Source organism: Macaca fascicularis, chromosome 9 (assembly GCF_037993035.2).
Source record: "Macaca fascicularis isolate 582-1 chromosome 9, T2T-MFA8v1.1".
Taxonomy (NCBI): Eukaryota; Metazoa; Chordata; class Mammalia; order Primates; family Cercopithecidae; genus Macaca; species Macaca fascicularis.
In genome coordinates this window covers 106,687,953-106,758,453 of record NC_088383.1, presented here as the reverse complement: position 1 = coordinate 106,758,453, position 70,501 = coordinate 106,687,953, and the positions used below count along the sequence as shown (strand labels likewise).

General features: G+C 50.2%; 2 protein-coding genes across 17 annotated transcripts; one reads left to right on the top strand and one right to left on the bottom strand.

The window, feature by feature from the left end:
- The first annotated feature begins 29,922 nt into the window (after positions 1–29,922).
- SFRP5 (secreted frizzled related protein 5) lies at positions 29,923–35,476 on the top strand. Its single transcript, XM_005566143.5, has 3 exons — positions 29,923–30,602; positions 32,185–32,262; positions 34,367–35,476. The coding sequence occupies exons 1-3, from the start codon at positions 30,080–30,082 to the stop codon at positions 34,711–34,713; spliced, it is 948 nt and encodes a 315-aa protein (XP_005566200.2). The 5' UTR covers positions 29,923–30,079; the 3' UTR covers positions 34,714–35,476.
- A 5,902-nt stretch (positions 35,477–41,378) lies between these two features.
- Positions 41,379–66,135, bottom strand: ZFYVE27 (zinc finger FYVE-type containing 27). 16 transcript variants are annotated; one of them, XR_012418043.1, is made up of 13 exons: positions 65,942–66,135; positions 64,587–64,784; positions 59,531–59,601; positions 57,782–57,968; positions 54,071–54,166; positions 52,552–52,664; positions 51,671–51,810; positions 50,747–50,833; positions 49,338–49,358; positions 48,647–49,177; positions 44,938–44,984; positions 44,531–44,612; positions 41,379–43,021 (listed from the first exon to the last, which is right to left on the bottom strand). XR_012418043.1 is itself a non-coding variant. In XM_005566134.4 (13 exons), exons 2-13 carry the CDS (start codon positions 64,781–64,783, stop codon positions 42,957–42,959), a joined length of 1,251 nt encoding a protein of 416 aa, XP_005566191.4. In that variant the 5' UTR covers position 64,784; positions 65,942–66,135; the 3' UTR covers positions 41,379–42,956. The 16 variants fall into 16 exon arrangements, 12 of the variants coding, with proteins under 12 accessions (XP_005566191.4, XP_005566192.4, XP_005566195.4 ...); XM_005566134.4 differs by having other exon boundaries at positions 49,033–49,177; XM_005566135.4 differs by having other exon boundaries at positions 49,033–49,177; positions 50,747–50,818.
- Positions 66,136–70,501: the final 4,366 nt, after the last annotated feature.

Genomic DNA, 70,501 nt, shown 5'->3' with positions numbered 1-70,501 from the left:
ATAACTGTGGAACCTGGGGCAAACTGCTTAAATCCTCTAAGCCGCATCGTATGCACCAGAATCTCCAGGGCCAGGAACAAAGACAGCAGAGTTCCACCCAGAATAGCAACAACTGCCACTTATTTATATGAACGATTATTAGCTCAATTTTGCAGATGAGGGAACAAACAAGAGAGAAAGGTTAAGCAACTTGTCCAAAGTCACACGATTAAATAAGTGTCAGAACCAGCTTTGAATCTAGGCAGCAAAGCTCTTGGGAGTCACACGTCCTCCCGTCTGCCTCCATCAGAACCCACTGAGGTGAGTACAGTGTGATCCACCTAATTGCCTCCCACACCCCCAGCAGGGACCAGAGACTGAGAGCCCGCAGGAGAGGAGGCAGAGCCCCTGGGCACCGGCCCAGTCCCAAGGCCTCCTGGTCCCGGGGTTCTTTGATCAGCCCTGCCAGATGTAGCATCTGCTGCTCCAAAGGTCAGGCAGGCCTCACTTATGAGGTCCCGCCAATGGACGTGGGAGCCACTAATAAGGGCATCATGACAGATGAAGGCCAGTGTGCCAACTTCTCAGGAGATGATGCTCACACCAGGGGCACAGTGAAGGCCTGGGGAGGGGCAGCAGGCCCCTGCTGGGACTAGGTGTTCTGGGTTCCTGCCTCCACCTCTCCCATTCCTTAGAAAGTTCTGTCCTGGCCCCTTCCTTCCCTTCCCTCTGTCCTTTCTCCCTCTCTGACCACTGACCTTGGAGACCTATGACCCTGACTTTAGCTGCATGATTCCTTCCTCCCTCTAAAGCCAAGGAGAACTAAAGAAGCAGATTTGCATTCCCCGCCTCTCTACTTCCTTTGCCCATTTGACAGATGAAGTTACTGAGACCCAAGAATCATAGAACCACAGGTCCCCACAGAATGCCACTGTTAGGAGGATTTTAGAACCATGTTGCCCAGGGGTTCACAACATGGAGCAGCACTGTCCCCTAGAAGCAGGTAGCAAAGAGCAGGGCTGTTGTGGTGGTAACGGAGCCTAGGTATGCTACTGACATTTAACAGACATGGCCGGGGAGTGCTAAATGTCCTACATGGCAGAGGACAGTTCTGCACAGTGAAGAATTGTGCCACCTAACACAGTAGCACCCAACACAGAAGGCACTGCCAACAGTGCTTTCTCCCCAGTTATAGACGAAGAAATGAAATTCAATGAGGAAAAGTGATCCAGTCAAAGTTACAGTGACAGAAACTTCCAGTTGCCTTCCAGTTTCCCTTTTTCTTGTCTTCCTTAGAAAAAGAACCCCACAACCAGCCCAGTGCTACCCAGCTCAGAGGTTCCATTTCCCAACTTCCCTGCAGCTCCATGTGAGTGGTACACAAGGTCCAGTCCATGAGATTAAGGAGGTTTATTCTGCTGGACTGCCGAGAAGCCTCCCTAACTGGAAAGGTGTGCCTTTCTCCAGCCCTTCTCCTCCCACGCCTAAAATGCAGGTGCAGCTTGAGTAGCGCCTTGGGCCACAAGGCCCTGCACTAAGGATGAAGGAGCAGCAAGGTGGCCGGCGTCAGCAGTCCCCACAAAGTGGAGTCACTGCCCCAGCCCTGGACTACATATCTTCAGATGTCAGTTACATGACAGTGAGAAACAAACTCTCTGTTGAAAGACAGTTTCTAGTATTTGCAGCTAAATTGATCCAGCATGTAACTGGTTCAGATTAATATTATTCAAACATTTTCTGAGTGTCAAAATGTGTCAAGCAGCATGTTGGGGATGTTCGCAGACATTATTTTAGGAGAACTGGTTCTTAATTCCATGTTGCAGATAAGCTATTTTAAAAAAAGAGGCCTAAAAGGGAAGTAACCCCCTTTTCCAGGATAAGGAAGGAGTAAGTGGCAAAGCCAGCACTGACGCAAATCTCCAACTCCTTGACTATTGCTGCTTCTGCTTGTGGTAAGAGAAAAATTGGGGCCAAGAACGTAACTGTATGAGGACGGCACTACCCATCCTGCGTGACCAAGGCAGATGTGCTCTTGGTCAACATGGGGGCACTTTGTGACGAAAACAATCCCAGGAAGGCAACCAAAGCTCCTTTGGAGAACAAATCTAGGGTTTCTATTTGTCTAAGAGTAAGGTCACTACCACTTACTCTTCATTTAAACTCTTGGTTGCTATAACAAGGTAATGCAGGCCAGTTTTCACTGAGGACAATGAAAGGAAGGTGATCCAAAAAATTAGAAAAATATCTTCTTGAAAACACCAAAGATTACAAACCCCTGAGAAACTGCTGGGCTAGTATCTGGGAGTAAACAAGAACCCAGAGAGATAAGCCCAGTCACAAAGTGGCTTTTGTTCAAAAGGCATTTGCTTGCCTGGGAGAAACAGATGCTGGTGCAGGGCTGTGCTCTGGGTATCCTTCCCAGGGATGGAGGGAAAGAGGTGAAAACCCAGGGATTGTCAAGGGTGGGAATGCTGAAAACCCATGCCCTGCACAGAACTGAGACTATGTACCCAGGATAGGTGCAACAACAGGCAGGGAGGGAACCTGAAGTAAACCAGCCTTCACACAGACTTGCACCCTGGTTTCTTACCAGGAAATATCAAGCCTTGAAATTGAATTGTGGTGGTCCCAAAACGATAACATCCCCAAGCATTTGGCTGAAGCAAATAATAATACTCTCTGGATTTTGAATCCTAGGCTTCAAGATATTATACCAAACTCCATGACAAAAACTCCACCCCAAGAGATAAGCCCAGCTACAAAGCTGCTTAAGCTCAGCTACAAAGCTGCTTTGTAGACTTTCTCTACCAGGGCTATGACCAGTGTTCTACTTACTTAAGGGCAAAAACACCTCATTATCATCATAGAACCCATAGGATGAGTCACTTAAGAGATGCTCTGCCACATGCTTTTTCTTCTCTCCTGAGACTTCTTTCAAAAGTATGATAAGTCTTCTCACTCTGTCTTCTATGTGTCTTACATTTGCATCTATATTTTTCATCATTAATCTCTGTGCTGCATTCCAGATAGTTTCTTAAGACCTAACTTCTAGTTCACTAATTCTCTTTTCAGCTGTATCTAAACTGCTGTTAACACCATTCTTTGAGATTCTAATTTTTTTTTCAGAGCTAGAATTGATCACAGCCTGGTCACAGTCTGGGTAATGCTGAGCTGGTGGTAGAGTTATTTTTCTAAGAATAAAAGAAACAATGGACAACAGAAATAGATCCCAAAGTACATAAAATATGGGTATTATCAGGCAGAAACTAAAACCAACTATGCTTACTGTATTCAAAGAAATAAAAGTCTTCTCTCACATGTCTGGGTTTTTCTTAAGTCTAAGTTTTCAGATTTTGGCAGGGAATAAGTAACTATAAAAAGTGACATAGCAAGTCTGAAAAAGAACCAAATAGAAATTCTCGCTCTGAAAAAACAATTAGGATCTCAAAGAATGGGGTTAACAGCAGTTTAGATACAGTCAAAAAGATAATTAGTGAATCAGAAGTTAGGTCTTAAGAAACTACCCAGAAAGCAGCACAGAGAGATTAAGGATGAAAAATATAGATGCAAATGTAAGAGACCTAGAAGACAGAGTGAGAAGACTTAGCACACTTTTAAGAGAAGTCTCAGGAGAGAAGAAAAAGCATGCGGCAGAGCATTCCTTAAGTGACTCTATCCTATGGGTTCCTTGATGATAATGAGATGTTTTTGCCCTTAAGTAGAACAATGGTCACAGCCCTGGCAGAGAAAGCCTAAACTTTTTCTTCTTTGTCAAATCCCTCTCCTAATTTTCACAACCTGCAAAAGCCTGGGCAGAGGAAGACCTCATTAGCATCTGGCTGAAGACTGAGATGGCAGAGTTTTGCAAGACACAGGAAGGAGCATGAGGATTGGGACTCTGTTACTTTGCACAGTAGAGAGGAGTATATGCAAGGACCAGGGTAGGAAACCAGATGTGGAAAGTGTGAAGAGGTATCTGTGGGAGGGGTCTGAGGAAGCCTGGGGAACAGAATTCAGATCTGAGAGAGATCCTAAGAGCCTCTGAAGGTTTCAAGTGCACTTAACTGTTTCTCACCAGAGTGTCTGATTTCCAGTGGCCTAGTCACCCTGACCCTCAGCTGGAATCCCACCACCCTTCCAGGTGGTCCCATTGGAATGAAACTAAAGCAGCTCCAGACTGCATCTCCCTCATGCATGGCCTCATCTGGTCCACAGAGAACATGCACACCTCCTTAGCTTCACCATCCATAGAAGAGGAGTTGGCTCCCAACACAGGTCTTTTTTCACTTGCTCTCTTTGCTACACCTTTTCAGGCTGAAAGCCAAGGCCCTTCACATTAGACTCCTTGGGTTCATATCAAGATCCTTGAGCCTCCCAAACTCCAGGAGACACACCCCAGGTTCCTCCAAGGGGTTTCCTTGTAGACCATCTTACCAGGCTTGAGGGGAGGGGCAACCTCCCTCCCTCAGGGGTTGGCACCAACGGGCTGGGACTCATAGCCTAGCCTCCTACAAAGAAATTCTCTCAAATTTCTCCCAAATCTCAAGCTTCTGACCCCATTTTGCCATCTCCCCAGTTCTCAACCACAGTGTGCTGCTCATATCTCATTCTATGTGTCACTGCAAGTAAATAGAGAAAAAAATTGAGAAAGAGATGGATTCTGCACGGTGCTAACAATAATAATCACCAGAAGTTCGGATTATAGGTGAGTTTTGTTTCTTTTACTTTGCGTAGTTTTCAGATTTTCTAAAATGTATTTTATAAGCAGAAAAATTAAATTTTATTTTTAAAAAAGATGTAACCTGAGCATGGCACTTTGGGAGGCCAAGGCAGGAGGATCGCCTGAGGTCAGGAGTTTAAGACCAGCCTGGACAACACAGTGAGACTCTGTCTCCACAAAAGTAAATACATAAATTATCTGGGCATGGCGGTGTGTGCCTGTAGTTCCAGCTATTTGGGAGGCTGAGGTAAGGGGATTACTTGAGCCCAGGAGTTCAAGGTTGCAGTGAGCTATGTCAAACCACTGCACTCCAGCCTGGGCAACAGAATAAGATCCTGTCCCAAAAAAAAAAAAAATAAATAAAAATTTTTAAAAATTTTAAAAAGTGATTGCTGAAGCAAACATTATTGGTTACCCACCCAGCAGCCATTTCCTGACTCCATCCTCACTAAATAGTCCCTGCAAGAAGTTTTTCATGTATTAGGTTGTCAGACCTTCAGAGAAAGCTGGACTCTCCCTTGTCCCAGGACTGATACTTGGTCACTCATGGTAACGTCTTTCCCCTTGCCAGCAACTGGCTTAGGAAGGAACATGTGACTTGATTCTGTCCAATGAGCCATGACAGGAAGTCAGCTGGGGAGACTTCTAGGAAATGCTTTCTTGCTCTTAGAAAAAGACACAGAAGATAAGTAAACTGTGGCCAATCCATGCAATGGAATGTTATTCAACAAGAAAAAAAAAATGAGCTACCAAGTCATGAAAAGACACAGAGGAAGCTTAAATGCATATTACTAAGTAAAAGAAGTCAGTCTGAAAAGGCTATGTACTATATGACATTCTGGAAAAGGAAAAATGGTGAAGACAGTAAAAAGATCAGTGTCAGGGGTTAGTGGGGAGAGAGGGGTGAATAGGTGGAGCACAGAGGATTTTTAAGACAATGAAACTATTCTGTATGATACTATAATGGTGGATACACGTCATTAGACACTTATCCAAACCCGTAGAATGTACAACACCAAGAGCAAACCATCATGAAAAGCATGGACTTTGGGAGACGATGGTGTGCCCATGTAAGCTCATCAGTTGTAACATGTGTGCCACTCTGGTGGGGGATATGGATAGTGGGGGAGGCTGTGCATGGTGGAAGGGCAGCGGGTATATGGGGAATCTCTCTACCTTCCTCTCAATGTTGCTGTGAAACGAAAACTGCTCTAAAAAAAATTAAGTCTATTTTAAAAAAAAAAATTTTAAGACATGAGGAAAGAAACAGTTCTCTTCTGCCCATTAACAAGGTCCTGTGAGATGGGATGCAGCACCCAGGGATGCACTGCCTGTGGAAAGAACACCTGGATTGCTGGCAGGGGGCGCCGAGAGCAGGGCAGTGGGAGTGGGGACCCTCCCAGGTGCAGGCACTGTGGGAGTGTGCTGGGAGAGAATTGGAAACATCAGTAAAACAAACCAAGGAGCCATCGACATGCTATCCTCACCAAGCAATTCCTTTAAGGTATATCAGTGATAAAATACCCTTCCCTAAAAAATCCTTCATTGATCTAAGTCCTAAACAAGTGCCACGGTTATACTGCTGGGCTTCCATATGTGTTAACTTCCAATTAACACATTTTCATGATTTATTCTTTCACAAGCATCATATTCTACATGACAGTTAATTTAGAAAGCTCTCGGTTATTCGGGCAGCCTTGGACACATACTGACTTAGCAATGCTTGTGATATATTTTTAATTAGTAAACTTCATTTTTAGAAAGGTTTTAGGTTTATAGAAAAATTGAGTACGGGTAGTTTCCCTTAATATTAACATCTTGCACTACAGTGGTACATGTGTTACAACTGGTGAACCAATACTGATACATTGTTGTTAATGAAAATTCATAGTTTACATTAGAGTTCACTAATGACCAGCAAAAGCTTTGTACATTCTACGGATTTTGACCATGTAATGACATTACTCATCACTATAGTACCACACAGAATAGTTTCACTGTCCTAAAAATCCTCTGCCATCCACCTATTCATCCCTCCCTCCCCCAGCCCCTGGAAACCACTGATCTTTGTGCTGTCTCCATAGTTTTGCCTTTTCCAGAATGTCATGCACTGTAGTTGGAACCACACAGCATGTGGCCTTTTCAGATGGGCTTTTCCCCTTATTACTACGCATTTGAGGTTCTTCATTGTCTTTTCATAGCTTGACAGCGCATCTTATCTCTTTTGCTCACTGAGTAACATTCCATTGCATGGATGCACCACAATTTACCATTTACTTTTTGAAGTGCCCCTTGCTTGTTTCCCACCTGTGTATTTCTAGGATAAGTTCCTAACAGTTTAGAACCATTCAAGCTGGGCCGGGCACGGTGGCTCACGCCTGTAATCCCAGCACTATGGGAGGCTGAAGCGAGCAGATCACCTGAAGTCAGGAGTTCAAGACCAGCCTGGTCAACATGGTGAAACCCCATCTCTACCAAAAATACAAAAAAAATTAGCCAGGCATGGTCTACAGACTACAGACTACGCCTGTAGTCCCAGCTACTCAGGAGGGTGAGGCAGGAGAATCGCTTGAACCTGGGAGGCGGAGGTTGCAGTGAGCGGAGATTGCGCCATTGCACTCCAGCCTGAATGACGGAGGGAGACTCCATCTCAAAAAAAATAAAAATAAGGAATCACTCAAGCTGGCTTCAAGTGCAGTTTGTGTCCCCAAATCCTACAGTTCTACACATTCCTGCATTTAAAGGGTATTTTATTTAGTTAGTTCTTTTATTTTTTATTTATTTTATTTTATTGTATTCAAAATAAAAAATTATAGCCTATTGAGTATGAAGAAAAAGCAGAACTTGAGTCTCTTCAATTCTGTAATTCTATGGGACCACTCTATGGAGGTTTGTTTTGTGTTTAAAATGGATAACCATGATGTAAAGTAGGAATGTTTTTGTCTGGTAAATCCAACATTTGTTTATATGCAAAACGTTCTACTGAATTTGAACAGTATGCTTAAAGTTGACATTTTCTTTGTGTTTATTTGTTTCAAAATGAAAGAACAAGTTGTTTAAAAAATAATTATTACTGATTATTACATGGTTATTAGTGAAAATAATTTTTGTCCTACTGATAATTCTAAAATAGCCTCCAAGATTCCTACCCAGACTATGCAAAGCCTGTATGATCTTCTCTTCCTTAGTGTGGGCGGGACCAGCAAACATGGAATGTTATAATCAGTTGACTTTGGGTTAATAGAAAGTGAGATGATCCTGGGTAGGCCTGACCTAATCAGGTGAGCCCTTTTAAAGATGGCTACACCTCAGAGAGAGCTCTCCAGCTGGCTTTGAAGACACAGTCTTCAAGAACAAGATGCAGGGCTTGGTGCAGTGGCTCATGCCTGTGATCCCAGCACTGTGGGAGGCCAAGGTGGGAGGATCGCTTGAGCCCAGGAGTTCAAGACCAGCCTGAGCAACATAGTGAGACCTCATCTCAAGAAGAAGAAGAAGAAGGAGGAGGAGAAGGAGGAGAAGAAGAAAGAGGAGGAGGAGGAGGAGAGAAGAAGAAAGAGGAGGAGGAGGAGGAGGAGGAGGGGAAATAATAAAGACAAAGAAAGAAAGAGAGAAAGAGAAAGGAAGAAAGAAAAGAAGGAAGGATCTTAAAGAGGTTGGGCTGGGTGTGGTGGCTCACACCTGTAATCCCAGCACTTTGGAAGGCCAAGGCAGGAGGATTGCTTGAGCTCAGGAGTTCAAGACCTCATCTCTATATGAAATAAAAGAAAGGGAAGGAAGGAAGGGAGGGAGAAACGGAAGGAGGAAAGGAGGAAGGGAAGAAGGGAGGGAGAGAGGAAGGGAGGCAGGAAGCAGTTCTACATCTGCAAGGAAATTAATTCTGCTAAAAGCTAGGAAGCTTGGAAGAAGCCCCCAAGTCTCAGATGACCCTACCCCAGCTGAGATGTTGGGTTTTGTTTTGTTTGAGATGGAATCTCACTCTGTTACCCAGACTAGAGTGCAGTGGTGTGATTTCATCTCACTGCAACCTCTGCCTCCTGGGTTTAAGCGATTCTCCTGCCTGTCTCCCAAGTAACTGGGACTACAGGCGCATGCCACCACAACCGGCTAATTTTTGTATTTTTTAGTAGGCCATTTTGTATTTTTAGTAGGCCAGGCTGGTCTCAAACTCCTGACCTCAAGTGATCCATCCACCTCGGCCTTCCAAACTGCTGGGATTACAGGTGTGACCCACCACGCCTGGACCTGGCTGACACTTTGACTGCAGCTTTGTGAGACCCTGAGCAGAGGACCCAGGTAACCCGTGCCTGGACTCCCAACCCACAGAGACAGTTTGCTAATAAATGTGTGTTGCTTTAAATGCTAAAGCAACACACATTTGTAATTTGTTTCAGCAACAATAAAAAAACAATACATGTGAGTGCAAGGCGTCAGCTGGCAAGAGGCGGTGCTGCAAGATGATGAACACACCACCATCCTCGCACTACGTAGGAATCTTTATTACTGCTCTGCAGATGCCAAAACGAGAACTTAAGCGTTTTAGCCAAGGTCACACAGGTGACAAGTGACTGAGCCAGGCCAGAAGCCAGGCCTGTGTGACTCCAGGTCCTCCAGTGAGTTAGTTTCATGGATAATCCTGCAGGTGACTAGTGGACTAAACATCCTCCCTGCTGTCATGGCCAGGTCCTTATGATGACCTGTGATTTCTGGTGACAACAGGAACCCATGGCTGAGAGGGGCATGTTGGAAGAGGCAGTTCCCACCCACAGACTCGCGGACTTGCTCCACCTCAATCCCACCTGGCCATCTAGGTGAGCAGTGTAGAACATGGGTCCCCAGCTGCTGCCTCTCCCAGCCTCCTGTTTATTTCCTTTACTGCACGTTTGCCATTACTCCGTTCATACATCTTGTCTTTGCCCAGCTTCCCTTTAGAATGTCAGCCCTGTGAAAGGCCACGTCTGCCATGCACTCCCAGGGCTACCACAGTGCCTGGCACACAGTTGGCACTGCATGACATTAGCTGGACAGACTACAGAGTGCAATAATGACTTCTTTGCCTCCCTGGATGGCAAGGGAGGCAGGGGCCGAGATCTGGGATCTCAGGCCCAGGAAACCCCATCCCTTCCCTTCCTTGCACATGGCCCCATCTCCTGGGCTCTAGAGAACTGAGACTGGTCTTTTCGGAGGAGCTCTAGGATGCAGCCCTCACCCTTGCCAGCTCTGTTCCAAATCACCCCAGTCACCCTCTAGGCCGAGGGGCTTACAGGACAAGAGCACCCCCTGCCAGGCGGCCACCTGGAGCCTCCCTGGTTCCCAAACACAGCACCTGCTCCCTCTGCTGGCGGAAGTAGACAAGTGCATGCAGATCCCTCCTTGCCGGAGACGTGGCAGACGCTGGGAAGGCAGGAGGGTAGGAGGGTAGGGCTCCAGGCAGCTCCTACCCTGGACCCCCTGAGCCTAGGAAGAGGCAGGGCTGAGAGGCTAGGGGAACTCGGTAGCCTGGCCAAGTCCTGCCCTCAGGCGTGGGGGCCTGGCCTCAGCCCTACTTACAGGGCTGGCAAAGCAGCACCATCACTTGGATTCCCCGTCTTTGCTGAGCACAACCTGGATGGGAGTCCCCAGACCAGGAAGCGGGGACATTGCTTCCACCATGAGAACACACTACTCCCAGGGAGGGCAGCCCTCTCTCAGCCCAGCCTCAGGGCTACCTGGCCCCATCCCATAATAATAACAGCCAGCGCTGCACACCTGCTGCGTACACACCTCATCTAATCCTTGCAGCTGTCCTGCCCCATGGACATGATTGCTCCTACCATACAGATGAGAACTGAGGCACGAAGCAAAGTCAGAACCTGAACCCACGTCAGTGTGGCTCTGAAAGTCCCTACCTTTCCCGTGCTCTGTGCCTCATACATTACTTTTAATCCTACAACCAAGGAGGTCTCCTTACCGTAGCCAGTCCTGTGTGGCTTCAAAGCCAAGGCTGGATTGGGTGTGGCTGAAACTGGGGTGTACCAGGGGCGGGAAATGGCCTGGTGTGGTGGGAAAGGCCAGGTTCTGGGACCAGACAGCACTGTGGACACCCCCTAGCTGGTGGCCTTGGGCAAATTGCTTCATCCCTTTGAATCACTATATTCTCACCCATAAACTTCATTCCTAACTTAGAAAGCTTTTGTGGGAATTAGAGATAATGTGTGTCCAGTTCCCACCACAGAGCACCTGGGCATAGAATAGCTGTTAATGTTTGTGGTGGCTTTAAAAGCGGTCCACAAATTCTGATACTCCTCCGTTCCCTTGGGTGTGACTTGTCTCCAATGAACAGAGTAAGCAGAATTGATGGCGGGCAATTTCAGAGACCAAGTAATAAGAGGCACTGTGCTTCCCCCAGCCTGGCTTCCTTAGGTCTCTTACCCTGGGGAAGCCAGCTCCCGTGTCGTGAGGACACTCAAGCTGCCCACGTGGCCTCCAGTCAACAGCCGCGCAAGTGGACTTGGAGTCAGATCCTCCAGCCCCACCCAAGCCTCCAGGTGGCTGCAGCCCTGGCCAATATCTTTTTTTTTTTTTTTTTTTGGCAGAGGCAGAGGAGACAGTGTCTCCCTCTGTCACCCAGGCTGAAGTGCAGTGGTGTAATCACGGCTCACTGCAGCCTGAAACTCCCAGGCTCAAGTGATCCTCTTGCCTCAGCCTCCTGAGTAGCTGGGATCCCACACATGCCACCATGCCCAGCTAACTTTTTTGTTAATTTTTTATAAAGACAGAGTCTCCCTATGTTGCCCAGGTTGATCTCAAACTCCTGGATTCAGGTGACCCTCCTGGCTCAGCCTCCCAAAGTGCTGGGATGACAGGTGTAAGCCACTGTGCCTGGCCCCTAGACAATATATTGATGGCAATCTTGTGAGAGAGACCCTGAGTCAGAACCATCCAGCTCGGATGCTCCTGAATTCCCAAGCCACTGAATTATTTATTATAATTATTTGCTGCATTACGAGATAATAAATGTTGATCATTTTAAGTACAAAGCTATAACTAATACACTTTATAATCAGCATCCTTGGGCCAGCAGTTGCTTTGAGGCTGAGCTGCCCCACCTCCTCCACAGCTGTGGTCACAGAGAATCTGCTCTAATGAGGATCCAGGCCCTACGGACCTGGCCAGGAAAGAAGTAAGAACTCACATTTACTAGGCACTTGCCATTTGCCAGGCATCGAGCTAAGCACTTTACATTTATCTTTCTAGCAAAACCTCCCAAAAATGACAAGGTAAACACTATTATTATACCCATTGTACAGATAGAGGAACTGAGGTGCCAGAGGTTGAGGAACCCACCCAAGATTACACAGGGGAGAGGCAGAGCTGAGATTTGAATCAAATTCCACTACTCCAGTACCTGGGTGCTTAACCAGCATACTGCATGGCCCTCCAAGGTGCACAGTGGCTCAAGGGCCCCATTACCCTTCCTGTCCCCCAGCAACACCGCCTCCCCCACCGCCCACTTGCTGGCCTGGGTGATTAAGACAGGTGCAGGGACAATCCCATCCAGCCCACTGTCCCTTAGCCAAGGTGGTGCCTCTGCCCACACACCCTCCGCCCCTCTCCCCGCCAACGGGTCAGTCCACGTCTCACCTACCCAGGGCCTGGCACTGAGCGCCTTTAAAGATGACCTTCGTGTCATCTAGTCCAATCCCCCAGTCCCTCATTTTTTCAGATGTAGAAACAGCGGCCCAAAAAGGTGCAGTGACTTATCTAAGGACACAGAGGGGCCGGGCGCGGTGGCTCACACCTGTAATCCCTTCAGGAGGCCGAGGCGGGGGATCATTTGAAGTCAGGAGTTCAAGACCAGCCTGGCCAACATGGTGAAACCCCATCTCTACAAAAAATACAAAAATTAGTCTGGCATGGTGGTGGGTGCCTGCAATCCCAGCTACTCGGGAGGCTGAGGTGGGACAATTGCCTGAACCCAGGAAGCAGAGGTTGCAGTGAATTGAGATCACGCCACGGCACTCCAGCCTGGGTGACAGAGTGAGACTCCATCTGAAAAAAATAAAATAAATAAAGGCACAGAGGGAACTGAGGGAGCCCTGTGGCCGGAACCCAGGTCTCCTGGCTCGTCTCAATCCAGCCTGCTCCCTGCCCTTCCCAGCGCAGTGACTGCCCCAGTGCCCACTGTGGGCTCCACCCTCCCTACCCAGACACTTGGGATTGGAACCTGGGCCAAACTTCCCAGCAATCTCCACTGGCCCAGCCCCTGAGGGAGCCAGGAGGAAGGGGCTTATCTCCACCTGTGATGTGGTGTTGTCTCATCCCACCCCCACCCCACCCAGCCAGGCAGCCTTGATTAATGGGCTGGTGCTATCTTATCTCCCAGCTGCATTGGTTAGAAATTAATGGGGGTGGCAGGGCTCAGGAAGAACACATTCTGCCTCCTAGATCAATCCGAGAGCTCTGCAGGAGGGTGGGAGCAGAAGGAGAGCTCTAAGGGGACTGTTCTCTCGCAGCCATCCTGCTCTCCCATCTGAACTGGCTGAGCCACTGCAAAATAGGTAAAGCACCAAGGATGGTGCCCGGGACTTAACAGGGGCTCAGTGCATGGTAGCATTGTTTCTGTTGCTGTTGTTAGTTCTGGGAGTCCTAGGCCAACACCTGCCCTAGGGCTGAGCTGCCCTGCAAGATTCCTGAACAGCCTGTGGAGCAATGAGAAAGTCACCACCCCACTCCAGCCTCAGGTGCTCCATCTGGAAGGTAGGCACAGGTTTAGGGCTTAGAAATGAGACTGTAGATCTGATTTTTTTTTTTTTTCATTGAGACAGAGTCTCACTCTATCACCCAGGCTGGAGTGCAGTGGTGCAACCTTGGTTCACTGCAACATCCATCTCCCCAGTTTAGGCGATTCTCCTGCCTCAGCCTTCTGAGTAGCTGGGACTACAGGTGTGCGCTACCACGCCTGGCTGATTTTTGTATTTTTAGTAGAGACGGGGTTTCCCCATGTTGGCCAGGCTGGTCTTGAACTCCTGACTTCAAGTGATCCACCCTCCTTGGCCTCCCAAAGTGCTGGGACTACAGGCATGAGCCACTGTGCCCGCTCTGATTTTTTTAAATGTGATTTGACTGAGAGCCTAAGAGTGGGCTTAGAGGTCTATCCAGCTGGTCTATCCAGGATTCAGCAAATCCTTCACACTCTGAGCCTCAGCTTCTCCATCTGTAAAAGGGATAAACTAATCTCACACTGTCCTCCACACAGGATTGTTAGGATGTGATAACTTCTGGAAAACCCTTTAGGGACTATTCCACATCACACAGGATCGTGGGTTTTGGGATCCCAGAAGGAGTCAAACACCAAACTGTCATGAAGGGGTTGACATTGACATGGGTTTCTACACACAGAACCAACCCCAAAATCCAGCTCAGGTCTGGGAGAGAACGGATGCTAAGTCACAGGCCCTCTCAAGGCTGGGGCTGAAGGAGGAGGGCCAAATGTCCCTCTTTGCCCAGGACAGTCCCAGGCTACTCCCCTTGCCTGGGTGTGATAACTCCTATTGTCAAGAGAACCCTTTCCACTCTCCAAAGTGTCCCCATTTGGACAATAACTGACATGGTCCCCTTGTCGAAGGAACAAGTTTTCTCCTTCCAGGGACAACGAGGCGCCATCTAACCTGAGTGAGTGGCCTGCATGTCTGAAGTCAGGCAATTAACTCTGCCAGGGCTACATGGGGGCCCAGACTCAGAACCCCATGGCTGGGCTTGGCCCCTATGGGAAGAGCCCACAGGACTCCCACCCACCTCTTCCCTGGCTTTCTCAAGAAGCCTGTGCTCGCTTCTTAAGGGAAAGGAAGATAAGAAAATAAATATGTGATGGGGGAGAGGGGCAAAAAGGATGGAGGGAACAAGGTGGGGGGTGAACTTTCAGACAAATGAACAGAATAAGGGAAGAATGGGCTGGGCGTGGTGGCTCACACCTGTAATCCCAGCACTTTGGGACATGGAGGTGGGAGTATCACTTGAGCCCAAGAGTTCAAGACCAGCCTGAGCAATGTGGCAAAACCCTGTCTCTACAAAAAATACAAAAATTTAGCCAGGCGTAGCAGTGCACAGCTGTAGTACCAGCTACTCAGGAGGCTGAGGTGGGAGGATCACTTGAGCCCAGGACATCGAGCTGCAGCGAGCCATGATTGCACCACTGCACTCCAGCCTGGGTGAATTAAATGAGGGGAGGGGACAAATGGATGAAAAGGAGAATGAGTGAGTGGAAGAAAGGAAGCAGGGAAACATGTCAAAAGGGAGGGATGAAGAGATGGACAGATGGACAAAGGAGGCATGAAGAGAGATGGCGTGAGAGTCTTGCCAGCCCCAGCTCCCATCCCTTTGGCAAGGCACCATAAAGCCCAGCAGAGGACTTAATTTCCAGGACAGACAGATTGACTCTTTGGGACCCCAAGAAGCCAGTCTTCCCTCCCTCATTCCAAAGACACTCCTAGGACTGCCCTTCCCCTTCGCTCTCTTTTGCCCTTTCCCAAAGGGCAAAGGGCAGCACAGCCAATGAAAACTCTCTGCTGTCAGCCCCGGTTTTCCCAGCCCTGTTTACTCTGGGTGGGCAATTAACCAAGTCTCCTTCCCAGATCAATGAACAGTCGGGGGCCTACAGCAGGCACCGGGAGCCCCGACTGGCCAGGTTACTCATTGATTAAACAACAGGGAATTGATGGAGGCTACTCCCTAGTCCTGCTCCAAGGTGTCCCATCAGCCACCCCTTCCTGACCCAAAGAGGCCCCAGTGTCCCAGGCAGTCCAAGCTCAGAAAGGCCAGCATGAGATGGAGTAGACAGCCCTGCTTTGAGGTGTGCAATGTGTGTGTGTGTGTAGCTGGGGTCCTTGATCGGCCTTTACTGGGCAGCCCCAGAATCAGGCTGGATAGACTATGTAGCCTAGCAGTGAAGGTCATGGACTCGGGAAAAACCAGACACGGGTTCCTAGAGCTGTCTCTTCCCAACAACCAGCTGTGTGACCTGGAGCAAGCTATTATACTTCATCACTCAGTCCCGCTGTGTCCCACAGGGATGATGATAGGACAGACCTACACCAAAAGGCTGCTATGAGGACGCAGTGAGTTGACATCCACAATACACACAGCCCAGTGCCCAGCCTCATGAGGCCTCAGAACATGTCAGATGCATGTCCGTCAGTGGCCAAGCTTGGGCTCCTTTGGGGAACCTGGGATGCCCGTCTCAGTCTTTCCATTCTCCGGCTCCTTCTCTCTCATGGGGTTCTCTGAGGTGTCAGCAGGGACGTGGGGGCCCTGCTCTCTCACTTGCCCAGAAGGATACCAGAGGTTCCTGGTTGTCCAGTACAGTAGGCAGCAGCTTCTTGTGGTTATTTAAACTTAAATGAATTAAAATTAACTAAAATGAGTATTATTCCATCATCAAAAAGGAAAGCGGTACTGACACATGCCACAACACAGATGAGGCTTGGAAACATTATGTTAAGTGAAAGAAGCCAGGTACAGAAAGTCCCATACTGTAGAGTTCCTACAGATATGAAATGTCAGAACAGGCAGATGCCTAGAAGGTATCATGGTGGCTGCCAGCAGCTGCGGGGAAGGGGGAACAGGGAACAACTGTTTAATGTGCTTCTTTCAAGGGAGACAAAAAATATTTTAGAACTAGATAGAAGTGACGGTTGCATAACATTGTCAATGTACTAAGTGTCACTGGATGGTTCTTTATTTAACTATATTTATGTTATGTGAATTTCACTAAAACAAAATTAAATTTAAAATTCAGAGGGCCATGCGAGATAGCTTACACCTGTAATCCCAGCACTTCAGGAAGCCAAGGTAGGCGGATCCATTGAGGCCAGGAGTTGGAGACTAGCCTGGGCAATATAGGGAAACCCCATCTCTACCAATAATAATAATAATAATTACCTGGATATGGTGGTGCACACCTGCAGTCCCAGCAACTGGGGAGGCTGAGGCAGAAGGACTGCTTGAGCCCAGGAGTTCAAGGTTACAGTGAACCAGGATTGCACCACTGCATTCCATCCTAGGTGACAGAACAAGACCTTGTCCCTAAAAAAAAACTGTTTTTAATTGAAAAGTTTAAAATTCAGTTTCTCAGCAGCACTCGCCACATTTCAAGTGCTCCGCAGCCATGCGTGGCTAGTGGCTACCGAACTGGAGAGCGCAGAGGTAGAAGCCCTCTGTCATTGCAGAGGCCCTGCTAAACAACTCTGCTGGTCAAACGTGACCTCCAGGTAACCAAGTAATTACAATGGTACAGCCTCTTCACATGTATTTTCTCACCTGATCCTCTCACCAGGAGGGTATTCTTTTCCTTTTTTTTTTTTTTTTTTTTGAGATGGAGTTTCACTCTTTCACCCAGGCTGGAGTGAAGTGACATGATCTCAGCTCACTGCAACCTCCACCCCCCGACTCTCCACCGGGTTCAGGTGATTCTCCTGACTCAGCCTCCCAAGTAGCTGGGATTACAGGAGCCCACCACCATGCCCGGCTAATTTTTTGTATTTTTAGTAGAGACAGGGTCTCACCCATGTTGGCCAGGCTGGTCTTGAACTCTGGACCTCAGGTGATCCACCCGTTCGGCCTCCCAAAGTGCTAGGATTACAGGTGTGAGCCACCACGCCTGGCCTATTTTCCTTTAAGAGGGAAATTGGGGCCCAGAGAGGGGAAGTGCAGCCCCAAGGAGGACAGGGAGTGGCAGACCAGGGACTCACACTGGGTCTTTAGGCATCAAGTCTATGGTCCCTTCTGCCTCCCGTGACATGGGCCTGAGCCCAGGATGTTGTCACCAAACTCCTCTCAGGCCATCTGGTTCCTCTGCCACGCCTCGCCTCTTGGTTTCTTATCAGAGCTGCTTTTTCCTAACAGGGCCCTGGCACAGTTTAAAGGAGAAAAGGGTGTGAAAGTGTGTGGTCTTGTAGTTGAAGGGTGCTCGGTTCCTGTTTGCAAAAACTGCGGGGAAGAGAACTTATTGCCAAGTGATTTGGAATATTAACAAAAATTCCAGGAAGCCAGAAGCTGGGTAATATGAGTTGAAGGGAAAGAATGCACCTTTCCCTGACCCCGAGTTGCCTCGCCACATAACTAGGTCAACAGGGCATGGACCTCGTTGTCTCCAGCAGACCTTGCGCTGGCTTCAGAGCCCTCCAGGGTGGGGTGGGGAAGGGCAAATCTCAGGCCTTTTCCATTTCCCTGACTTTGGCACAATCTTAATTAATGGGGCAATAAGAAAAGCATGGCATCTCAGCAGAGTCAGGACTTTGTTCAACTTGGGTTCCATCACTTACTGGCAGAGGGACTTTGAGTAAGTGAACTTAACCTCTCTGAGCCTCAGTTTCCTCATCTGTAAAATACGGACTGTCCATGCACGCCTCCCTAAGTTGTCATAAGGAAGAAACAAGGTCACAGATGTGACTCCCAAACACACCACAATGAGTCTTCCTCCCCAGGACCCCAGCAATTCTCAGCTGCTGTTCCCATGAGATCTTTCCTTAAGTACCAACCTCTAGGAAGTCTTAAGACTCAAGTCCTCATTAATAGTAATACTAACAGGCTGGGCATGGTGGCTCACACCTGTAATCCCAGTACTTTGGGAGGCCGAGGCAGGAGGATCATCTGAGGTCAGGAGTTTGAGACCAGCCTGGCCAACATGGTGAAACCCCGTCTCTACTAAAAATACAAAAATTAGCTGGGCGTGGTGGCACGTACCTGTAGTCCTAGCTACCTAGGCGGCTGAGGCACGAGAATTGCTTGAACCTAGGAGGTGGAAGTTGCAGTGAGCCGAGATCACACCATTGCACTCCAGCCTGGGCAACAGAGTGAGACTTGGTCTCAATAATAATAATAATAATAATAACGATAATAACGACCCAGCGTGGTGAATCACACCTGTAATCCCAGCACCTTGGAAGGCTGAGGCAGGAGGATCCCTTGAGTCCAGGAATTCGAGACCAGCCTGGGCAACAAAGGGAGACCAGTCTCTATTAAAAAAAAAAAAAAAAAAAAACCTGATGTCCTCATTAATAATAATACTAATGGCCAGGCACAGTGGCTCACGCCTGAAATCCCCGTGCTTTGGGGGGCCAATGCAGGAGGATCACTTGAACCCAGGAATTGGAGACCAACCTGGACAACATAGTGAGACCTCGTCTCTACAAAAAATAGGAAAACTTAGCAGGGCATGGTGGCATGTGCTTGTTGTGCCAGCTTGGGAGGCTGAGGCAGGAGTATCACTTGAACCCAGGAGTTCGAAGCTACAGTGAGCTGTGATCGTGCTGCTGCACTCCAGCCTGGGCAACAGAGTGAGACCTTGACTCAAAGTAATAATAATAATAGTAGCATGCCAGACTCATTGAAGGGTGATTACGAAAACCCAGACAGAGGCCAGGGCTGGCTGCCCTCCCAGTATCCAGCATGTGTCAAGTGGAGTCGGATCTACCTGGGAGACTCCCCACTCTGTGACCTTGGGCAAGTTACTCAATCACCTCTGAGTTCTCCTCTGTAAATGGAGTGAGGGAGGGAGATAACAGTAACACCCATCTCATAGCATTGTCAAGAGGTTTAAATGAGATGATAAGGCACTTAGCCTAGGGTCTGGGCACACCACTGTCTGCAGACACCATCATGAATCACAGCCCTGAGATGGGCGCTGGAGCAGATAAGGTGGCTGTGAACCCAACTACTGACCCCACACAGAGGGGGACAGGGAACAGGACTGTGGAGGGGACGCCAGGTTGTGTGCAGCTTCCAGAAAGAAAGAGTTCTTATTTCAGCCTGAAGGAGGCCCACCAGCAGGGCCCTGGAGGGAGGCTGTGGCCAGCCGGGGCAGGAGGAGGCAGCGGTGGAACGAGGAGCAGGCATAGCCCCCTGGGAGGCTAGCATTTCCCATCCTGGTCTGCAGCCCACTGCCTCAAAATTGCCTGGGAGTCACAGGTATTGAACTGGAGTTCGTGCAGTGGCCCCGCAATCTAAATATATACTTTAATCAGCTTCTATAGTGACTGCTTTGCAATATAAAGTTTGGGAACCCTTCTCCTCCCCTGGCTGGGGGGTGTGCCCATGCCAGCAGCCTGGTCTCAGCCAGCCTGGTCAGGCCTTGGCCCAGGAGACCAAGGACAATTCCCGGCCACAGGAAGTTAATCTCCAAACCCTGTCTGCCCATCCTATCGCTTAGAGTTAAACAAAAAGACAAAACCCTGCAGCATATGCCAGGGTAAGGAGTAACAACTGGTACAGCACAGACATTGCCAATTTCAGCAGATGCCCCATCAATCAGAACAGAACACCCAGAACCGCCCACACAGGGCACAGCTAGCTGCAGAGAGGCCCGGATGAGGGCCTAGGGAGGGTTCCCACCGGGCCCCCCACCAGCCCTAACCATACTCTCCCCTTTCATCTATTTTATCTGTCGAGTTCCCACAAGCCACATCGTTTGAAAACAGGATGGTGCTACCCTAAAAACAACAAGAGTGAAAAGCATCCATCTAGCAGTGCAGCTCAACAGGGGCTCCATCGGCTCTTGGGGCATGGCAGTTCTTGATCCTGAAGGGCTGTGCTGAACCCAGCAGGAATTTAGCAGCCCTGGCCCTTCCCCTGAGTGCCAGCCCCAGGGGTCCTGAGGACTGAGCCCATGCCCCACCCCGGGCCCAGACGGGCTAACCACTGGGGAAGAAGCACTGCTATTCATAGCTCAACTCTCTCACTTTACAGGTAAAGCAGCTGAGACCCAAGAAGCCAAGTGAGCCGGCCACAGGGCAGCAGGGTGGAGCTGAAAGTAGGAGAGCTGCAGGAAGTGGGCTGGGCCCAGGCCTCAGAGACCAGCCTAAACAGGGCTCAGGTTTCCCAGAAGTGTGCAGAAGGGAAGTGGGGGCCCCTCTTCAGAGAGCCTTGGCTGGGCATCCATACCCCAAACTGCCAACTGGAAGAAGTAGGACTGGGTAACCCCTACTGGGGCCTGAAGGATCAGCAGCCTGCACAGAGGAGCTATTCTGGGACCAGGCAAGGAGGCCAGGACCACCTCAGTGGCCCTAAGGGCAGGCATCCAGCCGTTCCCAGGCCCAGGCCCAGGCCCAGCTCCCTCCCAGCAGAGGACAATTGCTCCATTGGCGGGGGTTGGGAGGAAGAGCCTCAGTCCACTACTTCCTCACCCTCACTAGCTGTGGCCGTGCCCCACTTCTCCACACCCTCACCCTCTCCTTAATGAGGCCATTGTCTGCCCAGGATTCCCCATCACTCCTGCCCCCACCCCTAACACTCCTGCCCTGGATTTCCCCTCCACAATCCTGCCCCCAGGGTTCTCCCTGGGGGTTCCTCACTTCCTCCCCTGGCGCCCAGCACAAAGTAGCTTGAAGCCTCTCTGACCTATTGTCCCGTGTGGGCAAGTCAATTCCCCTCCCAGCCTCTGTTTTTATATTAATCAGAGATGCAGGGACTGCCAGCCGACTTCTGTTCAGCATGAGAGGAGTTCCATCCTGAGAGCTGTAATTCAGCCAAAAGCAAAGAAGTCTGCTGTTTTGTTTATGGCAAATGAACCCTTCTGTGTTGATTTGGGGAAACATGGAGAATCATTTATGAACCTTTAGTACTGCCTTCACAGCCCCTGGGTGGTCAGGAGAATATAGGAGAGCTTTCAGCTGCAACATTTTATAAATCTGGGGTCCCAAGGGCCCCACATAGCCATAGTCAGGGCAAAGGGGGGGGCCATGCCACCCACCTCCTGTGATTGTACAAAACCCTTTGAATACTTAACACTAGCAGTTTTAAGCACTTTCAAGTATCTCTCATTTAATCTTCCCAAGAAATCTACAAAGAATTTCTTCCTGTCCCTGTTTTGCAGATGAGGAAACTGAGGCACAGGGATTCATGTGCCTGAGTTCCCACAGCCCAGAAGTGGTAGAGGCAAAGCCTAATAGGCATAGGCAGCTCTCACTCTGCATCTGGTGCTCTTTCCAGCTTCCACAAAGAGCAGGCCCTGGAGTGCCTCTCCACCCATCTCCCAGGAAGTCACCCTAGTTGCAATGATAAACTATTTGTGTATTTGTGTATCAGCTGGCTCCCCCTCTACCTCTAGACTGTGAGCTCCCTGAGGGCAACAACCCAGCCAACTGGGTCAAACCTGCTGCAACCTCAGCGACTTGATTATCACGGAAGGGTCTGCTTCCCTAGGGCTGCCTTCCCCTGCAAGCCAGTTTGGGTCAGTGTTCAACAGAGTGGCACTACCCCCAATCACTTCTCACATCCATAGCAGGAAGTCCTGGGTTCAAGTCCTAACTCTGCTGCTTCTGGGCTGTGTGACTCTGGGCAAGTTGCTGACCCTCTCTGAATCTCAATTTTCTCATATCACATGGGGATAATAATACCTCCCTCACAGTGCTATCTGGATGATGAAATGAAATACAGGAGAGCAAAAGCACCTAGGGGCTCTAAACAAGTATTCATGAAAGGAAGGAGAAAGAGAGGCCGTCCATCACTCCCTGGTCGGCAGCAAGCACCGCAACTGACGTATCACTCCTCTTACTCCACTTGGTCCTCACCAGCTCCCTGCTAGAATTTTCCTGATCTTCCCTGGTCCTCTCAAGAATTCCAACAGAGCCTGAAAAAGGTTCTGGGTTCCAGCCTGAACCCATCTGGCTCCAAAGACTCCTTCCTTCTATCACTTCCTCCCACTGACTATTCATCCATCTGTTCAGTCATTCATTCACCAAACATTTATGGAGCACCTATTAGGTGATTGACAGGGATCTGGGAACAACGGAGATGAACAAGATGAGGGCATACCCTTGTGGATCTCTCAGTCTAGTGAGAAGCCAGAAGCTGATAAACTAAACAGTTATATAATGACCAGTGTCATTATAAGCAAAGGGAACTTCAGGCTTCCAGATAGTGCCCAGCAAGGGGACCTGGCCTTGGATAAGAGCTTTACCCAGAGCCTGGGTAAGAACTTTACGCTAAGAACAGTAAGAGCCACTGAGGGGCTTGAGCTGAAGGGTGAGACCATCAGGTTTGCAGTTTGAAATGATCTTGTTGGCTCCTGCAGAGTGGAAAACTGAGACTGCAGAGGGAGCAGGGAGGATGCGCGGAGAGCAAAGGGAGGGAGAGCACAGGAGGCATATCAGAGAAATTGGGAGTGAAGAGCTACAGGATTTGGCGATGGTCTCTAAAGACCACTGTCATGCCCACATTCAATAATATTAACCAACAATTATACAGTGCTTACTGTGCACTGTCCTAAATGATTTTTAAAATTAAATCTAACCTCAACAATTCTCTAAGAAATTATTGTTATTAATATCCCCATTTTACAGATGAGGAAACTGGAGCACAGAGAGGTTAAATAACTTGCCCAAGGTCATGTGGCATTGCTAAAATCAGAACCCAGTCTGGCCCCAGAGTTCACACTCTTAACCAAAACATTACACAGCCTCTCCAATGTGCTTCTAGCCAGTGTTGCCAACTGGCCATAGCCCAGGGACTCCAGGTGTGCTGGGAACCCAGGGAGAAGAGGAGAGCAGTATTCAGCCTTCTCTCCATCCATAGCCCCAACTAGAGAATGCCAGCAGTGCCCACCCCATCCCACCTGCCTTCAAGCTTCAGACGGGCACGCTTTGAGCTGGACTCAGCCCCAGGCCCGAGAGAAGCCTCGCCTCTGCTTTTGTTCTTCAAGCCATGTGAGATCAGGACAAGTCGGAGAGCCTGCCAGTGGCTAGGCTCATAGAAGGGAGGACTGAGGCTGGCCTCCCTGGACACTTGATTTAGTGGCTGGTAAGTCTCGCTCAAGCCCCTCTGTAACCAGTTTACCCAGTGATGCTGAGCAGGCCTCCCTGAACTGCCAGCCAGAGCACAGACTGCTCAGCAGGGAGGCGCTGCACAGCTGGGGGCCTCTGGGACAGATGTTGACTTTGCAATTGACAAAGCTAAAATGCTGGAAAGTAAAACAACTGGAGGTATGATAGGAAGAGCTCTAGACTGTGGGCTCAGGAAGGCCAATTTTTAGTTTTCTCTTAAAGAAAATGGTGGGGGACCAGGAGGGCGATGCTTGGGGAAAGTAGGTGCCTACCAGCACTGATAGTTTCATTAATTAGACCACTCACCCTGGCTTTTTAATGGCCACTTAATGGCAGCTGCTATGAAGACACCACCCTGTCAGAGAAGCACTGGGATTGTAAAAGGCAGACAATTGGCCGGGCGCGGTGGCTCACGCCTGTAATCCCAGCACTTTTGGAGGCTGAGGCAGGCGGATCATGAGGTCAAGAGATCAAGACCATCCTGGCCAACATGGTGAAACCCCATCTCTACTAAAAATACAAAAATTAGTTGGGCATGGTGGCGGGCACCTGTAGTCCCAGCTACTCAGGAGGCTGAGGCAGGAGAATCACTTGAACCCAGGAGGCGGAGGTTGTGGTGAGCCGAGATCGCACCACTGTACTCCAGCCTGGTAACAGAGTAAGACTCAGTCTCAAAAAAAAAAAAAAGAAGGCAGACAATTCCAGGAGTCTGAAATAATGACAAGACCCTGTCTTAGCACTTCAGTCATCCCAGCCCTCCTGGGGGTCCAGGCAAGCCTGTGCTGGTAAGGCCTCCTCACAGCCCGGGATAGGGGAGGCAACAGCCACCCTGGGGGCCTCCTTGCATTCCTCGGCTCCACCTCCATCATCATCCCGAGACCCTTCCACTCTCTCATTGGATCCTCAAGATAACCCCACAGAGAATGCAGGGCAATGTGGTCCCCCCCACCGCACAGATGAGGCAACTGAGACTCAGGGTCTCACTAAATTAAAAAGTAATTAAATTACTTTTGCTAGTAAATTAAAAAGGTATAACTCAGGATCTTTCGAATCCCAGCTTGGTGCACTCCCCACTGCCCCACACTGCCTCTCCTGGGGGCCTTGTCAGGAGGCATAAACAGGGCAGATCTCCTGGCTGGTGGCTCTGCTGCAGCACTGATCACAGAGCTACTCACAGGGCACATTCTGCAGGGTGCTGCTGTCACTCATTATCTCAGGAAGCCTTCCGCAACCAGCACTACTAGTACATAGATGCTATTAACCCTATGTTATAAACTGAGGTTCAAGGTCCAACATACACAGGCCCAAGGACACACCACTAGGAAGTGCTCAGAATTCAGCACAGGTCAGTCTGACTCCAAAGCCCAGACTGTGCCTGCCGCACTACATATGTTGCCTTCCTGTGCCTGTGTACTCCACACTGACAAGAGCTAAATCTCTTTCGCATCCATACCTGGCCCATAGCAGGTTCTGTTTAAGTGTTGGTTCATGAAATCATTATTCTTAAGTCCTAAGGCATTAAAAGGAACAAAAAAGGATATTTCATACAGACAGAAGTTACAATTCAATCAGAAGTTATAATAATCATGAAGCTTTATACACCTGACAACACAGCATTAAGGTATATAAAGCTAAAATTGATTTTAAAAAAAGGAAAAATTGCCAAACCCATATGCACAGTAGATTTCATATACCTCTATCAGAAATGGACAGATTAAGTAGCCCAGCAGTTCTCAAACATTTTGGTCTCAGAACCTTCTTGCACTCTTAAAAATTGAGACCCCAGACTGGGCATGGTGGCTCACACCTGTAATCCCAGCAGTTTGGGAGGCCGGGGCGGGTGGATCACCTGAGGTCAGGAGTTTGAGACCAGCCTGGCCAACCAACATGGTGAAATCCTGTCTCTACTAAAACTACAAAAATTAGCTGGGCATAGTGGCACACACCTGTAATCCCAGCTACTCAGGAGGCTGAAGTGGGAGAATCGCTTGAACCCAGGAGGCAGAGGTTGCGGTGAGCTGAGACTGCACCACTACACTCCAGCCTGGGCAACAGAGAGAGACTCCTTCTCAAATACAAAAAAAAAAAAAAAAAAAAATTGAGAATCCCAAAGAGATTTTGTTTACATGGTTTTATACCTATCATTATTAAAAATGAGGAAAAAGTAAAATGCATGAATGCATTTAAAAGAAATGTTTATATGTTAATATAAATTTTTATGAAAAGTAATTGTATTTTTCAAAACAAAAAATAATTTTAGTGACAAGAGTGACATTGTTTTACATTTTTGCAAATCTGTTTAATGTCTGGCTTAACAGAAGACAGCAGATTAACATATATGCTTCCGCATTCAGTCTGTTGCCATATGTTGTTTTGGTTGAAGTATATGAAGAAAATTTGGCCTCACACATAAATGCAGTTGGAAAGGGAGGAGTATTTTGATGGCCTTTTCAGTTAATTGTGAATATACTTCTTTGATACTACCCCAAAGATTGACATGTGTAATCTTTTTTTTTTTTTTTTTTTCTTGAGACAGGGTCTCACTCTGTCACCCAGGCTGGAGTGCAGTGGTGTAATCTTGGCTCTCTGCAACCTCCACTGCCTCTCCTCAACAAACCCCACTCCCCAACCCCCACTCAAGTGTCCATCCTCCCACCTCAGCCTCTTGAGCAGCTGGGACCACCAGCACACACCACCACACCCGGCTATTTTTTTGTATTTTTAGTAGAAACAGGGTCTCACCATGTTGCCCAGGCTGGTCTCAAAACTCCTGAGCTCAAGCAATTCACCCACCTCGGTCTCCCAAAGTGCTGGGATTACAGGCATGAGCCACCGCGCCTGGCCTGACATGTGTAGTTTCTTAAATGTAATGCAGAATCTGAAACCATATCAATAAGCTTCTCTTACCCAATAACCTTAAAATCCACTGGACTATCTTGTACTTTGAATTTGAATTTTGTACAGTTTTGAGCTTGTATACTCCTCCGGAAAGAGTCCTGGGGTCCCCCTGGGGAACACTGACTACACATTGAGAACCATTGAAATAGACAATAAAAGAGTAGAAAAATGTAGAATTTGACAACATAATTAGCAAGTTTGATCTAAGAGGTATTTATATAGAACTTTGCTCACAACAAACCACGAATACACATTTTTTTGAACAAATGGTCCCCTTTATCAGCTGGGGGAAAGGTCTGGACAGGCTGTGGATGCTTCAAGATGGACAGATGCCCAGCACAGTGCGCAGGTGTTCCACCTGCTGCTTAGGCCCTGGTTCAGCCTCAGCAAGAAGGGGCGCTACATCAGAGCCAGCCTTCTCCTGCCCAGGCTGCAGAACCAGGTCAAATGGCCACAGAGAGCTCCCCTGACAACAGCCTCATGGTGCAGCCCTCACCTCGGCTTGGTTCCTGTCAAGTTTACCTCCTCGCATTCACCCTGCCCTGTGTCAGGGGCCCTCGGGGGTTCCCATGACAGAGCTCCCAGGTAAAGACTGTCCATGCTCCTCTTCCAGGAGGCTTTCAGCCTGGCCCCTCTGCCCGTTAACAGCCCTGGGAGCTGTCAGGTATGGACTCACAGCTCTCTGGTCATGCGCAGTTCTCACATAACTACCAGTAGAAACAAAGCCCTGCTCTGTCCAGGCCAGGCACGGGGACGCCAAGAACAGCACAGCCAACCAGCTGCCCAAGGAGCCAGCACCTTGCACAACCACCTGGGGGGCTCTAACACCCCTGCCAGTGCCCGAGGCCACACCTTCCCTGGAGGGCGGGAGCCTGCCAAGCCTAGAGAGGTGGGAGAGTCAGCGTGCAGGGGCACAACTGCTGTTCAGAGCCCCAAACCAGAGCCAGAGCCAAGGCATCCAAGGGCTTTCAGAACACACACCACTTTTTTTTTTTTTTTTTTTTAATCTCAGCTCACTGCAACCTCCGCCTCCCAGGTTCAAGCAATTTTCCTGCCTCAGCCTCCTGAGTAGCTGGGATTACAGGCATGCACCACTACACCCAGCTAAGTTTTGTATTTTTAGTAGAGACAGGATTTCACCGTGTTGGCCAGGCTGGTCTCAAAATCCTGACCTCAGGTGATCTGCCCACCTTGGCCTCCCAAAGTGCTGGGATTATAGGCATGAGCCACCATGTCCAGCCACCACTTTCTTCTTTTAAGAGACAGGGTATTGCTCTGGTGCCCAGGCTGGAGTGCAGTGGTGCAATCACAGCTTATTGTAACCTCGAACTCCTGAACTCAAGTAATCCTCCCACCTCAGCCTCCTGAGTAGCTGGGATTGCAGGCGCATGCCACCATACCCAGCTAACTTTTCTATTTTTTGTAGAGATGGAGTCTTGCTGTGTTTACACAGCACATTTTTACTCCAAAGTCACACGTCCCTACGTGTTCATTCTGTGTGTTGGCACTGTGCAGGGGGCTTTCTTTCCATTCACCTTATTTGCTCCTCACAAAAACTGCTGAAGAAATTCCATTTTACAAAGAAGGAAATCAGGTTAAGTACTTGCCCAAGGTCATACAGCTAGTGCGTGGCCAGGATCTGAACCTGGCTCCATCATCTGCAGAGCCCAGGCTCTCGTACCATTGCTACACTGCACTGCCTGGCCCTGCAGAGACCAGTCCTTCACCTTCTGAGTGGCCATCCGCATAACCTCTTCATGCTGGGGGCTGGGAGAGGGAGAGGGGAAAAGAAGGTCAAAGTTTACTCCACCTGGACCCCACTAGGTCATCCTGGACATCAAACACAGCCTGTCCCACCCTTGGGGCTCAGTGGGGTGAGGCTTCTCCTGCCTCCTCTGCCTGCCTTGTGTCTTTTTCTTACAACTAGACCAGAAGGAACACAGCCATGTCTTTTGCACCTCTGTATCCCCATCCATACCCTACCCCATGCCTTGCAGATAGTAGGTACTCCATGCATTTTCCATGAATTTTAAGGAGTGGCCCCTCACCCCTCTCCACTACCACTGCAAGGACAGACCCAGAGGAAGACAGGAGCCCTGGAAACATCTATCAGTGGGACTAAGGGGAGGACCAGAGGGAGAAAGTGCCCCAGCACTCCTGCCTTCCAGCACAGCCAGCCCCCAGCTCCCCAAGCCCTCCTAGGAGACACCTCCCCAGGGTAACCTCCCCACCAAAGACTGGGAGGTCAGGTGTCAGGTTAGGCTCTCAGGAAGGAATTCCCCTCCCTTCAAGCCTCCAGTCCGAGTTCCTCTCAAGGGAAAGCCAATGAAAGGCAGGACTCAGACAGGAGAGAGGCACCAAGCACGGGGTTCCTGAAGGTCCCCTCTCCTCTGATGCTTGCCTGGGTGCACCGCTCAGAGACACCATCAATTCCCCCTCCTCCCACCGTGTTACCTACCATGGGTTGGAAATTATCTTACCACAGGGTGGTTAAGCCCTGGCCTTTGGAGCCCCACACCTGGATTCAAATCCTAGCTCCTTCACATATGAGCTGTGCGGCCAAGGGCCAGTTACTCCACCTCTCTGAACTCCCTATCCCCTTGGTCATTAGGCCTACAGACTCAGAGTCCAGGCCTCCTGGTTGTTTCTGGGCTCTGATTCTCGAACCAGACTATCTGGGTTCAAATCCCAGCTCTAATCCGTGCTTAACCTCTCTGCCTCAGGATCTTTATCTGTAAGGTGGGGACAATAATAGTACCTACCCACCATCTAGCATTATTGTGAGAATTAGCAGAAGGAGTTTATGCAATGTGCTCAGATCAGACTTGGCACACAATTAGCACCCACTGAGTATTGGCTATCATTAGCAATAGCTGATAAGTTTGGAACGTACCATGCACCGCACCTTGCACCTTGCACCGTCCCTGACTGGTAGTAAGAGCTCATTAACTAGAAGCTATGATTACCTTCACCCCACTAGACTATCCTGGCCCTGGGTGGGTTCTGGGTTATATCCATCTTTGATTCCCCAGCAGCCAGCACGGGGCCTGGCACCAAGCTCAAAGAAGACCTGCCCGGAGGATCAGAAGATCCAGGAGGGTGTGGGGTGGCACGAGCCTCCCACCAGGGAGAAGAGGAACCGAGGTGTCAGGGAAGAGAAAACAGAGCAGAGGGAGAAAGGCCGAGGCAGAGAGATAAGCAAGTGAAGTGAGTGAGAAAAGGAACAGGAGAGGTTGTGGCGGAGAGAGATAAGGAGGAAGGATGGAGAAGGCGAGGGTCGAGGAAAATGCCCAGGGAGCCAGGGAGCCCCGGGGACAAGCGCTGGGCGAGGCCAGGGCCGCAGCAGCGGAGCCGAGCCGGGAGAGGGGCGCAAGACCCGGCGCTGGGCGGGACGCGCGGGCAGGGTGCGGGAGGGGCTGAGGGCCGCCCCGACTACATCCCCGCCTTGGAGCGGGGGCCAGGCGGCCGGAGATTGGCTGGGGCGCACGGCGAGGCTCGGGCTGGAGCCCCGAGGTGGGAGGCGCCAGCATCAGTTGGGGCGCCCGGAGCGCAGGCTGCCACCCACCTGGGCGACCTCCGCGGCGGCGGTTGGGGAGAGTCAGGACCGGGGGCGCACGCCGGGACATCTGGGCCGCCGGGCACCGAACGTCGGGAGGCTGCGCGGCGCGCGCCTGGACAGGGCGCAGCCATGCGGGCGGCGGCGGGGGTGGCGCGGACAGCCGCTCTGGCGCTGTTGCTGGGGGCGCTGCACTGGACGCCGGCGCGCGGCGAGGAGTACGACTACTATGGCTGGCAGGCCGAGCCGCTGCACGGCCGCTCCTACTCCAAGCCGCCGCAGTGCCTCGATATCCCTGCCGACCTGCCGCTCTGCCACACGGTGGGCTACAAGCGCATGCGGCTGCCCAACCTGCTGGAGCACGAGAGCCTGGCCGAAGTGAAGCAGCAGGCGAGCAGCTGGCTGCCGCTGCTGGCCAAGCGCTGCCACTCGGATACGCAAGTCTTCCTGTGCTCGCTCTTTGCACCCGTCTGTCTCGACCGGCCCATCTACCCGTGCCGCTCGCTGTGCGAGGCCGTGCGTGCCGGCTGCGCGCCACTCATGGAGGCCTACGGCTTCCCCTGGCCCGAGATGCTGCACTGCCACAAGTTCCCCCTGGACAACGACCTCTGCATCGCCGTGCAGTTCGGGCACCTGCCCGCCACCGCGCCTCCAGGTAGCGCCGCCGCCGCCGTCCCCGCGCGCTCCGTCGGCCCTGTAGCTCCCCTAGCACAGCTCTGCGAATCCCCCAAGAGGTGCAGCTCCCCCCCTTCACACACACACACACACACACACACACACACACAAAACACACGCTGTCTTAGCTCAGCCCATCGCCCCCGGAATTATCGCCCGCAGCCTTCCCGCCTTCCCATCTCCCCAGGGAGTAGCAGCGTAGTGCCTCCCTGCGGCTCCAGACCTTCCCTCTGGCTCTCATTCCCTGGACACCCCTGGCACCCCTCTCAGTGCCCACCCAACCAAGCTGCTGAGAATCCCCCAATGCCGTCCCCCCATCTTGGGACGTCCTGATAAATGCCTTATGACCCCTCTCAGCCCAAGAATGTCTGGGGTCGTTAAACAATGCCTTTCACCTGGATCCCGAGGCACCAAAGCAAGCAACACTCCCATCCCGTGTTGGGACCTTGGGAAGAGAGGAGAGGTGAGGGAAGGGATGTGGGGAAAGACTGGAGACTAAGAACGTTCCTGGGCTATGGTCTGCCTCCCCATTTTCTGTACCTGGAACCCTAAGATCTCCACCCTCTTCCTCCGTTCCCCTGGCTGGGAGTCATTTGGGTAAGGCTCACTGCGGAAGGAAGAGCAGATTAGGCTCTGCCCCTAAAGAAAAGCCCTTAGGCAAGTTGCTTGACTTCATTGAGCCTCAGTTTCCCCCATCCATAAAATAGGAAGCCATCCCAGGCTCATGAAACCTGTGAGATCCTAAGTCCCTCCTCCCACCCACACCCTCAGTCCCCTGAACCCTAATTTCTCCCTGGTCTCAGCCTCCCCTTTGCTGTGCTGGTCCACATAGCTCTTCCAGGCTGGCTCCATGCCCTCACCCCCTTCCTCCCCGTCTGCTGTCAGACTTGAGTAACCCGCTCTGGGCCTCAGTTCCCTTTTCTCCAAAATAGGAATAAGGGCCAGGCACCATGGTTCATGCCTGTAATCCCAGCACTTTGGGAGGCCAAGGTGGGTGAATCACTTGAGGTCAGGAGTTCTAGACCAGCCTGGCCAACATGGTGAAACCCCATCTCTACTGAAAATACAAAAATTAGCCAGGCACAGTGGCACACACCTGTAATCTCAGCTACTTGGGAGGCTGAGACAGAAGAATCGCTTAAACCTGGGAGGCGGAGATTGCAGTGAGCTGAGATTGGAGAGCCACTGCACTCCAGCCTGGGCGACAGAGCGAGACTCCGTCTCAAAAATAAAATAGGAATAAGAATCCCTACTTCATAGGCTGAGGATAGAGGAGATAAAATTTAAACGACAATGCACATCATGGCTGTGGCCGCCAGGGTCATGGAGCAGTCACTGTGCCCACCTGGCAGTTTTGTCCCTGCACAGCCTGTCTGGTGATTGTCAGTCACTCTGTGAGCGGGTAGTGATATGATTGCCATCATCCCATTTCCGGATAAGGAAGTAGAGGCTTGGCAGGGGGAAGTGGCTGGTCAGTGAGGAAGCCTGCACCCTGAGTGGCTCTTGGAACTCCAATCCCCTCACCAACTGTCCCCCAACCCCACCCCACTTTCTCTCTTCAGTGACCAAGATCTGCGCCCAGTGTGAGATGGAGCACAGCGCTGATGGCCTCATGGAGCAGATGTGCTCCAGTGACTTTGGTGAGTGTGGGGCCCATGCTGCCACTGCCCCGGCACCACCCCCAGCCTCTCTTTCTTGACACACACGGGAACAGACGTGCCCACATCCATCACAGTGAATCCCAACAGGTTTTGCATCATGGCTCTGGTTTAGAATCCAATGATAACCATAAACCCTCTCCCAAGAGAAATGCACCTCTTTGTGCATCATCTCAGGACCATCACAAGTCCCTCAAGGCTATGGGCCTTAGGCCTCAGAAACCACCCCGGCCAGGGCTCCCGCAGCCCTCCCTTGGTGTCATTTTCAGAGGGGCCTCCTTGACTGGATCATCTCTGTGGATAGTGCAGGCTTAGCCCAGAGATGAATGGAGCCAGGCTTAGCCCAGAGATGAATGGAGCCAGGCTTAGCCCAGAGATGGATGGAGCCAGGCTTAGCCCAGAGATGGATGGAGCCAGGCTTAGCCCAGAGATGGATGGAGCCAGGCTTAGCCCAGAGATGGATGGAGCCAGGCTTAGCCCAGAGATGGATGGAGCCAGGCTTAGCCCAGAGATGAATGGAGCCAGGCTTAGCCCAGAGATGGATGGAGCCAGGCTTAGCCCAGAGATGAATGGAGCCAGGCTTAGCCCAGAGATGAATGGAGCCAGGCTTAGCCCAGAGATGGATGGAGCCAGGTGGGGAGTGATGGCTCTAGGATGGAAGTGGAGCACCCTTGTCCGTGGGTACCTCCACCTGGGACTCAGCACACCTCCTGCCAGCAGAGCTGTGGTCACCTGTCGCCACAACTTCATCCCAGAGCCTTCCCATTTTCTGGGAAAACCCAGCCAAGTCCGGTCAGGACCCGGCTCACACATGGACCATGCAGTCCAGTGTGTGATCTTTGCCAAGTCAGTTCCCTGTTTTGTGTCTTAGCCTCCCTGTCTATAAAAAAGAAAAAAGGAGATGATAATGAAGTCCTTTCTTCAGAGGAGTCTTTTATGTCGGTAGCCTGTTTGTGTTTGGAAAGAGAATACTGCTATTGCAAGGGGTGTGTGTGTGTGTCAGAGAGAGAAAGAGAAGAGGAAAGGGACATAAAGAAAAGGAACAAGATTTTATGACAATTTCCAGCCAAGAGTGGGCAGAGTTATTCTCTGACTTCTCCCTGGTCCCACAGAGATGGGGGCCCAGAAGCCTGAAGAAGGGAGAAACCAGCCCGAGGGACTCCCCACCCCACCCTGAGGCCCAGGACTCCTTAGGCTCTCTACATCCACTGCAGGGTGACCTGCACCATGACTCTCTGGCTACAGACCCTGCCTTCATCCTAGCCCCGCAAAGGAAAGGAGTTAGGGTCTCAGTGCCTCCAGCCACACCCCCTGCCCTACTCCTATACATACCACAAACACACTCTCACCCACCATACAATTTCTCTCTCACACACGTACATATTACTGTACAGTGGTGTGTTCACACCAGCAAGAGCTGAACTGTGTGTATCTATTCCCAGCTCCACACCCAGTCTTGCGGTCAGTTGTGGTGGGAGTATTTACCCCATGGATGTCAATGAATGCAAAGCAGGGCTCCCTGTCCACAGAGCCAGCTGTTAAATATTTGCCAGCCCACCACTGCTCCAACCACACTCACCGTGTGTGCATGCACGCACACTACACATATACACACCCCATATATACTCCATACCTTACACTCACAGCCAGAAATCCCAATGGGAATCATCCCCAGAGATCAGGAAGTCCAGCCTCCCTCCATCGCAAGGATCCCCTTTCAAGCAGCCGGCCCCAGTCCCATCCGCTCCTTATCCCTCCCTGGGGGGAGCCCCACACGCTGCTCCATCAGGAGCTCTCCACCCTGCATTTGGTGTCTCAGAAGGGCTTGGGCTCTTGATTCGCGCAGGTCACAAGCTCTCTACCCCTCATTTCCCCTCTCCTGTACCTTGAGGATGAAACATGATGCTGTCCATGAGAGTGCAGCACCGTAAGCGCTTCATAAATATGAAAATGTGCCTGTACGAGCTCCACCCTTCCAAACCCCGCAGGGCATCAGGCTCCCCGAGCCCGAAGGTCCAGAACACACCAACTCTGGGCCCACGTAGATCTGACCATTCCCAACTTGCCCCGTCCTTTCTTCCCACAGTGGTCAAAATGCGCATCAAGGAGATCAAGATAGAGAATGGGGACCGGAAGTTGATTGGAGCCCAGAAAAAGAAGAAGCTGCTCAAGCCGGGCCCCCTGAAGCGCAAGGACACCAAGCGGCTGGTGTTGCACATGAAGAACGGTGCGGGCTGCCCCTGCCCGCAGCTGGACGGCCTGGCGGGCAGCTTCCTGGTCATGGGCCGCAAAGTGGATGGACAGCTGCTGCTCATGGCCGTCTACCGCTGGGACAAGAAGAATAAGGAGATGAAGTTCGCAGTCAAATTCATGTTCTCCTACCCCTGCTCCCTCTACTACCCTTTCTTCTATGGGGCCGCAGAGCCCCACTAAAGGGCACTCCTCCCTGCCCTGCCAGCTGGGTCTTGCTTGCCCTCTGGCCCCGCCCCAACTTCCAGGTTGACCCAGCCCTGCCGGAGGGTGTTTTCACGAGTGTTGTTACTGGCACAGGGCCCAAGGGATGGGCACGGAGCCCAGGCTATCCTTTTTGACCCAGAGGTCCTGGGGTCCCTGGGATATTGGGCTTCCTCTCTCAGGAGCAGGGCTTCTTCATCGGGGGGAAGACCCCAGGGTCTCAGAAAGTAGGCAGGGGAGGAGAGGGTGAGGGAAGGGTGGAGGGGCTCAGGGCACCGTGAGGAGGAGGTTTCAGAGTAGACGGTGGTGTCAGCTCCAGCTCCCCTCTGTCGGTGGTGGGGCCTCGCCTTGAAGAGGGAAGTCTCAATATTAGGCTAAGCTATTTGGGAGACAGCTCTCCCCACCGCCCCTGTATGCATCATCCTAGCCCCCCAAAGGAAAGGAGTTAGGGTCTCAGTGCCTCCAGCCACACCCCCTGCTTTCCCCAGCTTGTCCATTTCCCTGCCTCAAGGCCCAGAGCTCTCCCTGGACTGGAGAGCAAGCCCAGCCCAGCCTCAGCGAAGACCCGCTTCCGGTACACCCGCAGGCTCGCTTCCCGGGGTTCATTCCTCAGCCTCTGCTTCTCCTTTTTATCCCGATAAGTTATTGCTACTGCTGTGAGGCCATAGGTACTAGGCAACCAATACATACACGGTTGTGTTTTCTAATTTTTTTAACTTTTTAATTAAATCAAAGAAAACAATAATTGGTTTGGACCAGGTGATTTGTCAGCTGGTTCCCAAGAGGTGGGGGGAGAGGGAGGTTTAGAATGGAGCCTCACCCAGAAAGAAGCCCTTATCTTAACCCATGGCCTGGCCACATAGACCTCCTTGGAATGCTAAGAAAAGCAAGGCCTGTGTTTTTGTAGTACATAGCAAGGGTCACCCTGTCATTCTGACCGCTAGGTGAGGGATGGAGATGGACGTTCTTTTGTCCCTGAGGAGGAATGGAAGTGCCAAGTTCCCCAGCTTTCTCCCACAGTCCGAAGACTCCACGTCCTGCAGCAGCTCCCCCATGAGGTGAAGGCCTGATCGGAGGAGTCCAAGAAGGCAGGGCCGCAGGGCACTATCGTGAAAAGCCTGAGGTCAAAGATGTGTCACACCGCGGGCACTGCTCCTTACCTGTCCCTGGTCCAGCAGCATGAGCATCACCTGGGAGCTGGTTAGAAAGGCAGCATCTGGCTGGGGGCATGGTAGCTCATGCCCATAATCCCAGCACTTTGGAAGGCTGAGGAGGGAGGATCCCTTAAGCCCAGGAGTTCAAGACCAGCCTAGGCAACATAGTGAGACCCTAACTCAACAACAACAACAAAGAAATGCAGACCTGCTGTATCCGAATCTGCATTTCAACACATAAACGTTAGATCATCTAGGGAGCTTTTACAGAATCCTGGGGCCTACTCTAATGCAATTCAATCAGAATCTCTGTAGGGTGCCCGGGAGTTGGTGTTTTTAGATGCTCCCTGGGATGATGTGTAGCCAGGATTGAGAACTACTACCTAGATAAGGTGACAACTGAGACAGGGAGAGGGCAAGGAGCTGAGGGGGTGCCCCAGTGGGCTCAGAGCAGATGGAGGCTGCTGCCTTGAGGTGGATGGGCAGGGAGGGGAGAAAGCTTGAGATGGAGGCGAGAAGCCACGGCCACTCTAATGAGCAGCCTATGGACAGGGCAGTGCCAGAAAGGAGCTCCCTGGGGGGTCCATCAGCAGATGCCAGATGTACCCAGAGCAGGGGGCTAGGGGCACTCCCTGAGGGGCTCTCCCCACCAGTGGGAGAAGTTTACCCCACCAGTGGGGGTAAAGCTGGGATGCCAAGTCCAGACAAGGCCTGGTGTTCCTCCAAGACAAAGGAGCCTCGTTCTCTGGAGCTGAGGAAAGCCTTGGCTTCCACTCCCAGAGGTGCACATCACCTCAGGGAAATGACTCCAGAGGGGCCAGGGCTGAGTTCTGCTGTGGGCCATGCGCGCGCACTCCCCTGAGGTCTGGCTAGCAGGTGGTCCGACAGTGTGCTCATAAATCACCCCGGGCAGGCAGGTGGCCTCGCCGCAGGTCAGCAGCTGCATAGGCCGCCTTGTTCCTCCCTCATCCACCCACGCCCAAACCCTGCCCAGCGCACCTGGCTCCCTGAATCTGCCCCTTGTCTCCCAGCCGCCTACCCTGACCAAATGTTTACGGACACTTCTGTGGTCAACCAGGACCAGGGGTGATTTTTCCATGGCACACACAGGACTGGGCCTGCCCTGGCTGAAGTACTATGCTGACTTCTGCCAGATGCTGGCAGCCATGGGGCAGCGGGGCGAGGGGAAGACTCCCTTAGTCCATCCTGTGAAGCCCAGGAAGGCACTCCTCTACCCCCACAAGAGGTCAGGGCCTAGCTCTGACTGCTGTCCCCCAGCATCTGCTGTCAGACTCACCAGGAACCCATTTTCTGTGACCAAGAAGAATCTTCCCAAAGACCAGGGAGGTCCTTCCAGGCCTGAGCCCCACCCTTCATTCCCTTCAGTCACACAAGGCTCCCTCCCACTGGCTGGAGACCCAGCAGCTGTGTTGCCCCGAGCGCACCTGGGTGCAGTGAACGATGTGGCCCCCACCACACAGAACAGAAACCCCAGGAAAAGAAACCCCAGCTTCTCCACACAAGAGGGTTGGAGGTGCACAGGTGGGAGGTCTACGTCCAACTCCTGCCTTCCTGCTTTGCCATGGGGTGACATTCGCTCTCGTGGTTATAGACGATGCCTCCTTCCAACTTCTCCACCACATTCCAGACAGCAAGGCGGGGAAGGGCGAGGAGCACAGCTTGTCAGCTAGCTGCCTTTGGCCCCCCTTTGATCAGGAAAACAGAAATTTCCCCAGCAATCCCACCTAGTAGATTTCCACTTTTAGCTCACTGGCCAAAACTAAGTCACATGGCCACCCCTAGGTGCAAGAGAGCAGAGTAAGTCAAGCTTTTTCAGCTGGGGACAAAATCAGAGTTCTAATAGAGAACAGAAAGGACAGGGGAGGAGGCAGCTGAACACTCTGGGCTGGGGTGAGAAGAGGCAGGTACAGTCCAGTCCTGGCTTCTAATCTTGTGACTTAGTGACTGTGTAACGTCGGGAATAGTGCCCAGCTGTAAAATGGAGTAAAAATGTCTACTTCACAGGGTTGCTGAGCGTTAGGTGGGAAAATGCATGAAAAGTACAATGCACAGTATATAGATGTCCATTAAATAGTCAGGAGTATTTTTATTAACCAAAAGCGATGACCTAGCAGTGCCTGTCCATAGTAGGTGCTCAGTAAAATTCCTAATTGATTCATTAATCAACTAAGAAACAATACTGGCAGGAAGGCAAGGAAAAGACAAGAGGATCTTATCTAAAAGCCAGAACACTACTTTCAGAAGAGAGCTAGAACCTACATTTGGGGTTTTGCTTCAGAAGTACAGGTGGTGGTGTAAGCCAACATTGAAGAGATTACTAGTATTCCTATAATACTAGCAATCAATAAATATCAAGGCCATGATGGGTGGTAGGCACTACTCAAAACACTTTTGCATTCTCTGATCTTTTCTCTTTTTTTTCTTTTTTTTGAAACAAGGTCTCACTGTATTGCCCAGGCTAAACACAGTATTACGATCATGGCTCACTGCAGTCTCAACCTGCCAGGCTCAAGCAATCCTCCTGCCTCAGCCTCCCAAGTAGCTGGGACCACAGGAGCATGCCACTATGCCTGGCTAATTTCTTATTTTTTGTAGAGTTGAAGTCTCATTATGTTGCCCAGGCTGCTGTCAAACTCCTGGACACAAGCAATCCTCCCTCCTTGGCCTCCCAAAGTGCTGGGATTACAGGCATGAGCCACTGTGGCTCACCCAACTTTTGCATTCTAATTTAAGCCTCCCAACAGCCATTCAAGGTAGTGGCATTTCAGTGATGGTGGCTGAGGCTCAGAGAGGTTAAGGAACTTGTTGGAGGTCACACAGCTTGCACATGGCAGTGCTAGAATTTGACTTCATGCTCTTAACCACTATACTACTGTCTGTAGGGGCAAAGCCAAGGCCAGGGGGTGCAGGCAGCCATGCTTCTGCCAGCCTGCCTCACAGGAAGATTTTTGGGAGCCCTGTTCCAATCCCACTCCAAGGGTACTGACAGAGGCAGAGGAGTCAGTGGCTTTTCTCCTAATTCCCAAAGACAGCCCACCCCCAATCCCCTCTCCCCTCTCAGCCCTGCCAGCATCCAGCCTTAGGTCTCCACAAAGGAAGCTCACATCCCACAACTGTTTAGTCGCCTGTAATCCTGGCTGAAGTTCACTCCTGAAGAAATGTAACGTGGGGGGTGGTTGCTGCTGGAATGTGTGTGGCTGGGACCCCACGTCCCAGCCCAGACAGCAGGCTCTGCTGGGGCTGTGAAGAACACAGGCAGCCAGGGGAATCCGGAATCCCCAGCCCCCAGCTGTGCCAGAGAATGGAATGTGCTGCTCTGGGGTGTTGAAACATACTCAGCCAGACCGGAGGTGGGGTTGCTGGGAGCTGGAGAAACTCCAGTCACAAGGCTGCCTCTGTTGTTGAGGCTGAGCCCACTTCGCTAGGGCTGGGGGTGGGAGGGAGGAGAGGAGAGAGGCTGTGCTTAGTGGGTAGGCCTTCTTGTTAGCTCAGTGGCTAGCTCCTGGAGCCAGTGGGGGCCAGGCAGAGAGAGGGGAGGGTGGCACCCAGGATTGCTCTATTCCTCCGAACATTCTCTTATGAGGCCTCTACAAGCGCATGTGGCACAATTCACATCCCGGCTCCATGACTTACTAGTTATGTGACCTTGGGCAGGTTCCCTAACCTCCCCACACCTCCATTTATTCATCAATTAAACAGAGCTAACAACAGAACCTACTTTTGGAGACTATCATGAGGTCTTGATGAGATGATGCACTCAGCATGGTGCCTGGCACAGGTGCTCCATCAATGTAGGTGTTATCCCGAGGGCCACCAGCTGTAAGATAGATGCTGGGCCAGGGCCTCTCTTAGGGGGTGCCTCGAAGGTTCCAGGGAAACAAGGGGATGAACACAGAACTTCATATGGCTTCAGCCCCAAGGGCTGAAAATCCTGAAGATACCAGAAACCACTGCCAGCCACGGCTCACAGGAGGCTGCTCAACACAACCAACCACAAAAAGGATCGGCAGAGCCCTAAGCCCACGCCAGGCTGTGGGAGCTGGAGCCCCAGACCTGCCCCAGCAGGCGCCAGGGCTGCAGCAGAGTCTGGTTCCCCATCCCCTCCTCCTCAGGGGCCTGAGAACAAATTGTGTGTGTGTGTTTTTTTTTTTCAAACATGGACAATTTGTCTTCCAGGCCACCCACGTGCAGGTCCTCTCCATGCTGTGGATGCAGCCAGTTCTAAAGCACAATCCCTCCGTGACTTCACTTCCCAGTGGTACCTGCAATTGAAAGTTATGTCCCCTGCCTACTCTCAGGGGCACCTCAAGGGGACAAGGCCCACTAGCATCCCCTTCTCTGAGGCTGCTACCCAAGGATGGAAACTCATGTTTCTCCCATCTCTGTAATCCATGCCTGCAAGCACAGGCTTCAAGTCACTGCTGTTATGGTCAAGATTTCACCAACATTTGGCATTTTCATTTTCCAAAAATAAAATGTATTGACTCTGCTTTTCCAAACTACACTCGTGCCTCTGATACTCTTCTCTGAAGAATACTCTAAAATTATTCTCTGGTTTAAAAGAAAAAAAGATCACTCTTCTAAGCCACCCAGGACAGAGCTGTTTGTCCTCTAAAGGTGGCCAGGATGACAGGAGCCAATGTGTCCAGCATGCCAGGCACCATGCCCCATGCCTCCCACAGACTCTCTCTCCTTTCTCTCACAGCACCCACACCAGATACACATCACCATCAGGTGCACTTTCCACAGGAGGAAAGCACAGTGAGCCTGGGGGCAGCACCCCTGTGCCAACAGGCCCCAGCACCACTCCAACAGATGGTAAAGGGGCCAAGCATGGAGCTGGGCCACAGCAGGCAGCGCCAGGCACCACCCTCTACCTCTGCGGGGACTCTGTTCCTGCTTCGGGGGAACAGTGCTTACCTCAAGAGTTGTTGCAAGCAATAAATGAGATACCGCACGCAAAGCCCTTACCAGTGCCCAGCACCCAGCCACCTGCCACCCCCCTGCCCCAGCTCAGGGCATGGTGCGTACTTCCCATCTCATGTCCAATCCTCTTTCCTGCCGCTCTCGGCCTCCCTGAAGGCTCACCCTTTCTGGCTTTCTCAGAGGGATTAAAATCTTTCCATTCTAAAGTCTGCATTGTTTGGCATTTACCAAGTTCTAGTCCCAACCCCAACCCCCAGTGCTGGGCCCTCACAATTTGGTCACAAGACTAGGCCTCAAGTCAATCCGACAAGCATGTGCTGAGCCCCTCCTGTGTGCAAGGCACAGCTTTCCTCCTCTTGGCCCCCAGCTCACACCCAGACCAAGCTGCAGCCCCCACACCCCTGCCACCAGGGTGCCCCAAAGGCCCGCCCCTCAGCCTGGTCCTGCAGGAATTGCCCAGGCCTGCAAAACTCCAGCAGTGCCAGGGAGATCTGGTCTTCCAGTCTCAGGGAAAATGCCAACACAAAGACAAGACAAAAACAAGAAGCTTGAGGCCTTTTTATTGACAATTCTCCATAGACACAGAGATCCTTTTAGTTCCTCTCCAGTGTAAAGAAAGCACGGGGTACTGAACTCTCCTAACAGGATACAGAGGCGATACGATACCAAAGCGTGCCAGGCTCCCCAGAGCTCTGGCACCTCCACTGGCCTGGGCAGGCCCCTGGCTGTAGAGTCGCAGCTAAACTGCTTGGTCTGGGCCTAGGATGGGTCCCTTGTCTCCCCAACCTGCCTCTCTGCACCCCTGCTCCCCGAGTGTAGAAACCTCTCGGCCCCCTCATAGGTCCTGGGTCCCAGGCAGTCCATGATTCCAGGGAAGAGCTCTAGGTAGGAGACCGCCTCCCAATTCCTCCTCATCCCATTCCTTATGCTACATGTTCCCAGGAACCATGCAATAAATAAATAAATACTTTAGAAAGGCAAAGCAGCTCCAGGGAAGGGAAGGGATGCCTGAGCCAGCTCATGGCTAAGGGAGAGATACTGAGCCCATAAGAGTCCAGTAGTGAACATGAAATTGTTGGAAAGGAAATGGAGACCCCCAAGGGACCTTATCCCGTAACTAAGACTGTCCTCCAGGGAATAGCCCCGGGATCCAGGACCCAGTCCAGAAAGATCCTACACTTCCCAGGCCCCCAGGGGTCAAGGGCTTCAGGACCTCTGCTCCACTCACCTGGCCTCCCACTCCATGGGGCAAGAGGCAGGGAAAGGAAGCTGGAGCGCTGGGCCAGTGGAGGACTGCCCCAGACTCTGGGCAGAGGGTGCAGAAGTTGTGATCCGAGTGCCCTGTGATCCAGCTGCTCCAGCGCAGCTGGGGACACTAGGGCATCGTGTGGGCTGAGTCTGTGAATTGAGGCGTCTTCGAGGGGAGGCTGAGGTCTGTCCAGCTGTTGGGGCTTCCCCATGCTTTCCTCCACTTAATGCTGAAGGACTCAGCCAACCCCTCCTATACACATTCTCCTCTGGGGGAATCTGGGAACTTAAACCCTGTTTCTAGAAGCACCCCTGGTCTTGTTAGGCCTGGTCACACCCTCTGATGGGGGAAATGATGAGATCCTGGTGCCTGGAAGGACATTCAATCAGCAGAGATGGGGTGTGGCACTCCCAAGCCCTTCTGCAGGCTCTCTGAGGCTGAGGGCCTGGCCAGTACCCTACAGGAGAAAAACCTCTTTTCCCAACCTCAGGTCTGGAATTCCCAGGCATAGCCACACTGACGCTGGTCATCAGACCCCAGTCAGACCTGACCTAGTTCACTGCTGCCCTCTGGTGGCTACTGCCTGCCCAGCCCTGAGTCCACTCATTCAGTCCCAGGCAGAGCAGGGCAACATGCCAGGCCCTCCAGGGGCTCCTCTCCCCAAGGGATTGAGAGCAGCCATTGCCAGCCACTCTCAGGGGTGGAGAACAGCTCCAGAATCCAGCTGGAGAGAGCGAGGAAGGAAGGGGAAGCCTACCTAGCATTCAGGCCACATTTGCCCAGCACACACCACAGGGGGCCGGGGTGGGGAGAGTGGGGCGCCTACTGCTGGCCCCAAGGATGGGTGCCTGGTTGGACCCTGGCCTCTCTTCTCACTTGCTCAAGGTCTGGTTACACGAGGCACACACAAACACAGTCTCCCTCTGGGCTTCAGGGGCTGAAAAGGAGGAAGAACTTGGTGAGACATTTCCTTGTGCCCTTTGGTTCATGGCCCCAACTACTAGAACCACCTCCCAAATGCCCCACACAGACCCCCGACCCAGCCCACACCCTCCCTGCCCAGCTTGCTAGCCTGCCCTCAGAGACTCTTCTTTCCATGGGAACTAGGGATCCCGGGCGTGATGATGCCAACAGCAGGCTGCTCCTGTGCTATGAATTAGACATCACTGTGGCACGAACAGAACACCTTTAAAAATGTCTTTTTAAATAAAATATCAAATACAAAAATTAGCCAGGCGTGGTGGTGCATGCCTGTAATCCCAGCTACTCAAGAGGTTGAAGCACAAGAATTGTCTGAACCCAGGAGGCACAGGTTGCAGTGAGCCGAGATGGCGCCGCTGCACTCCAGGCTGGGCGACAGAGCGAGACTCTGTCTCAAAAAACTAAGACTAAAATAAGTAAAATGTCACAGTAAAATTTCCCAAAATGTTTTAACAGTGGTTATCTCTGGGTGGTAAGATTACAGGGTTATTTTTCTCTTCCTTCTTCTTCTGATTAAGAATTTCCAAATTTTCTAGTTAGTAAGCATGTGTTACTTGCATTGGAAGAAAAAAGAACTTGGGTTGGGCGCAGTGGCTCACACCTGTAATCCTAGCACTTTGGGGGGCCGAGGCGGGCAGATTACCTGAGGTCAGGAGTTCAAGACCAGTCTGGCCAACATGGAGAAACCCCATCTCTACTAGAAATACAAAATTAGCCGGGTGTGGTGGTGCATGCCTGTCATCCCAGCTACTCGGGAGGCTGAGGCAGGAGAATCGCTTGAACCCAGGGGGCAGAGGTTGTGGTGATCCAAGGTCGTACCACTGCACTCCAGCCTGGGCAACAAGAGCGAAACTCCATCTCAAAAAAAAATAACTTGGTTTAATGTTATATTACAAAACGGTACATGAAATGTGACCACATTTTTCAGGAATATGCACACGCTTTTATTCTACATGCAAGCTAATGAGCAGCAGGGGCCACGTCCGATTGTTTTCTCGGGAAGAAATCAGGAATATTTTTCCTCCTTTTGCTTATCTGTGTTGTTTTATTTACAACATGTATATACAGCTTTTATAAAAGGAAAAAAGGGATTTTTAACTTTTGTTCAAAGTGCCAAGGAAATAAGAAAAAGATTAAAAGTGCAGCTGGGATTGACTCCAGGAAGGCAGGAGCAGTGCTGGGAGCCACGGGGATGTTGCCAGTGCTCTTGTTTTTCACCTTTAGTGAAGCGGCCACAGGTATTCATCTTGTTATTACCCTTCATAATTCACAGGTACATCATATCTATTCTTCGGCATGTACCAAATGTTTCAGGATTTTGCTAAAGGGGATGGAGGAAATGTTCCCATAGACCTGACTACAATCCCAAGTTCCCTTGACCTCTGACACCCTTGCCCCCTTGCCACGATGTGGCATCCCCTTGACGGGATACCAACCAAGCCCTGCCACCACCTGCACCACTCACCTGTGGCCCCCATGGAGGACCTGGGGACCTTGAAGGAGCAGCATCGAGAGCAGAAGCTGTTTCCACAGTTACTGCAGCTCCGCTGCAGACAAGAGCCAAGGTCAGTGTGTCCCCCACCCTCAGGCACCTGGAGTTCTCATCGCCTCCCTCCTTTACACCAGCTGATCCCACCCAAGGAAACTGGGACTGGGGGGTGCACAAGTAGAGCAGGAAAGACAGCAAATGGAATGCCCCCTGGGGAGACTGGTGAAAGGTGGCACAGGGGCAGGGGAGGGCACACTCACTCCAGAAAGCCACTGCCAGGCCCAACGTGACCCGAGCCAGACTTCCTCAGTGACTCCCCTCAACTCCTCCCCACCCGACAGTCCCAAGGACACTGTTCCCAACAAATGCAACCTCACACTCACCCTCTTCTTCAGCACTGAGAAGGTGGCCGAGCAGCCCGTGCAGTTTCCTGAGAAACAGAAGCAGCAGCTCAGTCCCCGCCCATCCCAGGACTCTCACGCTCACCTGCTCCTGGCACTTCTAAATGGGATACTCAGGACACCTGCCCAGCCTCCTTGGGTGGACACAGTGAGCCAGGGAGCAAGGCCAGATTCAGAGCCAGAAAGAAGGACTCAAACTAAGAACACTGATAGCCCCTGAGAACTGATGTCTCCAGCCATACATAGGTACCAGTCCCTGAACCCTTCCAGAGCTGAGTGGCCCCACCTGCAGGTTCAACAGAACTCAAGGAGCACCCAGCAGAATCCACTCCTGGAAAGCCAGCTAAGCTGGCAGGGACCTGACCACAGGCATTCCCAAATGACACCTGCCTAACACGACCCTTTCCAGAGCAACGCCTTACAAATACTCCACCCACAGGCTAAAGACAGAAACTCCTCCTAAAAACCCAAACTCCTGCTTTCTGTCCCCTGAAGACTGTAGGACAGAAGCTGAGAGCCAGGCATATTCCGAGAAGACATGAAGGGTAGAATGCTCAATTGTGGTAGGCAGTGAGTGGCATGGGGGGACGCAGAGCAAGGCAAGGTCCTGCCTAAACCACCAGAGATGCCAGGATGGCCAAGTGCCCGGCAACAGTGGAGGGGCAACGGCAGCTTAGAAAATGGCTAGAAGACAACAATAGGGTGTAAAGGGAGAGGAAAGATAGGGAAGGAGGAGGTTTCTGGGATGTGGGGCCCATAGTCCTGCTGTGACCCAGCCGGACCACCTGTCTGGGCAGGTACAGAGCACCATGCCTCACTTTCACACAAAGGCCCCAAAGCTTTATTGACGGCTACACGTGGTCCCTTCCTCTGTCCAGCCAAAATCACCTGAAGTTCTTGCTAAAGGAGACTCCCTAGGTTCAGGGAAAGGAAGACCTGAGATAGAGCCAGGGGAAATCTGAGGCCAAAGCGCTTCAGATAAATGCCCACTCTGTCCATCAGCCACGGAAAGAGAAGAACGAGCCTGCTGCTGGTGCCAAACCAGGAAACTGGCTGCTCCAAGATTCTGTCCCTACACTAAGAATTTGGGGAAGCCAGCCTGCCCCAGCCTCTCCTTAACAAGGGAGGCAGGTGAATGGACAGGCAAAAGGAGCTACTCAAAGACTGACACTGGCCTGTGCCCAAGGGCTCCTCTGAACTGAATGGGATGCCAGGGCCAAGCAGCCCAGGACAGCCAAGTGGGCTGGTGAGACAGCTGTGAACCCACACACAGGCCAGAGCCAGGGAGGGCTCTGGGCACTGACAGCACCTCACTCAGGTGATGTTCCCTTCCAACACCTACCAACTCTTTCTGCCCCTTCTCGGCAACGGCCTGGACTCACCCATCCTCACTCACCATGTGATGATGCCACCGAGGCCATGAGAGCAGGGGCACTAAGGCCCAGTGGGACCTGCCAGGGCAACAGTCACGGAGCCTCCAGGACAAAGGAGGGCCCTCCCCACCAAGACCTCTCCCACACGGAGGCCACAGAGAAGCTCCTGCACAGTCTGCCCTCATTCTCCCCATGCATCCCCTCATCCACGGGCAGGGGTAAACAGAATGGCCCCCGCTACAGTCCCCCAACATTCACATGTGGAATCCTAACACCCAAGGCAGGGTCCCTGGGAGGTGACTGGGTCATGAGGGTGGAGCCCTCGTGAATGGGATTAGTGCCCTTATAAAAGAGGCCCCAGGGAACTGCTGTGACCCTCCCACCTTCTCATGAGGACACTGTGAGAAGGTGCTGTCTATGATGACGGAAATGGACCTCACCAGAACCTGATCCTGCTGACACCCTGATCTTGGACTTCCAGCCTCCAGAACTGAGAAAGATTTCCACTACTTAAAGCCACGCGGCTTAGTGTATTTCATTATAGCAGTTGAAATGGAGAAAGATAGCCCCCAAAGCAGCTCCCCTCGCCCTGCTCTCAGGACCCAGACCCATGAGCAGAGGCTGCAGGAGCAGAGCTGCTACACCTGTCCTCAGGGCAAAGAGCTTGAGAACATTTCAGAAAAGGAAAAGAAGTGAGTGGTCTTGAAGGATGAGGAGCTAAGAGGGGTTTAGGAAAAGAAGCACTTTCTGCCCTTGCTATCCTTGAGGGAAACTGAAAAGGCCTCTGCCCATGTTGGCAGAGATTATCCAAATCAAAAATCAAATGCAAAAGCGGGACAGGCATAAAACAAGGGACTCCACACATGAGGGTAAAGGGAAAATGGAGAGGGAGGATGAAGAGGTACAAAGAACACAAGAGCCGAATTAGACGATCTGAATTTGAGTCACAGCTCTGCCATTTCCAGGCTAAAGTCTTTGGACAAAGCACTGTTTTTACCTCAGGTTACTCATCTGTAAAATGGGAACAACTAAGTACCTTAACTTAGAAGTTGTAGAAATAGAAAATTATTTGCTGGACCAGAGTAATACTTCTTGTGTGTAGTGCTACTGGGGACTGCTGGAACCTGGCTGCTCTGAGCCCTTAAGAACTGCCTGCTCCTGTCACACCTACAGTAAGGATGAAATGAGATCACACATGTGCAAGTATGGAGGGTAAACAGATCACTGAACATACAGAATGCCCTACAGAAGTCAGCCAGCAGCATAAATAAAACAAAGGGGCCAGGAGTGGTGGCTCACACTTGTAATCCTAACACTTTGGAAGACCAAGGTACGAGGATTACTTGAACCCAGGAGTTCGAGACCAGCCTGAGAAACAAGGTAAGACCCCCGTCTCTAGAAAAAAAAAATCAAAAATTAGCCAGGCATGGTGCTGCATGCCTGCAGTCCCAGCTACTCGGGAGACTGAGCTGTGAGGATCACTCGAGCCCAGGAAGTCAAGGCTGCAGTGAGCTGTCATCATGCCACTGCACTCCAGCCTGTGAGACACAGAGACCTTGTCTCAAAAAAAAAAGAAAGAGATCTTGAATAACCGGGGGACATTCACACAGCAGAAGGAAAGAGCCTGTCCAGGACATCTAATCCTGAGAAAACAACTGCGCTGGTTGCTGCGGGGGTAGGAAGGCAGGACCCTGGGGGCCCTGAGTTAAATTCCTCAAGATAAACTCCATAGGCTTCTTCCAGGGCACAGACCCTAGAACTTGACACCAGAACCCACAGTACTGCCCCCTTCCCCTGCTCCCATCTGACAGCAGGCAGGAGGGCCCTTCCTCAGGAGCAAGCGGCTGCCAGGTCAACCTAGCTACTCTAGGCTTCCTCCACAATTGTCACGTGGCTCAGCTCCCAACACTGCTGATCTAAGCCAGGTCTCCAAGCTGTGCTAACCATCAAGTCCACCCTTCTCCAAAGCTGCCTTCCTTGACCACTCTCTCCAACCCTCAGTAAAATAAGGACTGACTGGGAAGAGGTGAACTCAGGGCTCTTATGATGTCCAGAGAAACAATGTTTCCTTCAACTTGCTTCCAGTTGGATGAGAAAGACCAAGACAGGATCCTAGGAACCCACGGGGTGGGCCAGGGCCTCCCACATTAACCGCACCCAGTACTCACTATGAACCAACCAGCACTGTGCCCTTCATAAGTACTACTGTCTCATTTGACATGAGACCTGTAACAATCCTATGAGGTCAGAATGATGATCCCCCTTTTACAGAAGGGGCAATTGAGGCACAGGGTGTGAAATAATTTGCTCAAGGACACCTGGCTGAGCTGGGATTTGCAGCAAGCGGTGAGACTCCACTCTGTTCCTCGCCATCATACTACACTGCCTTCTGAAGTTCTGTCAGGATTACGGTTCTCTGCAGTCCCGGGATGGCATTTCCCAAACTGAGTTCCTTGTCTTCCCACAAGTGAATGTCCAATCAGGACAGAGGGATAAGAAGGAACCCACACCCACTCCCTCAACAGTCCTGCTGGGCATCTGCTAGCGCCCCAGGGTCCCGTGGACACACCTTCACTCCTTGCTCTTGTCACAAGTCAGTACCCACAGTTCTGAGGCTCTGCCCCGGTGGCTGGGTGTTCCCCCGCCGAGTCCCAGCAGTCCCACCCTACTCCCCCGCCAGCCCAGCCCTGTGCCCTGGCCGAACCGAAGTTGTTGGTGGGGTAGCGCTTGCGGAGCCGCTCCGTGAGCCGAGACACCTTGCTGCGCAGCACCTCATTCTTACTCAGGAACCCGTTGTCCTGCAGGGCCAGCTCGTCCTCTGCTGGGCACGGGACACCCTCATCATCCTCCTGTGGGAACAGCTCCTTCCAGTCCTGCCCACCTCTTGCAAGGCTGCAGGACCTGTGTGCAGAGGCATCCGGCACAGCAGCCCCCACGAGGTGTGGCAGCAGCCGGTTCAGCTACCCTCCCCAGCCCAGCCCCTGCCCACCCACCAAGGCTTCCACTTACCAGCACCACCAAGTGGGTCTCCTGCCTCCCAAGGTGCGGGGAAGAGGAGAGAAAACAGAGAGAAAAAGATAGCAAGAAGAAAGAAGCTGCCCGGAGGGGCCCCCAAGCAGAGGGAAGCATGGAAGCACTGCTCTGAGCTCTGCGCACTTCCCAAATGGTTACGTTGACAGACGCCCCCGCCAAAAGAGGATCCCAGCATCGAACAGCCTTGGAGAAAGCTGGGTACTACTGTTTCTCAAACTGGGTGATATTAATTTAGTAGGTCTTTATTTGAGTAGAACAAAAAAGGAAAGAAAATATCCCTTAAAATGTATTTTCAGGAAACTTTTGTTTCACTTAAGTTTTACATATTTTATAGACCTAAGTGTGAACTGGGTCAAGATGCAAAATGTGTTCCTCACTACAGGTCATGAACAAAAATGCTTGAAAACCCCTGCTCTACATATTCCCTCCACCAAGATTCACGGTCTATAATCATATATCAAAGTTTTGGAGCAATCTTTTAGCCATCAGAAAGTCAAATGCCTGCATGGCCTGGGCTGATGTATGATTGAGGTGAGTTGGGGTAAATCACAGGCCTAGTGGAAATCCACGAGGTGTTTTTCTTATATCTCAATTTCCCACTTTACAAAGAGAAATAAATAAAGAGAAATTATATCCTACTCTAAGAAAAACAAAAACGCAAATGTGACAAATGGCAACTGCCACTTGATCTCAGCGACAAGATACAGCAGGGGTGTTGAAGACCACCTGTAGCCACATGTGACCTGCATAAAGGGGACAGCAGCTCCTTAGCAACACCTACTGCTGCATAGTCAGGGCTACCAGAGAAACTGGAAACCTGCAGTTCTAACAAAAATCTCTCCATATTGAAACATTGGCTCAAAAAATTATTTTGAAACTTTGCATGCCAAATAAAACAACTTCTGCAAACTACCAGTCTGAATCACCATCCTAAAATCAAGAAGGCTGTTTAACTTCCCCGACCTAGCAGTTGGCCACGCAACTACTTTCTCCAACCTCCCCTCCCTGCCCGGCAAAGGGACATCTTATGGGACTCACTCTGCAGAAGAGCGGAGACCCAGGGCAGCAGCCTCCTCAAAAGCTGCCTTTCCTGTATCAAAGGCACCAAGCTCACGGTCTCCAGCAAAGGCCAGAAATCATCCAGCTCCCCGAGTAGGGCATTACCCAGAGACTTCCAGAGCCACTCTTGCCCTGGGCACCCAGGACAGCTGGCTCAACAAGAAACAGGAGCAGGGAGGGGTTCAGTGGCACCCTTTCAACCAGTTCTAGCTCACAGCAAGTTTTAGCTTCTCACTTGGACATTGAAAAACAAAAACAAAAAACAGCTCCAGGACCACCCAATTTTTGGCCTGCTCAATAGAGGATGCTGGGGAAGGGCCACCCACCTCAATCGCATCTTTAAACTCCTCATCTGGCTCAGCCTCCTCAGCCTCCTCCACGCTGCCCGGTGTGAGGTCCTGGGAAGAGAGACTCTATGACAGAAGGAGAAGGATGGCAGCGTTGCTCCCTAAGGCAGAGAACCACCTCCCCAAGCCAGCATCTAGGCTACCCAAAACACCAGGAAATGGCACAACTGCAAGAAAGAAGGAAATCACAGGAAGGAGCAACCTCTAGCCTGGCAGGGTGAGGGAGATGGAAGCACGAGCACGGCTGGCCCTACAGTGGCCGCATCACACAGTGGTTGAGGGTATGAGCTCTAGAACCACAGGGCTGGGGTCTTAGACACCAGCCTGGTGTGGTGGCTCACGCCTGTAATCCCAGCACTTTGGGAGGCCGAGACAGGCACATCACTTGAGCCCAGGAGTTTGAGACCAGCCTGGGCAACATAGCAAAACCTCATCTCTACTAAAAATACAAAAAAATTAGCTGGGCATGATGGCACATGCCTACATCCCAGCTACCCAAGAGGCTGAGACGGGAGGACTGCCGGAGCCCAGGAGGTGGAGGTTGCAGTGAGCCGTGATTGCCCCACTGCACTCTAGCCTGGGTGACAGAGGGAGACCCTATCTCAAAAAAAATTAAAACAAAAAAAAAAAAAGAAAGAAAAGGAGAAAGAACGAACCTGCACTCCATGACATGACTGTCTATCTATAAAGCACTTGGAGCAGCATCTGACACAGGGTAAGCACTCAATGAAGCATGGAGTAGTTGTTTTTATTGCAATTATTATTATTAAACACTTCAGGGGAGATAAGGCCTGGGAAACAGCAGGAACTACAACAGAGGCCAGCCCAGGAGCCATAAACAAGCTGATAACAGGGGGGCCCACAAGCTGCCACAGCAGGCTCTGCCCTGACAGTGGCACTTACCTCCGTGGGTGTGAGGGCAGGCGTGCTGTCCATCAGACCACACTTCCCCCCAACATCTGGTGGTGGAGGGCTCTCAAAGGCATGCTCTTCCTGCTTTGGGTTCATCCTCTGCTGCAGAGATGCCCTGTACTCAGACACAACTACCCAGGGAACGGAGAACAGGGTAGGAGGCAAAAATGAGACACCATGAGTGGCACTTTGGGGGTACCCACTTCTGCAGCTGGCTGGCCTCTCCTCCCTCTGCTACGGGAAAGAGTCGCCCTCCTAACTCTGAGCAAGTCACCTAACCTGAGCCTCTTCAACAAAACTTAGATACCACCACCTGCCCCAGACGGCTACAGAGATTAAATGTAGTAAATGGTCAATAAATCACAGCTTCTGTAATTAATTACTCTACCACAGGGAGGAAAACAAATACAGCAATCACCCAACATAGGTACAGACTCAGGCCTCTGGGACTCAGTGCCTCTCCAGACTGCTTCGCGCTTTAGAAGCCAGACAACAGACGGGTACTCTGGGATCACACAGACATGGGGTAGCAACTCCAGGTGGCTGCACCCCAGGGGATGGGTGGCAGCTTTGGGAAAACATCCTTCCCTCATCTTCCAGAAGCCAGCATACCATATAAGCAGTGATTCATCTGCCTTGGGAAGGGAGGGAAGGGAGATGGGAGCCTAATGGTAGCAGCCTCCCCTGGTGAGATTCCAGCTTCATCTAACATCTCAGAGACACAGAACCCATGAGAGAGGACCCCAGTGTGGTGCTGCCCCTTGTGGAAGCACAGCAAACTGATGATTAGCTATAGAGACAGAACTGCGGAGCCTAGCCTAGCCATCAGAACCAGCCTGGGCCCCGTCCCTGTCAGGCCCTCCAGGGCTTACCTCGGAAGAACTCCACATTCCCCAGAAAGAGGGTGCTGTTTAAAAGGGTGAGGACCCAGCAGAGTGGCAGCAAATACAGCATGCAGACCGTGCCCAGAAGAGCCCCATAGAACCTGGATGACAGGGAAGAACCACAAGATCAGAAATTCATAACAGCAGAAGGAGACGGGTTTGGAGCAAACCCACAGTGGGGTCCAGGTGAGACACAGCTCTGGGCACATTAATAAACTGACAAGACCCGCTCATCAAACCAGTGGAAATGGCGATGAAGACTGAGAACTACAAGTCACCAGTGCAAATATCTAATGCTGGTGAGGCCGAGGTGGTATCAGCTGGGGGCACATGAACTCGTTCAACCATGATCACTCCTCAAGGTCTAGACTCTGAAGTCTAGAGTAAGACAGACTGGGATTGAATCCAGCTCTGCCACTTCTCATTCTGAGAAGTCTCTTGGTTCTCTGGGCACGGCTCCCTACCTGTGTAAGATGGGGACTGAAATAGCGCCTACTAATGGAGTTACTGTAAGAGTGAGATAACACAGAGGACGTGTTGAGCAGTGCCTGGCACCAGGTGAAGACAACAAACATTAATTATCACTATTATTCACATTAAAGAGCCTCAAAAACACCCATTCTGTTTGATATGGTAGTTTCATCCTTGAATTTATTCTAAGAAAAATTTTCTTGGCCGGGCGCGGTGGCTCAAGCCTGTAATCCCAGCACTTTGGGAGGCCGAGACGGGCGGATCACGAGGTCAGGAGATCGAGACCATCCTGGGTAACACAGTGAAACCCTGTCTCTACTAAAAATACAAAAACTTAGCCGGGCGAGGTGGCAGGCGCCTGTAGTCCCAGCTACTCGGGAGGCTGAGGCAGGAGAATGGCGTGAACCCGGGAGGCGGAGCTTGCAGTGAGCTGAGATCCGGCCACTGCACTCCAGCCTGGGTGACAGAGCGAGACTCCGTCTCAAAAAAAAAAAAAAAAAAAGAAAAATTTTCTAACAGATTAAAGCTAAATCCATAAAAATGTTTACCATGGGGTTAGTAAAGAGAAATTGATTAAATCTATAACAGAATGGTTCCATAAACTATATTTGCCATCTATATTAATCTGGTATTATAAATAATTCCAAAGGCTATACAACAAAGAAAATCATCATTAATATAAGTGGAAAACAAAAGAAAAATCAAACATACACTACGAAATTATACATCCATAAAGTAGATGCATATGACAAATTCTAGCAAGCAAAACAAATATGAGATTGGGCTGCACAGTGGATTACATGGTGAGTTATTTTCCTATTATTAAAATATTTTTACCACACATAAAAGCAAGCATCTAAACAAAAGCCTACATTAGAGCCCACAAGCATATGCGCAGATACACACACAAGAGCCCAGGAGGCGAGCTCTTCCCCTGAGGTAGGAGGGGCAGAGGTCCTCTCAAGGCAGCTGGCTTTGCTCAGGCTCAAGCTGCAAATTCCAACAGGGTAGTGGTGGGAGAGGAGGGGTCACTCACTGTGAGGACACGACGGGGTTCTCCCAGTGCAGCACACGGTAGGCAGCTTCACAGGTGCAGCACAGGCGGCTCAGGAAGGCCTCCAGCTGGATCAAGCTACAGATACAGGGGCTTTGGTGAGTAGGCTCCACTCCCTTGGGAAGTGGAGCCTGGGGCCTTGCAGGTACAGCTGGCTAGGGATGGTCAATCTCTCTAAACACACTCACCATATGCTTAAAGAGAAAGGGGTTGAGACAGCATGGGAGAAACGGGCCTGGCTAAGCCACCCGAGCTACATTTCAGTCCCATTTTTGGAGCCTCTTGCTGAGGTGGAAACAGTATAAATGTTCCTTCTTTTGTCTCTTCCTAGCTGTTGATGTCAGGCAGGCTACTAAACTTCTCCAGGGCTGTAGCTTCTGTATCTATAAAATGAGGATCAGAGGACCCACCTCACAGGTACACAGCAGCTGTCAGAAAAAATGGCATGATATTCTCCACCTAGGATATCAAACAGACTCACTTGGGGAGTTCTGGCTGTTGTTTTTTTAAACATGGATGAACCACAGAAGCCATGAGCACAATCTGAACCTAGATCTGGGTTTCTGAAGGCAAACCAGGAAACTTGGAGACAAGCTGATTTCAGGGCTGCGGCAGGGAAGTATAAGATGAATTTGACCATCCTGTTGTACCATAAAGTAAGGAAGCACTCAAAATTGACAGGGACCAATGCAAACAAGAGCCAACTCAAAAGAGCTCCTACTGGCCAAATTTAGGACAATTTGATATCAAAATAAATAATGACAGTAATAGATTCTAACTCATCAAATAAAATATAAATCTATGAGTTCATACTGATAATAAATAAGAAGGAAGAGCTTTCTTATAGTGGAAAGCCAGTTTAAAAAAAATGCAGGCCGGGCGCGGTGGCTCAAGCCTGTAATCCCAGCACTTTGGGAGGCCGAGACGGGCGGATCACGAGGTCAGGAGATCGAGACCATCCTGGCTAACACGGTGAAACCCCGTCTCTACTAAAAATATAAAAAACTAGCCGGGCGAGGTGGCGGGCGCCTGTAGTCCCAGCTACTCCGGAGGCTGAGGCAGGAGAATGGCGTAAACCCGGGAGGCGGAGCTTGCAGTGAGCTGAGATCCGGCCACTGCACTCCAGCCCGGGCTACAGAGCAAGACTCCGTCTCAAAAAAAAAAAATGCAAATAGAATAATTAGAAGATCATCTTTGCAACCATCATAGTAATAAACTGATTAAGGCAAGACCCATCAATGGATCTTTAAAGCAGTGGGTAAATGTTTGATGAGGAACAAGATATTTACATAGTCTCAAAGTATCTCCCCTCAAATTACTACCAAAGAAGAGTAAAATGGTAATTTACAGTACGGATGCCTTAACCAAGTGATCAAAGTCAGTATTTCCTGACATCGTGTGCCTCCTGATACAGATGCACTGAACATGACACATCACAAGGAACCAAACGATCCAAAAATGAGGGAGATTCTACAAAATAATAAGCTTGTACTATTCAAAAATGTCAATGTCACAAGAAACAAGGACCGAGGAACTGCTCCACATTAAAGAAGACTAAAGAAACATAAAAAAAAATTAAACATGATGTATAATCCTGAGTTGGATCCCAGATCAGGGAAACTGATACAAAGAACTTTATTAGGCCACCTGCACTGGCGCACACTTGTAGTCCCAGCACTTTGGGAGGCTGAGGCAGGAAGATTGCTTGAGCCCAGGAATTCGAAGCGAGACTGGACAAGACAGTGAGACCCCATCTCTACATAAAAATTTTTTTAATTAGCAGGGCATGGTGCATGTGCCTGTGGTCCCAGCTACTCAGGAGGCTGAGGCAGGAGGATCACTTGAGTCCAGGAGGTCAAGGCTGCAGTAAGCCATGATCATGCCACTGCATTCCAGCACAGACGACAGAACAAAACCCCATCTCAAAAAGTAAAAAAAAAAAAAAAAAAATGAAAATGAAAAGAAGAAAAAGAACTTTATTAATATAACTGGTAAAATCTGATTACGAATTATACATTAGTTATCAATGTTAAGTTTCCTAATTTTGATTACAGTTCTGTGGATATATAAGAGAATGTCCTTGTTCTTAGGAAATAAAATGCTGAAGTATTTGGGGTAAACAGTTACGTTTGCAACTTACTTTCAAATGGTTTAGGAAAAAGAAAAGAATATGTATATGTAGAGAGACAGACGAAGCCAACACACCAAAATGTTAACAATTGTTCTATCTGGGTAAAGGGCATAAGGCTGTTCTTTGTATTATTCTTGCACTTCTTTAAGTTTAAAACTATTTCAGGCTGGGTGCGGTGGCTCATGCCTGCAATCCCAGCACTTTGGGAGGCCACAGGCAGATCACTTGAGGCTGAAGCTCGAGAACAGGTTGGCCAACATGAGGAAACCCCATCTCTATGAAAAATACAAAAATTAGCTGGACGTGGAAGCTGTAATCCCAGCTACTCTGGAGGCTGAGGCATGAGAATCGCTTGAACACAGGAGGCCGAGGCTGCAGTGAGCCGAGATCTGCATTCCAGCCTGGGTGACATAACAAGACTCTGTCTCAAAAAAACGGCCGGGCATGGTGGCTCATGCCTGTAATCCCAGCACTTTGGGAGGCCGAGGCGGGCGGATCACGAGGCCAGGAGATCGAGACCATCCTGGCTAACACGGTGAAACCCCGTCTCTACTAAAAACACAAAAAATTATCCGGGCTTGGTGGTGGACGCCTGTAGTCCCAGCTACTCGGGAGGCTGAGGCAGGAGAATGGTGTGAACCCGGGAGGCGGAGCTTGCAGTGAGCCGAGATTGTGCCACTGCACTCCAGCCTGGGCGACACAGCAAGATTCCGTCTCAAAAAAAAAAAAATATATATATATATATATATGTGTGTGTATGTATACACACATATATATAAAAAACTATTTCAAAGTAAGAAAGTCTTTTTTAAAAAAACTACATATCCAGGGCCCACTCCAGAAAACTGACTCAGAATTTCTGGGGGTGAGGCCCAGACATCTATTTGTTTTTAACTTCTTTTGTTCCTACTATATCTCAAGAGAATGCAGAGACCCCACTCCAGGGAAGGGAAGGGTAAATGCCCACTGCTACTGAAGTTGTTAGATGAGTATTTTCAAGTCTTAAAATGCTTCCTCGGAAGTACCAGCTCTGTCATGTTTAGGAATTTTCTCCACAGTATAGTGATAACTAGTATCTACTCAACACTTCCCCGGTACCAGACACCTGTTCAATCTTCACAACCACCTTGTGAGTAAGCCCTGTTATCATTCCATTTTAACAGATGAGAAACCTGAGACACAGAGAGGCTAAGCAACTTGCCCAATGCTACACAGCAAGTAAATGGGAGAGCTGGGATTTGAACCCAGGCAGTGGCTTATACATGCACATGCTTAATCAAGACCCTAAACTGTCTCTCCAGCAGAAAGAATAGGAGCTGTGAAAACAGCTACATCTAGATTCTCATCCCAGCTTGGCCACTTTCTAGCTAAGTAAGTCAGCCTTTTTCTTTACCCATAAATGGAAGATGTTAATATTAGCTACCTCCCAGAACTGTTAAAAAGGTTAAATGAAATAACAGCTGTGGTTTGCCTAATATAATGTCTGGCACACAAAGCTAGCACTTAGTGTCATGGCTGCTGTTACTGTTCCCCCACCTCCCTGGCCTGTCTTCCATACTCACAAGCTCTTCACCTCAGCCACGGCCTCGGGACGAGACAGGCGAACTCTCTGCAGGTCCTCCTGCCTCACGCTATGATACTTCCTCCGCATCAGCTCAGACTCAGGCAGCCGTGCCCGGCAAACCTCCTGAAGGTAGCCCAGCAGGGCGGGCACTGAAATCATCAGGGCACCTACTGAGTACCATGCACCTACAGAATCAAAAACACTGCAGGTAACACAGGTAAGCAAAGACCAGGAGTCGGCCCACCCAGACGCCCACTGCTTGTTCCTCACCTCCTCCAGGGCTCTGCCAGTCAGGCCTTCCCTGATGGCCCTGTATGACACAGTGTCAAAACCCTATTCTCCAGCCCCCTTAACCCAGCTTCACTCCTCATAGACCTTATCACCACATGACACATTACAGGCATGTCTGTTGTCTCCTCTACTAAGTAAGCTCTTGAGGGCTGGGACTTTGTCCCTTTGGTCACTGCTGTGGCTCCATTCTCACTTTTAATACATTTTAAGACGCTGCTAGCACGCAGTAGGAGGTTCACGCTGGAGTGTGACTGCCAGGTGCTCCTGGTGCCTGACACTCGGACCTCTGGGCCACTAAGGAAGACTGGAAGGTCTTTCGTTCAGCTTTTAGGACACTGCAGACAACTGTGCCTTGAGAAATGGCGAAGTTGAGATAAAATTCAAAGGAGAAACTTCTTCCATGTAACATGGCACCCCAACAGCAAGCTAACAGAGCAGCGGGCACATAATAAATGCTTATTAAACATGTCACAGGAACTGATTTACTTTGGGAGCATATATAGAAAAAATCAAACATCCTACAAAGTTTTGAACAGGTAAAGATGAGTCCAACTAAGAAACAGAAAATGAGATCTTGTATGAACTGGATTTATTTTCAACCTACTCGATCCCTATCTCCAGAGGAAACAAAGACGACACCTGAGAAATACAAGGTAAATATAAGAACAAAAACATGAATAATGGCCCAGCTCCTCCAAACATTCTGTCCCAGACTCTTTATTCTCACCCTGAGGGGTCTTTTTATGTGGCCATCTGCCAGTGCCAACCACCGACAGGGTAGGGTCACAGTATGTACTGTAGTTAAGAGGTTCATAGGAGACATTACTCAGGACCCCAAGACACCCATGTGTCCACACTTCTATCTCAAAGGCTTTATGCCACTCCTCACTGCTGATGACTGCCCAGCAGCTCCTGCTAGGCTCACTAGCTGAACCAGAGAAAAGCAACAGATATGGCAAAAATCCCTTATCAGCTCCCCTTCCCAGTACCTTTACCCATGCCATGTCCCCAGATGACCCTTGAATCAGCTTGAAAACCAAAATGGAAAAAGGTGAATGCATCCTCAGCAGGAAGTCAAGAAGGAAACAACAATAATACTGAGAGCAGCTACAATGCACTGGCTGCCTCTTCCATGCCAGGCACTGTGCTAAGTATTATGCCTGGACTGCTGCATTCCTCACAAATACTCTAGGAGGAAAGCATCATTTTTATCCTCCCTCTAGAGATAAGGAAAATTAGGCCTTAACAGGGAAGTCCAATAATTTGCCCAAGGTCACAGCAGGCAGCTCAGCCTGGATCGTCCCTCTGGAGCCTGTTTCTGACTCCAAGCAGACACAGAGGAACACTAACTCCAGGACAGTAAGAGCAGCTCCCACACACAGGGTGGGGCTGCATCCAGGTGTTCTTCCCCCACATTCATTCACAAAAACCACTGGCCCCTGAAGGCAGTTCTTACCCTCATTCAAAGTGAGGAACAAGATGTTGAGGCCCACGCAGGTCAGCAAGGAACACAAAGGCATCTGCCACCTACAATACAGAGAGTCCTGATCACTACAGACAGCCACTCCTCCAGCTGGGGAGGGGAGACCGGGCGGCACAGATGGGACATCAAACCAGAAAGGAGGCCTGGAACACAGAAAGTCAAGGAGAAACGAAAAGGAGGCCTCTCACTTGGACTGGTGCCCAGGAGAGGCGGTAAGATGTCACACATTAGCACCTGGGGTGAGGAAACTGTTAGGTCTGTAGTGCTTTCCCCCAAAAGGAAGAATTTATAAAATATCAGTTTAGAAGGCCGGGCGTGGTGGCTCACGCCTGTAATCCCAGCACTTTGGGAGGCCAAGGCGGGTGGATCACGAGGTCAGGAGATCAAGACCATCCTGGATAACACGGTGAAACCCCGTCTCTACTAACAATACAAAAAAATTAGCCGGGCGTGGTGGTGGGCACCTGTAGTCCCAGCTACTCGGGAGGCGGAGCTTGCAGTGAGCCAAAATCGTGCCACTGCACTCCAGCCTGGGTGACAGAGCAAAACTCTGTCTCAAAAAAAAAAAAAAAAAAATCAGTTAAGAAACCCAGTTAATACCATTTAACCTGTGTTTTGTAAGGCTGTACTCTCCTTAAGAGGTGACACTGACAAACATTCTTAATATTTTCCTCTATTCTTTTTTATAATTTCTTAAGAATATATAATCATTGCGCAAGATTCAACTAATACGGAAATCAAGAAAGAACAAATTGTGGACTTCTTTGGCCCCATTTGTGCCTTTATCTTCTTATGTCCATGTTTTTGAAAATTTGAGTTTATCTGAGAGTTTATTTTGAATACCTATTAATTCAAAAGGAGAAACAGTAGTAAATATTTTAATATATTAAAAATCAAGATGAAAGTAGGGTGCAGCATTCACTTAGCAATCACACCTTAAGTGAGCTGGAACAGACAGAAGCAAACACAGATACAGTCGCTGCCATTACCACCACCACCAAATGGCAATGCAGAAGCCCCTAAAGAGGGAAGAAGGAAGACCAGAGACTCAGGTTGCTGAGAACAAGCAAATGCTGCTGGCCCCATCCCCGATAAAGGACATTTAGTACTGAAAGAGAAGCACAGATGCAACAATGAAGCGACGACACCCAAATTCTAAAGGCAGTGACAATATATAAGGTGAGTCATTAGGAGAGAGACAAATATCAGAAAAATAAACAGGTAAACTGTTGGCAAGCAAAGCATTGAATGTATTTTCTTTTTTTTTTCTTTTGAGACGGAGTCTCGCTCTGTTGCCCAGACTGGAGTGCAGTGGCGCCATCTTGGCTCACTACAACCTCCACCTCCTGGGTTCGAGATTCTCCTGTCTCAGCTTCCCTAGTGGCTGGGATTACAGGCACACACCACAACGCCTGGCCGGTTTTTGTGTTTTCAGTTGGGACGGGATGTTTCACTATGTTGGCCAGGTTGGTCTCAAACTCTCAAACTCCTGACCTCAGGTGATCTGCCCATCTTGGCCTCCCAAAGTGCTGGGATTAAAGGCATAAGCTACCGTGCTGGGGCTAAATATATTTTCTTGTGCCCTAATGGGAGTATTTCAGAGCTACTGAATGAGGTTAACTAATTTATGCAGGGCTTTCACTTTTTTGTTATAAGTTCTGGGATAAATGTGCAGAACATGCGGGTTTGTTACATAGGTATACATGTGCCATGGTGGTTTGCTGCAACCATCTACCCGTCATCTACATTAGGTATTTCTCCTAATGCTATCCCTCCCCTAGCCCCCCACCCACCAACAGGCCCCGGTGTGTGATGTTCCCCTCCCTGTGTCCACGTGTTCTCGCTGTTCAACTCCCACTTACAAGTGAGAACATGTGGTGTTTGGTTTTCTCTCCCTGTGTTAGTTTGCTGAGAATGATGGTTTCCAACTTCATCCATGTCCCTGCAAAGGACATGAGCTCATCCTTTTTCATAGCTGCATAGTATTCCATGGTGTATATGTGCCACATTTTCTTTATCCAGTCTATCATTGATGGACATTTAGGTTGGTTCCAAGTCTTTGCTATTGTGAATAGTGCTGCAATAAACATACATGTGCATGTGTCTTTATAGTAGAATGATGCATAATCCTTTGGATATATACCCAGTAATGGGTTGCTGGGTCAAATGGTATTTCTGCTTCTACATCCTTGAGGAATCACCACACTGTCTTCCACAATGGTTGAACTAATTTACACTGCCACCAACAGTGTAAAGGGGCTTTTACTTTTTAATAAAATTTATAAGGGAATGAAATGACATCTCTTTCTCCTGAAATTCAACACACTCCACCTGTACCACCCTACTTAGGCCTCAGAACCTCTAGTGGCAGCTACCAGGGTAAAAGTGAAATAAAAGCCAATCCCATTTTGGAAATAAAAACATCACACCACCACTCAAGTCACTTTCATTTTAAAACCTCTTCCCTTCTATAAAATGTTTTTACTGACATTTTGGTCCCAGGAGACCCAAGCAGTAGAGTAGCTGATCCCAGAAGAGAGTCTGTTAACAATTTACTGCAGCTCTAGGCTTCAGACCTAATAGCCAGAGCCCAAGATTAGGTCTCTCTTCAAAGTCAAATCCTCTTTACTAAGAAAAGAACAATCAAAAGCACAAACTAACATGACAGCCACTTTCACGGACCAATGCTCCCTCTCCCAGAAGCACAGAAACCGCAGGCTCCTGGGGGCTTTTAGGTCCAATGCTCCTCCTGCATCCAGCTTTAACCAATCCTACCACATCCTCCAATTTCTGTAAAATGGAAAAACCCTAACACATTAGTGTGCTAAGAAGCACTACAGACTAGTAGAGGAAAAGGAGGAGGGCAGGGCAGGATATACTTTTGTACTTTGCCACAAAGGGCAATACACACACATACAAAGAATGTGCCAGGGGGTACAGCCTCTCTCCTAAAGACCAAACTTCACATCATGCTGAGATTATACAAGGAGAAAACAGCCTCCCCCCATACTGTCTCACTACCCCTTGTGCCAAGAGCACAGTGGTCTTACAGTAGAGAACACAGCTCTGGAACACTGACTAGCTCATCTCTACAGATACTGACATAAATTAGATGAACAAGAAAAATGTAGGGCCTTGGCCAGAGAACTAGTAACAAGCCATCCACTATTTCCAGCCTGAGGCGCTGATAAATACACAATGGCATTCTCAGAGGTTAACCTAACTCCACTCACCCTGCTTCCTACCAGTCTCTCTCAGGTATTTTATAGGGTTGAGGGTCTTTATGAGAATCTGATGAAAACTAGAAGCTTTTCCCTAGAAATATACACATGTGCAGACACACAATTTTACACACAGTTTCAGGGGATTCACTGATCCCTAAAACTCACCCATAGGCTCCAAGTTAAAAACCTCTGCTCTTTAGGACAATCAGGTTTTTGTGGGACTCCTGATGCAAAGCAATATCAGGGACACAACATTTACCTCTGGGGGGAAAAAAAAAAAAACTTTTCTAACTTGAATCAAATTCAACCTTTAAATCTAACTTCTAGTCTGCACCACGAGGAAGAAACCAGACAAATCTCGGTAGCAAATTCTCCAGGAAAGTCAGTTCAGTCTCAGTCTCTTCAGCAAGTCAATGTCACGAGAGACGATTAGACTGAAAAAGACTTAAAAGACATAATAACTACAAACAATGCACAGTCCTGGACTGAAATGTGATTTAGCCAAAATAGATGGTACAACTGAGGAAATGGAATATGAACTGAGTATAGGATGATACCAAGGAGTTATTAATTTTGTTAGGTATGATATTACTTTGTTCTTGAAAGAAACGTCCTTAATTATTTAGAGAGAAAAACTGACATATTTAGGGAGTAGAATGCCCTATAAGTAATTTAAAATAATGTTAACAGCTGGGTACAGTGGCTCACGCCTATAACCCCAGCACTTTGGGAGGCCAAGGTGGGTGGATCACGAGGTCAGGAGATCGAGACCATCCTGGCTAACAAGTGAAACCCCATCTCTACTAAAAAACAAAAAATTAGCTGGGCGTTGTGGCGGGTGCCTGTAGTACCAGCTACTTGGGAGGCTGAGGCAGGAGAATGGTATGAACCCGGGAGGCAGAGCTTGCAGTGAGCCAAGATCGCGCCACTGCACTTCAGTCTGGGCAACAGAGTAAGACTCCGTCTCAAAAAATAATAATAATAATAATAATAATTTTAACATAATAAAATGAGCCAAAAGAAAAAAAAGAAAATTATAGAGAATGAAAATCAAAGCAGGATAGGAGGGAAAAAATTAAAATCCATAATCTCAATAAATTAGCAAAAATGGGCTGGGCGCAGTGGCTCACACCTGTAATCCCAGCACTTTGGGAGGCTGAGGCAGGAGGATCGCTTGAGCCCAAAAGTTCAAGACCAGCCCGGGCAACACAGCGAGACCCTCTCTACAATTTTTTTTTTTTTAATTAGCCAAGCACAGTGGCTGAAGTAGGAGGATCGCTTGAGTCGAAGAAGTTGAGGCCACAGTGAACCATGATCACACTACTGCATTCCAGCCTGGACAACACAGCAAGATCCTGTCTCAAAAAAAAAAAAAAAAGTAGTGAAAATGGTATCTGCTTATTTATAGATTTTTGTATTTCTTAAACTTTTGTTCAAAATTATATCCTAATTTTTAAATATTAATTAAGCCAATATTGGGAGCAAAGGAAAAAACTAAGCCTGCTCTAAGCTGCAGAAGGCCTGATGTTCAAGGCTGTCCAGCAGTCCGGAGGAAGGAGCTTATTCAGTCACAAAGAAGAATCCTGCTGAAAGGCAGGATCATTCCCAGTATCTGCCTTTCCTGGGCTGGGTCTGAGACACAGGGTAGGCCTAGATAAACCCAGAGGCCGAAAAGACCTCCCAGAACTGCTCCTCACTAGGGCAGAAAGGACAGCCCAGGCACTGCCTAAATGGCCGGTGTCAGTTACTACAGAGCAGGAAGGCAGAAGGCACAGCAGACATGAGCAACTCCACAAAGTCTGTACCTGAGCAAGTATCGAACACCATCACCTGCATCCTTCAAGGGTTCCAGGTAGATCTCCAGCCTCTTGTAGGAGAGAACCAAGTTGAAAAGGTCAAACGCTGGGGACTTGGTAGGAAAAGGTGGAGACTCCAGGGGAGCCTCGGGCATCACGCTGGGGCTCAGCTCCGGCCCACTCCCCTCACGTTCTGAAGTCTGCATCCTGTAACCATAATAATTACCAACATTTGCATTGCACGTCTAGTCCCCAACACACTTCTACCTACTGCTTCAGGTGGCGCCACAGTAAACCTGTGAGCAAGGCAAAGTGAATTATTCAGACCTAAAATCCTGTTCTTTGGACTCTCCGTCCAATGCTCTTTTCCCCACAGATCCATCAAAACTAAAATTCATAAAAACCAAGCATATTTGATCGCTGCAGCGAGGAAGCCCATGGGCTGAAATGAAATGATGTCCCGGAACATTTTTCTCCCACTCTTTACCTGGTTAATTCCTACTCATCCTTCAGGTATCAGCTTAAACATCACTCCCTTACTCTGGCAAGTCTCTGCCAACACCTCCAACTCTGGACTGGGAGACCCTCCCCAATGCTCCCAAAGGATCACGTACTCACCCTAACAGAGCACTTATCACATCACATCGCTTCTTGGCCTTGTGGCTAAGATCAAGTGCAGAGCACTTACCACGTCCAAGTAAAACTCCCTGCTCTTACTTGGCCGCCATTCACGACTGTTTCTGTACACAGTGGGTGCTTAACAAATGCCTGCTGAATGAGTGAATGAAATACCGTGTTCCAGGACTCCCGCCCCATCCTCTAACCCTTCCCACTCCCTTCAGTTCCCAACAACTTCCTGGGCCATCTCCGCCCAGGGCAGTCGGCATCACAACGCCGCATTCCCGTCTGCCCTCTCTGATGAGGAAACCCAGGAGCCTTTACGGTCTTTCCCAGTTCAAAGTCCTACCCTGAACGCTAAGCAGCAAACGAGGGAGCGGAACCTCGGCGAAGAGCAACATAAACCAGTCCCAGGCAATTAGCCGCGACAATGGGATGGTGAGGGGATGGGACAAAGGGGCCAACGAGAGCCGAAATCAACGCAGGCCGAGCCAGGGCGAAAAGGCACAGAGTGGCGCCAGGTAGAAGCCCAGGAAGGGGTGAGGTAGGTCGACGCCCGCACTGGCCTTGGCCAAGACCTCTGCAGCCAGGAGGGCCTGATGGAGCCCGTGCGGCAGGACAGCGAAGGCCACGCCCAAGTTCGCTGGGCCAGCAGGTGGCGGCCCCCGCTGCGCCCAAGCGCCCAACTACACACAGCCTGCGGAGACACGGGGACGCGGGGTGGGGGGGGCCGGCACCTCACGTACCCGGCCACTGGCTCCGTAAGAGAGACGGCAGGTTCGGGCAGGAGCAGGGGGAGAGCCACTGGGCCCCAGAGCGTTTCCTCAGGCCCGCCCCGGCCGAACGCCGCTCCTCCTGCCAGGGCCGTTCGGAAGTCGCAGGTCCGAAAATCTCCTCCGCCTACGCCGCCGCCGCCACGGCCGCTTCCGGGACGTGAATCGCTCTGCGGCTGCGTCCTCATGACGTCATGCCGCTCCGGCTTTAGCTCCGCCCACTCCAGCACAGGTGAGCTCCCCCCCCTTGCCAGCACTGCGCCTGCGCGCCTTTCCCCGCGCGCTGCAGGCTGGAGTTACCTTGTCCTTGGCTGGCCGGGTTTAATAAAGTGAGGACCCTTGGGAGCACGTGCTTGGCGACCCTGCACCTCGTTGCCCTGCCTCGCCGCAGGAGCAGTTGGCGAGAGGCTTAACTGAAGAATTTACATCTTCATCCTTTTTCCTTCCAACTTTGGAACTGAACTGGGGACTATGTGTGAGCCCAGGAAAGACGGAAACCGTATCCTATATGAGATGCCCAGCAGAGCATGCAGTTGTTTCCTGAGTAGCTAGTGTATACAAGGTCTTGTGCAGGCTTCTCCTAGCTCAGTTCACTTCACACCGTGTGGCCCAGTTAATTTCCCTTAAAGGACACGTCCGATGGCTTTATAGTAGTGACTTGGCGCTCAGGTACGGAGGAGCTAAGCACTGGACCGGACTGAGCTCTTTTTAGACATTATCTAGTCCTCCTCCAACAACCCTATTAGGATTGTCGCCATTTTACAGATGGGGAATCTCAGACGTGTTAAGGAACTTCTTAGGAACACGCAGCTAAGAAGCAACTGGGAGCGGGAATTTGACGCTTATGTGTCATCTGACCCCAGCACCCCAACCATACCACACCCACCTTGGTCTGCATTTCCTGGTCTCGTCCTCTGCCATCTTTCAGCTGCCTTTAACTTTGGCCAACTGAACCCCTCCATTGTTACCCTCAAATGCCCCTGGCACTCAAATGTCTGTATCCCTTCCTTGAGTGCCCCAGCTGGAAGTAATCACTTCCCTCTTCAAGCAGCCACACAGCTTTATCTGCACCTCTTTCTCCATGATCTCCTTTCAGAAAGACAGGCCCACCCCTCCAGCCAGGACTCAGCTGTGCTCCAGGGTCCAACTCTTATTTCCTTGGGGCTTTGCTCTAACAGGCCTGAAATCTTGACTCTCATTAACTCTTAATCATCATTTTTAGAGACAAAATTCATGGCAATTTTCTCCTTTAGCCTAACCTTACCCCCTCTTTCCTACCTGATTTGGAAGACTCACTGTAAAGTGCTCTCTACTGCTGCTTCCTCGCCCAGTTCACTCTTCACTGCACTGTAGTCCTGCTCCCCTCCATATTACTTGGCTCACCTGTGACATCCTAGCTGCTAAATCCAATGGACACTTCCCAGGCCTCCTTGCAGGTGACCTCGGAAGCACTGGACTGTCTTTCCTTTTTGGCACCATTGTCCACCTTAGCTTTCATGACACCATCCTCTCCTTCTCTCTTTCCTACCTTCAAGGTCTCCTTAGGGCTTTTCTTCCTAACCCTCAAGGTAGGGGCTCCTTTTGCCACCCTTCTTCTGACTCCAGACACTCCCTGAGGATCTCATTCACTCTTGTGGCTTCTGTCGACTAATGTTTCCCATGTCTATGTCTCCAGCACCTGAAGCAGTATCTGGCACATGGTAGGCATTCTGTTAAGAAGGGTTGCAAGATGTTACCATTGGGGGGTAGTCTGTGGGATCTCCCTGTGTTAGTTCTTATAACTATGTATAAATTGACGACTGTCCCAAAATTAAATGCTTACCCTATGTAGGTATTTTTCTTACAGCTCCCTGCTTTAGTTGACTTTGTCAATTACCTGGCATGTGCCAGTCCCAACATGAGTAAGGTAGGAGGGCTTCTTCTCAGATGAGTTGCTTGGTTGGTTTTTCCAGCTGTAAAATGGGGATAACCATAGTGGTAATCTCAGTGTGGGGCTGTGATGAAAATTAAATGAGCTAAAGTATGTAAATTCCTGGCATGTTATAAGTGTTCAAAAATTGTTAGCAATCATTGTGATTTTTATTTTTACTCAAAGCCCTACCACCACCACCCCTAGCCCAAAAATCAGACAAGAATCCACGAAAGGTCAAAATGTAGAAAGATCCAATTCCCACACATATCACTAAGCTACATACAGAAATCCACTCACCACCCCTTAGAGAAATTGACTTAGCTTTGTGGCTGGGCCAGGCGCATCTGCTGGACTCTGCCTCTCCTCCCTGAGGATGGGTCTTTTCCCTGAAGGCTCCTGGGTCTCTCATGCAGATAGCTTCTGAAGGCCCCTCTTCTTCGTTTCCTAACCTGGCCTCAGGTATGAATTCCAGGGTAGGCCATCACCACTCCCCACCCACTTCTATCCCCCACCCTGTCCACCCCTCTGTATCTTTCTCAGACCACTCCCTTGCTGGATAGTTTCAGTGGCACCCTGTGACCTCCAGGATAAAACCAAAGCCTGGTGTATTCAACTCTGGCGGTTCCCAGATGTGTCACACCTTCTCCCATTACTGCACCTTTCTACTCCCACCTTCTTTTTTTTTTTTTTTTTTTGAGATGGAGTTTTGCTCTTGTTGCCCAGGCTGGAGTGCAATGGAGAAATCTTGGCTCACTGCAACTTTTGCCTCCCAGGTTCAAGCGATTCTTCCACCTCAGTCTCCCAAGTAGCTGGGATTACAAGCATGCACCACCACCCCTGGCTAATTTTTTGTATTGAGTAGAGATGGAGTTTCACCATGTTGGTTAAGCTGGTCTCAAACTCCTTACCTCAGGTGATCCACCCGCCTCCACCTCCCAAAGTGCTGGGATTACAGATGTGAGCCACTGCGCCCAGCCCCACATTCTTTAGTTGGCCAACTCTTTTTTTTTTTTTTTTTTTGAGACGGAGTCTCGCTCTGTCGCCCAGGCTGGAGTGCAGTGGCCGGATCTCAGCTCACTGCAAGCTCCGCCTCCTGGGTTCACGCCATTCTCCTGCCTCAGCCTCCCGAGTAGCTGGGACTACAGGCGCCCGCCACCTCGCCCGGCTAGTTTTTTGTATTTTTTTTAGTAGAGACAGGGTTTCACCGTGTTAGCCAGGATGGTCTCGATCTCCTGACCTCGTGATCCGCCCGTCTCGGCCTCCCAAAGTGCTGGGATTACAGGCTTGAGCCACCGCGCCCGGCCAGTTGGCCAACTCTTATTCTTCCTCCAAAATTTAGCTCAGATCTCACCCCTGAAGAAAGACTTCTCTGACACCTTCCCCATCAGCAGCCACTGTCTGGATTAGGTGCCCTTCTGATTTGGCTCTGTGGGACTGCCCCACCCCAGCACTTGGTGGCTCCTCCTCTCTCTAGACAGTGAGAGTCCTGAGGGAACTGACTGTAATTTCTGTGTGTCCAGCATCTAGCACAAACGAGGTACCAACAAATGTTCCTTGAATGAGTGCATGCGTGTCAATTTCCTCTTGCAGCACAGAATTCACATCTCTTTCAACAAAAGCCCCAGAACAATGCCCATTTCTTTTTTATTTTTCTTCTCTTTATTTTTTTTATTGTAATTTTATTTTATTTTTGAGATAGGGTCTTGTTCTGCTGCACAGGCTGCAGTGCAATGGTGCAATCACCGCTCACTCTAACTCCTTGGCTCAAACAATCCTCCTGCCTCAGCCTCCAGAGGAGCTGGGACTACAGGCACGCACCACTACACACAGCTATTTAATTTTTTTTTTTTTTTTTTTGAGATGGAGTCTCACTCTGTCACCAGGCTGGAGTGCAGTGGCACGATCTCGGCTCAATGCAACCTCCGCCTCCCAGGTTCAAGCGATTCTCCTGCCTCAGTCTCCCGAGTAGCTGGTACTGCAGGCACACGCCACCACGCCTGGCTAATTTTTGTTTTTTTTTTTTTGTTTTGTTTTGTTTTTTTTGAGACGGAGTCTCACGCTGTTGCCCAGGCTGGAGTGCAGTGGCGCGATCTCGGCTCACTGCAAGCTCCGCCTCCCGGGTTCCCGCCATTCTCCTGCCTCAGCCTCCTGAGTAGCTGGGACTACAGGCGCCCGCCACCGCGCCCGGCTATTTTTTTTGTATTTTTAGTAGAGACGGGGTTTCACTGTGGTCTCGATCTCCTGACCTTGTGATCCGCCCGCCTCGGCCTCCCAAAGTGCTGGGATTACAGGCTTGAGCCACCGCGCCCGGCCTAATTTTTGTATAGTAGAGATGGGGTTTCACCATGTTGGCCAGGATGGTCTTGATCTCTTGACCTCATGATCCGCCTGCCTCAGCCTCCCAAAGGGCAGGGATTACAGGCGTGAGCCACCATGCCTGGCCAATTTTTTTTGTTTTGTTTTGTTTTGTTTTTGGTAGAATGAGGTGTCGCTATGTTGCCCAGGCTGGTCATGAATCATTTCTTAAAACAATGACTGTGAAACCACCAAGAATGAACTGGACAGAAATTCTGCCCTCTATGAACTCTTAGTTCAACAGGGGACGCTGACTTGACTAAGCC

What these genes read in the sequence shown, in the direction of transcription:
- SFRP5 (XM_005566143.5), top strand. Translation starts at nt 30,080, where the DNA reads ATGCGGGCGGCGGCGGGGGTGGCGCGGACAGCCGCTCTGGCGCTGTTG. An exon ending in GCCCGCCACCGCGCCTCCAG is followed by an intron (nt 30,603 to 32,184) that starts GTAGCGCCGCCG and finishes TTCTCTCTTCAG; the next exon opens with TGACCAAGATCTGCGCCCAG. An exon ending in GATGTGCTCCAGTGACTTTG is followed by an intron (nt 32,263 to 34,366) that starts GTGAGTGTGGGG and finishes TTCTTCCCACAG; the next exon opens with TGGTCAAAATGCGCATCAAG.
- ZFYVE27 (XM_005566134.4), bottom strand. Translation starts at nt 64,783, where the DNA reads ATGCAGACTTCAGAACGTGAGGGGAGTGGGCCGGAGCTGAGCCCCAGC. An exon ending in GTGGCTGAGGTGAAGAGCTT is followed by an intron (nt 54,167 to 57,781) that starts GTGAGTATGGAA and finishes CTGTATCTGTAG; the next exon opens with CTTGATCCAGCTGGAGGCCT. An exon ending in GAATGTGGAGTTCTTCCGAG is followed by an intron (nt 51,811 to 52,551) that starts GTAAGCCCTGGA and finishes TTCCCTGGGTAG; the next exon opens with TTGTGTCTGAGTACAGGGCA.